Consider the following 60,948-nt stretch of genomic DNA (forward strand, 5'->3'; position numbering starts at 1 on the left):
CCAGCTTTTAATATTTGCTGCATTTTTTAGAGTTGACTCATCTTAAGCCTCTAAACCAGGGGTGGCCAGTGATGGCACATGTGCTGCTGTTCTCATTTTCTGTGCCAGTGGCAGACATCTCTAATTGACCTCTGCAACCATTCCCACTGAGTGGTTTTCTTAACACAGTGTTCCAAGCAACCAATGGGTCAGAGCTGGTGCTGAAGATGAAGCCAGCTTGTCTTTCCTGCTCTACCCTGAATCTTAGGTGATTTGTTCATAAGGCAAGGATAGGGGATACAGGCTCAGTATTCCTCTGAGTAAGAAAGCTTGAGATTCCATATTAAAGATGGAAGATGTAGAAATGAGGGGAACGAAGAGATGTAGAGTCACATGAAAATAAGATCCGACTTCTCCCCCATCCCCTTGACAGCTGATTATAAGTAACCACTCCTCATCCTTTTTGCCTGTGTTCCTCTTCCTAGCACAAGTGCAAGGATCGGACAAAAAGGTATCGGAAAGATTTGTCCATGAATGGATTAGTCTGGGCTGGGGAAAGTTCCAAAATGGTCTTGAAATAATACTGATACCACCCTACAGGGCGGTAGGGTCAGAGTTTCCTGGTCTCCCAAGTCTCTCTCTCTCACATTATCTCCTTGGAGCTTGACAGCCCTGTGAGAAAGGCCGAAGAGATGTCGTCTTCCCTTTTACTCATGAGGAAAGAGAAGCTTAAAGAAGGTGAGTGATTTTGCAAGGTCATATGGCTGCGAAGGGATGGAATTGGAAAAGGAACTCAGATTTTAAAACTGAATCCAGCGCTTTTTTTGATGCACTTGTGCTACTCACATTGGGGTGTAAGCATGCCTGGATAGGTAGGGCAGGGCCAAGAGATCATTTCAAAGACTTGCTATAGGGGCTTCCCTGGTGGCACAGTGGTTGAGAGTTCGCCTGCCGATGCAGGGGACACAGGTTCGTGCCCCGGTCCGGGAAGCTCCCATATGCTGCGGAGAGGCTGGGCCCATGAGCCATGGCCACTGAGCCTGTGTGTCTGGAGCCTGTGCTCCGCAACGGGAAAGGCCACAACAGTGAGAGGCCCGCGTACCGCCAAAAAAAAAAAAAAAAAAAAAGACTTGCTATAGGGAATTCCCTGGCGGTCCAGTGGCTACTCCGTGCTTCCACTGCAGGGGGCAAGGGTTCGATCCCTAGTTGGGGAACTAAGATCCCGCAAGCCTCGCGTCATGGCCAAAAAAAAAAAAAAATTGGTATAAAATGGCACTTTTAGGAAAACATTTTTATATAAAAGAGTAAAGGCACATTATGAAGTAGAATGCAGAATTTGCATGACTTTTTACAATAAAATATAAGATTTCAAAGATATCGGCACACTTTTTCTGGCCATGCCCCCAGGCCTTTGGATGGTGTGCTTTCATTGTTCTCTGCTGTTCTGGTGGAAATGAGTGAGAAGTACTGCTCTTCACCATGTTGCCTCTCACCTTTTCTTTCCTTCCCCTTCTCCTCCTTGTTCTTCTTTGTAATCTTCATTTATTTAGGTGACGATGCCACCCTCAGAGCCCCCCAAAGGCAGCTTGCCTGTGAATCATTTCAGAGGCATGGAGCTGCCACGGTTAGGTTCTGGTGAGGCTCTCTTCCTGGCTACAAACAGCTGCCTTATCACATATGTCCTCACATGGTAGAGAGAGCAAGAGAGGCTTTCTGCCATCTTTTCTTATAAGGGCACTAATCCCATCATGGTGCTCCATCCTCATGACCTCTCTGGATGGGTTGATCCAGAGCCTGAACCCTGTCATCAAGGACTCTGATGTCCATAGCACTGCCTTCATACTGAGACTGATATAGTATGTCTGAGACTTTGTGCTTCCTAGTTCACCTCCAGTGAACATGTCTCGTTAGTTGGAATTATGGCATGGACTCATTCCCAAACCAATCACAATGGCCAGTGTGATGGGCTTTACTGATTCACTCAAACCAAAGTTCATTCCAAGAGCTGAAGGGTTAACCCATCCAAATTCCACAGCTGCTTCATAATCTGGGAAAGAAAGGAGTAGAGATGATGGGATGTGACTATGTTGCCCACTACAATTTCCTCTTTAAAACTATTCACTTTAAACTATTGACTGTGTCTGCTACACAGAAAGTTGTAAGTAAAATGAACTGTCTAGCTGACCATCTGCCTGCTTATTATGAGCTATAGTGAACATCGTAGGAGAGGGTAATAATGGAATAGACCCTTCAGAAAACACAAAGGGAAATGCTGTGAATACTAAGGCCAACACCCCCTCTGAACTCTTATGTTGCGGCAACACAAAAGCATTCAAAAAGGGACAGATGGACTTCCTTGGTGGCACAGTGGTTAAGAATCCGCCTGCCAATGCAGAGGACACGGGTTCGAGCCCTGGTCCGAGAAGATTCCACATGCTGCGGAGCAACTAAGCCCATGCGCCACAACTACTGAGCCCGTGTGCCACAACTACTGAAGCCCACATGCCTAGAGCCCGTGCTCTGAAACAAGAGAAGCCACTGCAGTGAGAAGCCCGCGCACCACAACGAAGACCCAGTGCAGCCCAATAAATAAATTTATTAAAAAAAAAAAGAAAGAAAGGAACAGAAGTCCCTAATCCGCAAAACTGCATTTGGGGTTCCACTGGGTCCACATTCTACCTGCATCCACTCCCTCCTCCAGGTCTGGGAAGAACCATCTTCATTCTTCTTCCATATGGAAATTTACATCACTTTGCAAAAGACTTTGGAACATATATAGTTTAAAAGTTGAGAATCTGTTATGCTAAGTGAAATAAGTCAGTCACAAGAGGAAATATATGGTGTAATTACACTTACATGAGGTACCTAAAGTAGTCAAATTCATAGAGACAGAAAGCAGAACAGTGGTTGCCAGGGCTGGAGGTGGGGCAAATGGGGAGTACTGTTTAATGGGTACAGAGTTTCAGTTTTGCAAGATGAAGAGTTCTGGAGATGGATGGTGGTGATGGTTGCACAACAATGTCAGTGTACTTAATAGGACTGAACTGTATACCTAAAAATGATTACAGTGGTTTATGTGTATTTTACTACAATTAAAAAAATGTTGAGAATCATTTGTGGGATTTCCTTTTCTTAACCTTACTGTCAGCATAATTTTTTTTAATTTGTATTTTTATTATAAACATCTTACTTGAATAGTCAGCAAAATATTTTTTTTCCCACCTCAGGCACCTGGACTTTTTTTTTTTTTTTTTACAGTTAAATTTAGACCTTCTATTGAGCTACTCTAGATTCACAATGTTTGTGTTTTTTTTCATCTAAAATGTTCCTGGGACTTTCCTGGTGGCACAGAGGTTAAGAATCCGCCTGCCAATGCAGGGTACATGGGTTCAAGCCCTGGTCTGGGAAGATCCCACATGCTGCGGAGCAACTAAGCCCGTGCACCACAACTACTGAGCCTGCACTCTAGAGCCCGTGAGCCACATCTACTGAGCCCACATGCCACAACTACTGAAGCCCACGTGCCTAGAGCCCATGCTCCACAACAAGAGAAGCCACTGCAATGAGAAGCCCCCGCACCACAATGAAGAGTAGCCCCCGCTCGCTGCAGCTAAAGAAAGCCTGTGAGCAGCAACGAAGACCCAACGCAGCCAAAGATAAATAAATAAATCTGTTAAAAAAAAACTTTCTTTAAAATGTTGCTTTTCATTTTTACCCTCCTGATAATGGAGCTCTTTTGCAGCTCCTTTTTCCTTTCCCAAATGGAGTAACTTTAGTTAACTTTAGTGGCCGTTAGAGTTACCATAATCACACATTTTCTTGGGAGGATGACCATAGCCCAGTTGTGTTTTGGGTAGGATTCAGCAAAAGCCAAATTCTGTCACTAACTGGGGCTGCAGTCTGAGTGTCGCATCTTTCCCCAGGTGCTCAACAGTCACCTCCTCTGCCCGGTCCTTTATGGACAAGATTTCACTGGGTTGTCCTAGCTTCCCTGAGGTCTGTATATCACCACCATTATACACAGGGACATCCAGAGATGTTACCTAACTTGTTCAAAGCTCATAGTTAGTGTCCTTGGCTCTAAAGCTTTGTAATGTCGTTCTTTCTATACTACACTGCTTCCCCTCCAGTCTTTTCCCTCTACTCCAGGCATTAGGATATTTCCACACCTGAAATGGGGATTGAAAAAGCTGGCTGGGAAGAACTGGTGGTGGAATCCCTGCAGTGAGAGATGAGTCATCACAGCTTTCTGACTTGCCTCCCACTGTCTCCCTTTCCATCTGTCCAGTTCCTCCCGGTTCCCCCACTTCTCCAGAAGCCATCACCACACCTAACCCAAAGGGCACATCGATCCTCTCCTTGAGCCAACCTGGGTAAAGGCAAATCTCCTGCTTCCCTTTTATTTTATTTATTTATTTTTTTGTGGTACACGGGCCTCTCACTGCTGTGGCCTCTCCCATTGCGGAGCACAGGTTCCGGATGTGCAGGCTCAGTGGCCACGGCTCATGGGCCCAGCCGCTCTGTGGCATGTGGGATCTTCCCGGACCGGGGCACGAACCCACGTCCCCTGTATCAGCAGGCGGACTCTCAACCACTGCGCCACCAGGGAAGCCCCCCTGCTTCCCTTTTTTGAGCAGAAACAAGGATAGCACTTTTCAAAAGTAAAGCAACATTTACTACGAATGTAAGATAAATTGTAATACATTAGCATATGATAAATGACATGCCCACAGGCTCCGGGACTGTTCTGAGGTGGACCATAAAAGGCCAAAAGGGGGCAGTGACCCAATTCCTGGAAATCCCCGACCCCTCTCCAAAATAGTTGGAATAATCTTCTCACTCATTAGCCTACGAAATTACCCAGTCCATAAAAACTAACCACTCCAAATTTTGGGGCCACTCTCAAGCCTTTTGAGATGGACCAAATTCTGTCTATGGAGCGTGCCGTGCATCTCTCTCAATAAATCTACCTATCACTTTGCCTCTTGCTGAATTCCTTCTGCACTGAGACATAAAGAACCTGAGCTTCAGTAAGTCCTGAGACCAGGTGTTCAATTTCGATTAAAAGACAGTGAGTGGGTTCGAGTCTCAGCTCACGGGTTCAAGTCCCAATCTGAATTTTGGCTGGGTTCGAATCCCATCTGTGTTGTGTGGTTTCAGAGTTAAGAATGTGTTCAAATTCCAGCAATGCCCATCACTAACTAGCTGGGAGACCTCAGGCTGGGCAAATCTTTCCACCCCACCAAGTCCCATTTCCCTCCTATGTAGGGTTTCAGGGAAGATTGAAGAGGTAAATGCACACAGCATTCAACAACCCCTCCCAAAGTGTTCTGTTATCAATGACACTATGAGCTGGGTGTGGATACTCCAATTTCACAGATAAGGCAGCCTTTGAACCCAGGTCTGCTGTGGTCAAGGCCCAGGTTCTTTCCATCTCCCCACTGCTGTGACCCTCATGTGAGCACCTGTTCTCATACTGTCTTGCACCGTTACCATACTGTGCATTTGTGGAGGCCAGGACAGCCCTAAGTAAACAACTGTTTGAACTGAATGCATGAATGCCCATGTTAGTAAAAGGAGAGGAAATGATTTGCATTTGAGAGACAGAAAAAGCACTTGTACCAGAGGCTAACAGATTAATTCATGTAGACAGTCAGCCCTATTCATATAGATTGTACCATTCTGGATGCCTGGAGGGAGTGGGAAGGCAGGGTGGTGGGATTGGGGGAATGGGAAAGTTGATCTAAAAAAACTCTGAATTATAAATTTTAACATTATTATTTTCAGATAATTGGAAACCTCAAACTGGGTTAAAAAGTATTATTAGAGACAGTGAAAACTGATAATATAATACGATTTTTAATAACTATATTAGTAACCATTATGTGAAAACATTCCTGTCCTATTCTATTCCAATATCCTGGTTGCATGCATACTTTGCATTATCTCTCAAAACTAGTCACTTTAAATTCCAAATTAGCACCGAGTCCAAGTGAAGGTTTTTATTGGACTGTTGCTATGGGCAGAAAGTACTTGAAAAGAAGACACTACACCTTGGATAGGAGGTGCAGAGAGCCTTCCCGAGAGCAGGACTTCATGTCTTGAAGGAGGTTTATGCTTCTTCACTCAGTCATTCACTTGATTTAGGAAGGAGACAATCAGCACGTGTAGGAACCCCAAAGGTCCCAGGTATGTGCAGTTAGTTGGGGGTAACACCACCATTGCTGGGAAGGCTTGATGTGGTTAGGGTTCTGGATGAATTGGTGGAAAGCGGGGAAGAGAAGGAAGAACCCAGGGCCAAGGATTCCTCAGTGTGGGCATCTGCAGGTTCAGGTGGGTAGAAGAACAGACAGGTTAAAGCAGGTTGGATCACAGGTGACACAGTGAGGAAGGGCTCACGGGAGCGGCTCCCAAGCATGAATCCTCAAAATGAGTGTTGAAATGGGAATGAGATGAATCTGGGGACTTCACTCCTTCTGCAGTCAGTCTTGAGTCATTACATGGACTCTGGCTGATGTAGAAAGGGGATGGGTGAAGGCAGTCTAATAAGGTGCCTCCAAGCATGTTTGAATCCCAGTCTGTCTCAGGCTGAGTGATCTTGGTAAATTATTTAAACTTTAGGCTTCCATTTCCTCATCTGTAAAGTGGGGATGACAACAACAGTTGACAACCTGTCTCCTGGGATGTTATGAGGATTAAATAACTTGATGACTGTCACATGCTCAGCATTGTACCCAGTACCTAAGCACCTCAGTGCTCAGTATCAGGCAGTGATGATTATTATTGAATTGCAGGGGTCTAGGGCTACCACTTTTGGTTTATTAGCCCCTCAAGGGAGGGATCTATGGTTTTATCTTTAGTACTCATTAAATTATTTAGTTCACTATCACGACTGTTTATAAAATAACATTCAGCCATTTTGTAACATGGCTTCTGCTTCCAATGATGACTAATACCTGATAGCAAGCAACCTCTCTGTGGACCTAGAACCAACTCTTCCAGGTTTGTTTTGCACCAGAAAAAAAAACAGTTGAGCCACAGCAACACAGTTGAGCTGTCATGTGAGTCATCCCTGCTCCCATTGCATATCCTTAGATTACTCCCCGAACCTCAGATCCCAATAAAAGAGCCATCATAGAAAGAAAGAAGAAAGGAATATGAAAGCAGAAGTAGAGAACTGTCTGCCTGGAGGGTTGGAAGGCATTTCTGAAGGCTCTCCAGACCAAGCACCCCACAGTCAATTAAGTAACAGTGAAGTCAAGAAGGGGACAGAGAGAAGTGATGGGAGGAAGGAAGGGAGCCCTCCAAGGAAAGGTAGGTTACAGGTTCTAAGGGGGTTCAACAGAAGCTTTGCTTCTAATTCCAGTGTTAATAACTGATCTATGCTATGTTAGACAGGCTGAAATTCTTGGGGAGTTGACAGGAGGTCTCTTCCCAGATCCTGAGGCCTCTGGCTGAGACTATCTTTTGCAAAGAGGCACCTGTAGATATTCTCAACAGATAACTAGGTTAAATTATAATAGACTTTTTTTCAACCCTAATTACTCTTTTCTACCTAGCTTTTGTAGTACTCATGTACAATATGTTACCACTTTCTCTGCCATCCCTTTTCTTTTTAAATGTTGTTTCTCTACTTCTCTCTTTCATTCAAAGTATAAACTTTTTTTTTAGAAAAGTCCCTTCGTTTCCTTATTTTCTCTCCCTCTGCCTCTCCAACTCTCTGCTGTCCTTTGCCCTTCTGTTTTCTGATTATTTATTTCGTTTTCTGTTTTACTTGCCATTTATCTTGCTCTAACACTGCATATGAGCCTCTACTCATATTCAGGTCTACATCTTCAGCCCAAGAGAATACCATCTCTTCACAGGGAGGAAAAACTAGAAAAAACCCAGAGCTCTGGTTCTGACCCTTCTCTTATCGTGTGGCTCTGTTATTCCTTACTTCTTTTAATTCTTACTCTCAGCACTGAAAAGAGAGAATGACCCAGGATACTACTCAGTAATGCACTCTACCAATCACCTTTCAACTAAAGGCTTAGAAGGCACAGCTTCACTATTTAAGATGCAAGATGTTCCAGGCTGATATTATGGCACTGATATTATGCTCTTATTACAGGATTAAGTAATCTGGCTGAAGTCCAGCCTCTGCCACCCTTTACTGCCCCCAGGCATTGAGACACTTTGTGATTCTGGGATTCACTTTGGAATTATACAGATTTTAGCAGAAAGTTTCTTCAAAGTCAGTGCAGTCCATCTGGCCACCTGACATCTACGTCCCTGAATCCAGTGAAGGGAAACTCACTACTTCCCAAGTCAGCCTAATCCATTCCACGACCAAATAAGAAAGCTAGATTTTCAAAGAAAACATTCGTATATTTTGTCATGGTGATTGTTTGCTTTGCAAATTCTCCTTCCATGAATTATAGTTATTCATAACTTTCAACAGCCATAGGTCATTGCACTCCTATCAAAGTTTTTGCAAGACATTTGAATTACAGATGTGGAGGTAAAAATGTGTTTGTAGTGCATGGATCCATCCTCATCAGCCTTATCATCTAGTATAATAATAATTGCTAATACTTCTATAGAATTACTGGGTGCCAGGCATTTTCTTAGCATTTTGCATATATTAAATTGAGTAAATGTAATTTCTCTAAACACCGTTTCCTATTTGCTTCCCTACAGGGGCCCAGAATTTGATGGCGTATCCACAAAAGAAGGAATCTAGATGTCATCTAGTCCAATCCTCAACTTTCCCCACAAGTCCCAGAGAGGTTGTGTGCCTTACCTTAGGTCACACAGCTATTAGTGGTAGAGTGGGATCTCAAGCATCTTAATAACAACAAGCTCACTGTTCATAGCCAGGATCAAGAAAGGTATTGTAGGAACCTGAGACTCTCTTTCATAAGAATCTGCCTTGTTTTGTTCTACATACGGCTAATACTCTGCCGCAAGGTGCCAAAATCACCTTTCCTACCTTGTGATCTTTTAAAGTAAGTCCTTCTTTGAATTTACTTTAAGGCACTTGTATCATCTCTCCTTCCATTTCCCAGTGTTTTTAAAAACTTTTCTAATATAGCCAAGTGAATTTCTTTCCACGTCAGTGAGATTTCTGCATCAGGAACAAAATCATTTCAACCTGTCTGCCATTAACTCTCCCATCGGAACAACTGACAAACGCAGTTCAGTTGACCTATTCAAGATCTGTAGGATCTTTCTCCTATGTGGCTTATGGTGAAGGGTGAGCAGGTGTCAGGAGAGAAGAACCCTGGGTAGAACATGGAGATGTGTGGCACCTTAGCTGGCTGCATGTTGAACAGAGCACCTCTCTGGCAGCAGAGAAGGGAGCTGGATCCCTGGCTGTTTGCTTCCATGGACGTTCACCTGAATTCTGCTCTTGGGACAGAACTGAAAACTCCTGCCCAAATCTGGTTGTGTACATTTCTTTCCAAGAACCCTATCTACATTTGCAACCAGGTCTGGCAATATCAGTAGAGAGGAAAGACTTTTGTCCTCTCAGAACACGGGAATATTCTACGTCAGCAGCCACTTTTTTCAGTGTTGGGTGCATCAGTGTCTGGGTTGCATAGAATATTTTAAAATCATATTTGCTTTCAAGCAATGACAGCTTTATAAACAGAATGGACATGAACAGATGATTCTAATTCAGTTATAACTAAAGCTAAGGCAATTCCAAAACTACTTTATTGTATAAAATATTGTTCAGAATTTGTGTATTGGGTTTGAGCTTCCTTTATTTTTAATACAGATTTTATTATAGTTATATTCGTTGGGGAAAAAATACCAAAGAGAGACTGGTTGATTTTTAGTCAGGGTTCTGGTAAAAGTGTGTTTTCCCTAATTGTCTGAACTTTTCTCCACTTCCATAACTAGAAAGATGGGATCTGTATGGATTTTAGGGCCACGGACATCTGCGGCTCAATCTTCATTCTACCACTTAAAATTGTGGGAGCTTGTGTATGTGACAACTCTCTGAGTCTCCACTTCCTTCTATGTGACTGATAGCACTTATCTCAGAAGCCATTGTGGGTTTCAAACAAGGTATTTGAAAAGCACATGGAATAAGTTTGCATAATGTTAGGTATATAGACACTCAGTAAATGTTAGCTTCCAGTTTCCTTCTCTCACTCTTCACTCTGTGTGTGTGTGTGTGTTTGGTGAAAAAAGGAGGAAGATTTGATGAGTATGAATTGGACAACTGGTCCAGAAATAAAGGATCAGTATACAATCAAACAAACACACAAAAAATCAAACACAAAACAGAAAGGAAGAGAGGTGAGAAATGGAAAAATGAAGTTTAGAAAAACGCTATCAACAATAAATATTTACTAAGAACTTCCTATTTATATGTTTAGGTCCTCCAATGTATGGGACTCAAGGATATTCTTGTCCTCAAAGGGCCTAGACACTTTTTTTTTTTTTTTTTTTTTGCGGTACGCGGACCTCTCACTGTTGTGGCCTCTCCCATTGCAGAGCACAGGCTTCCGGACGCGCAGGCTCAGCAGCCATGGCTCACGGGCCTAGCCGCTCCGCGGCATGTGGGATCTTCCCAGATCCAGATCGGGGCACGAACCCGTGTCCCCTGCATCGGCAGGTGGACTCTCAACCACTGCGCCACCAGGGAAGCCCAGAGCCTAGACATTTTTGAGGAGACAAGATTGATTCATTTGTAAAAGAGATAATTAAAATGCAAAGGAGTTGCTACTCTTGGAGTTGAGAGGAGAAAGCAACCTCTGTATTTATGGTATCTTTCAGTCGTGCTATGGGAGACAAGGGAAGATGAGAAAATCTTGAAATGCCCAGCCATTTGAGTCTGATGACAAAAGCTGGGAATATTCTTACAAAGGGAGACCATTGGTTTTGTGAAAACTGCAGTGGTGAAAATGATCGTGGTATTCTTTGTAACAACAGAAAATCCCCAAACAAACCTAAATGGGGCCTGGTAGTCTCACAGCCTTTATGCTAAGGGGCAGGGGGTGGGTGGACAGGCTGAAGACGTCCAGTGCATACTCCTGGTTTCCTTATTCAGCCTGAGAGACGCTGATACCCCTTGTTGAGTTACTTATCTAGATTCTCTTTAAGCTCCATCTCTTTCCCCAGCAGATCCCTGGAGAGATGCCCTTTCAACCTCCATCTCTACTAAATGCCTTTTGGATCCCAGCAGTGGAGCCCATTGGGTGGCTGGATTGACTCAGAGCAAACTATTACTGAAGCCTGTTAGCGTTGGTGAAAAGAATTCTAGCCAAATCCTCCAGGTTAGAAGAGAAATGACAGCTCCTCCCAGAAGTATTCCCGTGGCAAAACACAGCAACCACCCTACAAAGGGTTAATCCTCCCCCCTCCCCTGCCCCCCAACTTGCTGCCAGAGATCAGCTAATCTGATAATTATGGCAACAAACACAGTTTAGACAAACAAGACCTGACCCTGAGGGTTTGGAATGAAAACATTTACTCTCTCCCTCCCCAGAGAGACTGTGCCTGGAGCATACACACAGAGAGACACTGGGAAAATACCCTTGTGCGGGAGCTACAGGGTGAAAACATCTGTGTTCCTGAGCTGCTTAAGAAGATAAAGTTAATGGGGAGAAGGAAGGGGGTGGGGGAGGTGGGAGGAGTGGGGAATGGTACAGTCGGAGGGTGTGCATGTTTGGAGCAGATGGAAAATGTACCCAGAACTGGAGATGTAAGCCAATTGTAATTGATTTTACAACAGAGACAGAGTGAGAGGAGTCTCAATGAGGCAGAATTCCAGTGAAGAACCTGGACTGTGGCTAGAGGAGGAGAAACATCTTAAACCCCCAAAGTAGGACTTATTCCTGAGAGCTGGAAGGGAAGATTATTCCAAGTAGTCCACGATTCTAAGTGAATTTTAATATCTGCCTGCCAGGCAATGAGGCTCACAATCTAACTTGGCTGGTCATCCTTCTCTCACCCCTAGTTTTGCTTCTAAACTGAGCAACATGGGACTTCCCTGGTGGTGCAGTGGTGGCGCATCTGTCTGCCAATGCAAGGGACACGGGTTTGAGCCCTGGTCAGGGAAGATCCCACATGCCGTTGAGCAACTAAGCCCGTGCACCACAACTACTGAGCCTGCGCTCTAGAGCCCGCGTGCCACAACTACTGAAGCTCATGAGCCTAGAGCCCGTGCTCCGCAACAAGAGAAGCCACCACAATGAGAAGCCCGCGCACCGCAACGAAGAGTAGCCCCCGCTCACAGCAACTAGAGAAAGCCCGCATGCAGCAACGAAGACCCAACGCAGCCAAAAATCAATCAATCAATCAATCAATAAATCAACGAACTAAGCAACATGCCCTTTCCCCCTTGCTGTCTGCCTCAAAACTTGTCAAGCTACTTTTCCCCTTTCTGCATCTAAAATGCTGCTTCCTAGAAGAAAACTTTCTGGGTTGCTGAAACTGGAGATGCTGACCTTGGCTTGCTTTAACTTGGAATTCCAACAGTTTCTCCTTTCCAACTACCTTCAAGTTTTGCCCCACGTAGCCATGAGCCTAATGTCATCCTAGAGCCAAATGTCATTTCTTTTTTGCACATGGCTGGTGGTATATCAGCTGGTAAACACTCCTTGCCCCTTAAAACTCTCCACAGGATCTCTAGGCATCCAAATCCTTGGGGATTTGCAGACCATATATATGGATTACCCCAAGCTAAGAGGAGCAACTACTATGATTGATGATAGGATCAAGGTTTAAAATGAATTCCATAAGGTGAAAGATGGTCTAAAATCAATAAGAGAGGATGTGCCAGGAATGTGAAGCACTTCATTTAGGTCCAATAATCAATTTACGAGCATAGGACGGAAAGACCTACAAAACAAGTTTACGTAAAAACAAAATAAAAAAACCATTATTTTGGACAACAACTGGTTCAATATGAGATAAAAATGAACCTATCTGCTTAAACAGTGAATACAATCATGGTAGGTGTTAACAAAAGTATTGTGATCACATTAACATTTTACTGTATTCTTAGCAAGGGAAGGGTAGAACTGAACAAATCTTTTTTTTTTTTTTTAAGTCTAACTGTCGGCTGACCAAGCAGAGTCCAGGAGGCTATGCAGATCAATTTTCCTTTGTTTGTGCTTTAATTTAATTTCAGATTCAAGTGCCCTATTGCAATCTACACAGGGTCCACCTTGGCAATCATCATACCTTGTTCAGCTGGTTCCACCTGCCCCTGTGTTTTGAATCCCATGCAGGCCCATTTACTTGTTCCTCTGCCAGTCTGTTGGAGAATCGGAGATTCCTCTACTCCTCAAGGAAAGACACTTCTTTCCAAATAGTCCAGTCTTCTCACTGCTCTTCACACACCCCATGGTCGTTTGTTAATTTGTTCATTCATTCATAAATCCATTGACCATCCACTATGTGCCAGGCACTGTACCAGGAACTGGGATTCAACAGTGATAAGAAACGGTCCTTGCTTTCATCAAGCTTATGTTCTCAGGGGGGTAAGCAGATCCTAAACAAAACTAAGAAAATTTCAGATAATAAAAAGGTATGAAAATTTATCCTGTACTTGAAACGCCTTCCAACTTCTGCCTAAAATTCTCCGAAAGTTACCTCCTGCTTTCTAACTCAGCTCAAGTTCCACCTTCCCCTTGGAGGGGCAGAGAACTCCTCCAGCTTTCTCCTCCCTGAACTTTTGGTGCCCAAGGGCTTGTAACACATAATTAATACTCAACTGCTCTCCAATTGTTTCCCTTACACTAATTTTGCCTCCCAGTAGACTGTAGGAGCCAGTAAACTCTTTGAAGTTATAGGCTATGCCTTCAGTTTAAACATATTCAGTCAATCTTTATCTATGATACTGTTAAAAAGGAAATGAGAAGCACAGTTTAAACATAACTTGAGGCTTTTAAGCTGATTCCCAGATAACAGGAGAACTTCTTCCAGCGTCTCCGAAATCCTCTAGAATAAGAATGTAAAGTCAGGATAGTAGTTTGTTTATTTGCTGAACACACCTCCTCCAAAGAGTCCTAGATTTTGTAAGGAGATCTTTAAAGCAACAAACATACCTTGAACTGAGTATTAGTGAGATTAGAGGGAACAGCAGGAGGGAAACTGCCAACAAGCTCAAAAAGGGAAGAAAGTTAAGGACAAACAATGGCAAATTCAGAAAAATGTTTGGTCCAAAATTGAGCCCAAACAACATTTTTTTGGGCCCCTCACACTCTGCAGAAGCAAAGCGTCCTGAAAACAAAACAAAACAAACCTAGAAACAACACAAATGGCCATCAATAGAGGATTTGATTAAAGCAATAATGGCACCTTTATAATGTGGACTGGTATGCGGTAAGAATGAAGTAGTAAATCTACATACACTGATGTGAAGAGATGGCCACTTTGTAGTTTAAACAGCAAGTCTCAGAACAATACAGATAATATGACCCCTTTCATTAAAAAACTTATTTATATATGTGTAGAAAATGCATTTAAGGATATATGCTAAATTGTTAACAATGGTATTTCTGGGAATGGGTTATAGGCAATGAGGTTGGGGAGACAGGGGGATTTAATAATTTATTTTTACTTTATAACTTCTGAACTGTTGTATATCCTGCACTTATTTATAGATACCCAGAGTGGTTCCTGGATTTGTACGTGCTCCTTGTGCCACGTGGAAGGACTTCTGAAGAGAAATCCTAAGCATCTGCCAATGAACTGTGCATGGCTATGTCCTAGGGGGCATTCTTGGGTAGAAGGAGAGCATGTCCCAGCCAAAGATTTGCCAGGGCACACAAGGAGAGCCATGAGGAGGCCGCTACAAGCATGTTTCATGAGTTTGCTTCCTTAATGCAACTCAAGGATGCACTGAACAAATTCCATGACAAATTTGTTGTTGCTGTTATATAAATGAACCCCTGGAAAAACGTATAAATAAAACTTCTACGTCACCAGGCAGTAAGGGAAAACAATATTTAAGACATGTTGAGGTCAAGAATGTGGCTTTGGGATGATAGAGACATTTTGAATTCTAAGTTTGCCACTTACTAGCTTTGTGAACATGGGCAAATTACATCACCTCTCATTGTTTCCTCCTCCTTCCTGTGAATCTTTTTTGGGGGAGTCTTCTCGTTCTCTTTCCAGCCCTGAAATGCTGGTGTTCCTAAAGCTGCTGTCCGAGGCCCTCTTCTCCTTTCCTTGGGTGATATTATCTTCCTGTGGCTTTAGTGGCCACTGCGTGCCTGTGACATACAAGTCAACGGATCAGGCCAAATCTCTCTCCTTAGCTCCATGCTCTGCCTGATACCTTCTAACGGAACCCCATTTCCTGCATGCTAAAACCCTTTAACATGCTTTACATGGTCCTTCAAAATCTGGGGCTAGGTTACCTTTCTAATCTCATTGCTCACACATTCTCTCTTCCCTCTCTGCTCCAATCAGACCAAGCCATTTTTCATTTCTTCCACTAACCGTGTCCTGTGGTCCTTAAACTCTGGGCTTTTACAACTCTTTGGTCCTCTTGCTCTAGCCTACGTGTCTAGCACCCACCCCGGCAGTTTCCCAGTATTGCACTCCTCACACTGCATTGAATGACTTGTTTACACATTTGGATCATCCACCAGATCATAAGCCCCAGAAAGCCAGGGTATTTGTCTTGTTTGTCACTGTATACTTAGAACATAACCCCCATTACTGGCACTTGACAATCTAATTATAGACATTTGTTAAATAAAGCCCTATCATTATAACATGAGCGAGGTGATATAATCTTTAAGAACTGGGCTCTGGGTTCAAACTTTAGGTCTACTGCTTAACAGCTGTGCAACTTTTGGCAAGTAATTAACTTATCTGTTCCTCAGTTTCCTCATCTGTTACCCCATCTATTAGAATGCTTCGAGGAAATGAAGCACTAAATGAAGTAACTGTTTTCATTACAAAGCAAGTGCTTAATAAATATCAGATAGTTTAACGCTTAGACAGTGCTTAGAACAGTACCTGGCACATAGTAAGAACATAATAAATATTAGTTATTAGTATCACTATAATTTTTTGTAATGATAAAAATAATCTCTAATTAGTTTTAAAAGTTTAGATTTCTGTGTATAGATTTTCTTAAACCACAGCATATTTGTGCTTAGTAAGTCAGGTAGTCTAGTAGCTTTTCCCCTCTAGGAAAGTATTTAAATACTTGAGTGGAAAAGTTATTAGGGACAGTAAGAGAGCAAGGAAGGAGAACCAACTGTGTTTAGTGTTAATAGTGTTTTAGATTTCAGTTGTTGCAAAACAGTGGTTGGACTTTAATGTTTCTATGATTGTTGCTTTTCTTCCAATGGCAGTTCTCAAACTTGGGTGTGCATCAGCATCATCTGATAGCTTGTGAAACTACTGATCAACTGCCTCTATTTCTAGGTGGTTCTGGGACGGGGCCTGGGTCCGTGGACTTTTACCAAGATCCCCTGGTGATTCTGATGCAAAATAAGGTTTAAGAGCCTGTGAGCCAATAAAAAGCAATTGGTTAAAACCAACAACCACTGTGTCCAGGTGGCAGCATCGGGCTCAGCAGGACTTTGTTGGAGTTGCCTTCTGGAAAGGGCTCTGAGAGATTGGTGTCTGGGAGATGCCTCTGTTGTGAGGGACTATTGTGATGGCCAGGAGAATCCTAAAGACAAAAGGCTTCACCTCCAACAGGAACAGCTGCTGAGGACCCACTCTGGGCTTGCTGGGGGAGGCGAAGAGGAGCTCCGCCAAGAGGTGTGCTGGAAGCACCATTAGAAGCCCTTGCTGGAGGCGCTACCCTGTAGCAGCAGTGAGAATCATCTAGATAGTTTGTTAAAATGCAGATTCCTTGGTCCTACTCCAGACCTACTGAATTGGGATATGCATTTTAAACAAGCTTCACAGATTTGTCTGAGGCATGTTAAAGTCAGAGAACCATTGACAGAAGCTTGGGCTGATCCCAGTGCGTCACAGCCTCTGCCAGCTGGTGTGGAGAGATGTTTTTGTTTTGTTTTGTCATACTCCCCTTCCCAGCAGTCTGCATGGAACCTAGACTGACTTCTCAGATCTTAGATGGTCACCAGCCCTCAAAGACCAGGGAGGGTGTAACCCGGAAAAGACTTTTGTAAATCAAAGCATAACTTTCTTTGAGTTATTAGATGTTATGCCCTTTTCTGAGGACAACTAGAGTGGGCATTTGGTTTTCAGGAACTGTCTGGTTAAAATGATTTTCTTTAGAGAGAAATCTCCATTGTGGTAGGTGGGCCTTGTCTGGATTCCTCCTGTAGGGTCCTGCGAGGGAGACAGGGCTGTCCTGGTACACTTGGCTCCAGTGAGTGAGGTGTTTTGAAGGTGACATCTATTCTCCTTATCTGTCAAAGATAGATGAGCAGGGACTTGGTTGCCGCGGGGGATGTTACCGCCTTGGTTTTCCCATCAAACTCTGTCAGGCTTTGTAACTTGAAGGCATGAAAGAGGGAGTGGGAGAGGGACAGTTTCTAACGAGCTGTCAGCAGGGTCCCACCAGCCTGCCTTAGCCCAGACTTTGTTCCAATGCTATTAGGGTAAAAATCCTTGAGTTTCTCTCAGACAAAGAGAAGTGGCCTGGGGCTGAGAGGCACAGATTCATAAGCAATTTCCCTCATTATACACTTCCAGTTCTTAATCACCAGTTCAAAGAGGATGAGCTATCAGAGCAGACTTTGAGAATTTTGCCCTAGACAAGATGCACAGCCCTCATACTGTAGCTTAATCAGTGTGCTTTTCTCAGCTGCTTAAAATGGGGGAGACCTGGCTCTCAGCATGGCTGAGCTGTAGGAGACCTTTTGTCCCTAGTGATTTTTAGGCCTGGGACAAGGGAGAATTTACGAAGTGCTAATGTAGAGATCTTTCCAGAAGTGGGATCTGCTCGCACGGATGAGATATCCAAGGAACCAGAGAGGTTATTAGCGACAATGCCAAGTGTAACATCGGGGGTGTGGGGGGAATGTATCTGGAAAAGTCAGACTAACACAATTCCAGTAATCCCAGAATCGAAAAGCTACAGGTTTAATAACAAAAACCTTGGTGCCCTAGCAGTTTTTGTTTGGTGCAGGAATTATAGATTTATTTTTTGTCAGCCACTCTGCTATTTATTATAAAATTATGCATTTAGGATTATAATATTAAAATAATAATTAGCTTAAATAGTCTGTAATCCAGGATTACAGATGGTATGACAACCAATAGCCCTGGAATGCACTTGGAATAGTTACACAAGTAGTGCATGGATACATTCTTGTAAAATATTTAGAAGTTTACACAGCAAAAAGTCCCTTTCCCTCCCATTCCTCTTCCCAGAGGTAACCACTGTCAACAGTTCAGTAAGTATATTTCAGTCATCTTTCTGAACATTTACATACACATGTATGTATATATATGCACACTCATCTTTTCCCATGAGATAATATATATTGCTATGTAACTTAAAAAAAACCTGAATAGTACATATATCTTGGAGATATTTTCATAGCAGTACATATGAGTCTTCCTCATTCATTTCCACATTAGCACAGTACTGCATTATCGGGATGTGCCCTACTTAGGGAATCACTCACTAACTGGTAGACATTAAAATTGTTTCCAATATGTTTGCTATTACTAACTTTTAAAAATGATGTATACCCATGCTGCACTGCAGACCCACTGATTCAGAATCTTTGCGAGTAGGACTTAGGCTTTGGATTTTTTCAGAAAAAAACTGGAAAATTCTAATGTGAGGCAAGGATTGAGAATCATGATCTACACATTAAACAAAATAAAACGAACTCTAGAGCATTTTAAGATAGTACAATCAATTATTATGGAAGCAATCAGAGACAGTCAAATAGTCACTGATTAATTTTTAATCATTTACTCTGAAAACACCTTGAGTAAATCAAGTTATCCAAGTGAAAATAAATATGATATTTAATAGCTGCATGGCATTTTTATCTTTGGGAATGCTTTCCTTTTTTAATCTCAGCATCTTCAATTAAAAGCTGTGAGCAAGGTGGGCCAGGAATGATCTTGTCTATTTTACAGTCCTGGAAGCTGATGGGGGTAAAATGATGCTTCTCAATTTTAATATGCTTAGGAAAAATCTGGGAATCTTCTTAAAATGCAGATTCCAACTTAGTAGGTCAGGGGTGGGCCTGAGATTTTGTATTTCTAACAAGCATGAAGGTGACTCTGATGCTGTTGATCTGAGGACCACACTCATTAGTAAGCACCTGGATTAAAGGTAGTGAGCTAAATACAATGGAGAACTCAATTCAATAGAAGAAACTGGGTGTCATTGAAATGATGGACACTTAGCATGACGAAGAAAGGAGTTAAAGGAGAAGGGAATATAGGGTGGAGAAGGATGGACGGCAAAGAAGCTCTTCCTCTATATCAGCTAAACAAGGATGCCTTTCATCTTGGAATCCCATGCCCTAAACAGGGGCACATCCTGAATATGGCACTAAAAGCATTCCAAGCCTATTGGCTGTCATACCATCTGTAATCCTGGAGCTTGCCCAATACTATTTCTTGTCTCTGTAACTTTCCCTTCTGGGGGATCCTGATGGTAGCCCATGGGTCCTGTAGTGCTCATCCCACTGCCTTTCACCTTGTTTACAACCCATTCCTTCCTGGGGGAACCAGAGGCTCCAATTCTGAACTTGACATGTCTCTGCAGACCATTTACTCTCTTGGTTCAGTGGTCTTCCAGAGGAGACTTTGCAGCCCAGCGCTGGCTGTTATCTCCGTCAGAGATGGAGGAGACACCATAAGTCTCTTGGTGATATCCACTCACCAACTATGACAGTTCCATCTTCTTTGGGCAGTGCCTGTCATCAGTTTTCCTCTCACTCTTTAGAGATTCCTGTCCTGTGTAGGATAAGAATAATAAACATATAAGTACACGTTTCTGATTCTCCCTTCTCTTGATATCTGTTTTTATTTAATAAAGATCTATGTGATTCAGAATAAATTTTTTACTAGTTTTACATTTCTCAACTGAGTCATAAAGATAAAGATACTTGTATCTTACTAATAGAAACTAGATTTTTTTAAATGCTGTTTTTGCGCTTTTATCATTTGGAACAAAAGAGCTAGAAGCACTAATAAGATAACAAAGGTATTATTTTAATGGGCCATTTTCTCTTGAAAACATTGGCTTCCAAAACATATTCCAGAAATTTAAGATTAATATGTGCAAGCTGTAGGGTCTAAGAGGTGCTGCTGGGGTGGGAATTAGAAGGGGAATGCTATCCACGCTGGAGGGAACATTCTGAGGGGAAAGAACTGGCCTCAACTAGATGAATTCCCCTTATTAATATGCTTTCACGTTCCTTTTCCACGAAAGGACAAACAGCACTTACCATGGCTGTAATTTTAGTAATTTTATTTGTGCACTGCTTTTATTGCCTGTCTCCCCCATTAGATTAGAGAATTCGTGAGGACAGGGACTTTGTCTTTTTGTTCACCATGTTATCTTTTTCTTTTTTGGCCACACCGTGCAGCTGTGGTTCTTAGTTCCCTGACCAGGGATTGAACCCAGGCCATGTCAGTGAAAGTTCCGAGTCCTAACCACTGGACCACCAGGGAAGTCCCTCACCATGTTATCTTTAGCACCCAGTGCAATGCCTGACACATAGTAGATGGTCAATAAATATTGATAAAATGAATGAAGTGAGTGGAAAAAATCATGAAGAAAATTATGAAGAAAAAGAAACAGTGGTATTATGTTATGAGATGGAGTTTTAATGTAACTAAGGTTAAAACTACAATTAAAAGTAAAAAATAAAAGGCTCTCAAGACTACAAAGCTGATAAATGGAATATTGCCTGCCATATCAGTAAACAAAAGATGTCACAGTCATCAGCAATTGCAGCCACAGCCAGTGGTGAGCTGGTGAGCCCTGAGGAAACTCAGGAAGGGAAAGTGTACCTGCCATCTAGCAGCCATCAGGCTGCAGCTACTCCCTAGGGTGAGCCCTGAAGAAACTCAGGATGAGAAAACACAGGATACTGGCCCCAGTTAGTTGAAGTACATATCAAAGGAATGATTTCAGTGAGCCCAGACTCTTGCATCTTCCCATACATAGAAAAGCAATAAATTCCTTAACTTGAGATTTCTAGTTTTCTTTAATTAACAGTAATCATTTGTTCCTACTACCTGCCCTTTGTCGCAAAACTCCTATATATCCTAGCTCCCCCCTCACCTCCTCAGAGCAGTTCTCTCAGGGTTATTTGAGATGCTGCCTCCTGGGCTTGAAGCCCTAAAAATTCCCACCAAATAAAACATTACTCTCAACTTTTAGGTTGTGAATATTTTCTCAGTCGACAAAGCTTAGCTACGGAAGAAGGATTCCTGATTGGAAAAGTTGGAGACCCATTGCTTTAGTCATGTGGAAGATTAAAACTCACACCTTATCCCTTTAAATAATTTTGACATTGTTAGGTCATTTTTCTTTGTAAGCCCTATGCCTCTTCCATTTCTAGAGCAGGATGTTTCTCTGTTCCGAACTTGGAACTCTTGTATGGAAATTAATATGATGCCAGAAAGCAAATACAGTGACTTCACCACAGAACAAGGACCTCCTGTGGTCTTTTTAAACTCAAGTAATGAACCAGTAATACATTTTAAATGTTTTTTAAAATATGCTCTACCTTAAGGAGACGTTGTGGGATTAAATTTTGGTATGCATTAATATAAAATATTCTGAAGTCCTTGGAATAAAAGCACAATATGATATCTAAAACCAGAACATCTCATGCATTCTTTCACTCAATAAACTTTTATGACACCAGAGGCCATATGGCACAGCGGAGCAGGGACCCTGAAGATAGGCTGTCTAAATTCATATCCCCACCATTTTATGGTTGTGCCATTTTGTGCAAATTGTTCCAGTGCTTTTTGCCTCAATTGCCTCATCTGTTAAATGGAATAATAAGACAACCTACTTCCATTGTTATTGTAATTTGAGTTAGTTTTTATTGAGCACTTAGAACAGTACCTGCCATATAGTGAGCACTATGTACATGGATTTAAATAAACAAACTCCTGTAATGTGCCAAGCAGGTACTAAGCACCAACAGGCTTCCAGGAAATTAGTGAGCTAGTATCTACTGAACACTTGCTATGTATCAAGCACTAATCTGTAGGCAGTTTTGTATCCATTTTTATGACAACTCTGCTGGAGATATCATCCTCCTTCATTCCTTCAGCCAATATTTACTGAGTGTTCACTAGATGTCAGGAGCTGTTTTTGGTCCTGAGACACAATGTCTTGGGATTTATGTTTTAAAAAATTACTATTTTACTAACAAGTGATTTTCAAGAGCTCCCTCGATTTCCAGATCAGCTCAAAACTGTAGTGTGTCACATTAATCTTTATTAAAACATATTCTCATAACTTCTGAAGTTTTAAATTACTACATTTCTAGAGCTTTGTAGAACTATTTTCCTCCCTCTGTCTATTCTACTTAATTACCATTATTAGAGACTATCTTAATTTTGTATTCTTGTTGTCTCTTTCAAATGTTATTTTTTCAATAAAAACTTGATTTTTTAGGTTATAAAATAACACCTTTGTTGGAAAGTATGTCACTGTTTATTTCTCTATTAAAGCAATGCTGCAATGCATAGTTGTATATGACTGTCTCTCTTTGTAAACTTGTATAAATGTCTTTAGGATAGATTCCTAAGAGGAGAAATTGCTTGGTGAAATGGTATACACATTTTGACTGATATTGCCAAAATACATTCTAAGAAAAGGGTTTATCGAGTGACACTCTCACCAATAGTGCATGAAAGTGCCTACCCTACCCTGCACTCTCAACGACACTATTTTATCCATATTTATAAATATTTTTGTCAGTCTGATGGGCAAAAATGGATTAATTGGTGCGGTTTCAATTTTATAATGAGTATGATTTTTGGTCCATTTATTGGCCATTTGTATTTATTCTTTCCTGATTTCTCTATATCCTTAATTCATTTTTATATCAATACAATGAAGCGCTGAGTATCTACTAGATGTGACTGATAAGCAGGCTGCAAATATTTCTTCCAAGTCATCATATTTTAATTTATGGTGTCTATCGTCAATGTTTTTCTTTATGGCTTCTGAGATTGTGTCGTGATTGGGAAAGTCTATTCCACCCCAGTACTGTTTCAAAAATCTCCACTATCTTCCCTATTTTGTTTGTAGTTTAAATATTTAAATTTCAAAAAATTGCTACAGTGATAGCAATAATGATTAAAAATAGTACTTAATTTTCAGTAATTAACAGAAGTCACATATTCTGGAAATCGAATAATAACAGTTTCTTTTAATGTGATAGTTTTCTTCATGTAAATGTTTAATTATATGCTAGACATAAATGACCTGTGAAAGCATTTTATAGAGGCGCCTCTCTTTTCTGGCATATATTCCCATGTTTATAGAAAATGGCTGAGAAAATGGTTAGAGAGAGACCAGGACAGAACCTCTCTGAGGGGAGTGAGAATTTAAAACAAAGTAGAAGTCTTTCGATTACCTTGTTCTACACATCCCTATCCGCAGAGTGAAAGTCCTGTATTTTTTTCCTGTTTTTGCCCAATCAGCAAAGATGTGCTTTGGAAAGCAGGTGATTTGGAAGATAGTTATTAAGAATTAATTCTGGATGAAAAAGTTACAGAGATCTGTTGTATACAATGTGCATGTAGCTAAATCTACTGTACTATACACTTTAAAATGGTTAAGATGGTAAATTTTATGTTTTTTACCATAATTAAATAAAAAGAGTTAATTCTGCATTAGAGTGTATTTTTTAATCAATCAACAAATATTTGAGTATCTATTATGTACCAAATATCTTGTTGCGGTGCAGGATACCAGGAAATACAATTGGTGGTTTCAGTTCTCAAGGAACTACGAAGCTATCAAGTTGGAGAAAAAAGTTAAGTATGCATGAAAATGTACAATCTCAGGCAATGTAATGATACCAAATGAGGAGAAGAGACACAAATTCTTATAGGAGTTTAGAAAAAGCAGGAATCTGACTAGAGTGATAGAAATATTTGTTAGGTACTTAAAGGGCTTTCAAAGCACTTTGACATATATTTTCCAAATTGACCCTTTTACCAGATCTAGGAGACATTATCTCCATTTAACAGATGAGGAAACAAAGGCTCAGAGGTCGTAATTTTTCCAAGTTCACACGGCAGAACTGGGAACTAGATTCATGTCTTCCAGTTCTTACTTCTAGTGGGATTTATTTAAGTTGGCACTGAAGTTTTGCTGCCAGAAAGTTTTGAGGGTTACAGCAGAATCCAAATGTGCCAGGGACACTATGGTTATGTATTAGCTAGAATTATGATTATTCTCTCCTCGCTGTCATCCTGCCAAAGAGCATCAAGTAACTTTTAATACAAAATAAGGGATTATTTTTTTCTTGCTAGTTACTGCATACAGAAACTCAAGTCAAACTGCAATTGAATGAGGACTAACATGCGAGACTTTAATTTCACCACTGTATACACACAGCCATTTAGCCAACTGCAGTCCCATGACAGACATTCCGTACTCATCATGTCTGACATCATTCTTTAAAGTCATAATACATATGGTACAGGTCTGATCTGACCCAGGTGTGACAGAAAGGAAAACTAACACAGACAGCAGAATAAAGTCAGTGAATTCAAATTTAAAAGCAGTTATCAGGGCTAAGACCATTTGACTTACACACATTTTTAAAATCACATCCTGCTAGTTCAGTGGATTGACTTCTCCCCAGAAAGTGCAGAGGAGCATTAGGTCTGTTCATACAATAACCCCATCTGATTGCCTAGGGTCAAGCTACTGTTTATCTCTGTCAGACACAACCCATATCCTGAACAGAGCCCATATCCTAAAACCTGCGTTTTTCACCAATTACTTCAGGGCAATACAGGATCTGACGTTATTTCTACATAATCACCTAAACAAGAAAAATACTCTAATTTTTTGTTTTTTAAATATTAGGTAAAAGTAAACGCACAGACACAGTGGTCAAGAGCTTTGCTTTTCATTTTCCTTCTCGTTGAGTGCTCAACATTTTGCAAAAGAAGGGCAGTGCTGCCCTCTACTGCAGGATGTTGCAATGTTCACAGTACACTTCTACATCCACGCATCACCCCGCACTCCACCCCAGACATGTTGGGTAGAGGAAGACAATCTATTACAAGGTTTTACACTACCCCTTTAGGAGCTGTTTAAAAGAAATGTGTTCTTGGAAAATACATTGAATTTGTTTCCTTCATTATCTCTTCATCTACCTTCCTCTTGTATCAAAGCATAGGACTTTTAGGACATGACCTACCAACAAAAAAAAGGATATTACAACTTGGGGGGAAAAAAGCTTAAGACATTGCTCTAGAGGTAAGAGGTTGTGTTTTGATGCATTTAGGGAGAAATGGGGCAAGGGGAGGAAACTTTCTTCTGACTTTAAGGTCTGTAGCCTTCTGGTCTTCTGTCATTTGGTGCGTTCTCATCAGCTTTTAGCTAGGGTGATCTATTTCCTTCTCTGTATTTCTCTGACTGGAGATGACAGTCACCTGGGCATGTTAAGAGAGTAGTGGAATAGGGTGTCTAAAACACTCTCTACTCTTCAGAAAAAGATAATATAGAAATACTAAGGGCTATTATAAATATAGCTACATTTTAATTAATTATTAAATGTCTTGTTAACTTTAAATTGCTTTGAGATTTTACAGATCTCTACAAAGATTTCTTGAAGGGTTGAAGATATTAAGAATTATGTTCTGTTTTCTTTTCCATTAAAAAAAATTTCAGAGTACATGCCCTCAAGAGGCCACGGCAGACAGACTTTAAAGACAGTCTAACCATTACCTTATAGCTACCCAGGAACTAAATTGTAATCTTCATGATAATAATTTCTACAACTGTGTTAAATTCATGTGTGTGTGTGTGTGTGTGTGTGTGTGTGTGTGTATCAACACCAAGAAAAAAATCTTTTTTCCCCCAATTTACAGATAAGAATACTAAAACTCAGACATATTAATTTACTGAAACTTTCAAAACTAGTAAGAGGCAAAACCAGAATTTGATTTCAGAATTTGATTGAAAGCCTAGGTATTATTCTACTATGCAGCTGATCAACGAACAAACTAAACAAATCTCAAAGGCACATGCTTGTAAACAACATCTGTGATGATGACAATGATGATAGTTAACATACTGAGTACTTACTAAGTGTCCAGTACAATTCAAAGCATTTTAGAGTCAATCATTTAATAACATTAAATCATTTAATCCTCACAGCAACCCCATGAGGTAGAAATATTATCTCCATGTTATAAGTAAGGAAACTGAGGTATACAGACGAAATCTAGTCCCAGAGGCCACGCTTTTAACCATTATGCTACACTGCTTCTTAAGTAAAGTACAAAAATTATATAGCACAACAATTTCTAAATGGTGCCCTGGAACTTAGTTCTATTAATAAGTAGATAAAACCCATCCATAGTTGTCAGTCCTGTTGATATCTGTTATACAAAGGCCTCAGCAGCTTTAAAAAAAGTTCTGCCCATGTAGGTGCCTAGTTTAGAACTAACATTAGACCTTGTCCACCACAGGCCTCACCAGACATGCCCTTCTATGAAATAGGAAACAGCAAGAGACCTTCACTTGGTCCAATCCATGTGTGCAGGTGGGGAAACAAGTCATACATAAGGGAGGGAGGAGAGAAGTGAGGGAAGAGATGCAAGGGGAGATGGTTCCACCAAGGCACAGCCAGGAAACAAGCCAGTTAAGCTGAAGGGAGTGGTTGATAAGCGATCACTTTCCTTAGCAAGAGTAAACTCAATCCAATCAGAAGCCAGCACCAGCTTAGGGGCTCTACTCTTACTTTCTTGCCCACGATTTGGTCACACGGTGACTATCAAACAGATCTCCTCTAGCAGCTTTGGTTTTTTTAATTTTTATTGGAGTATAGTTGATTTACAATGTTGTGTTAGTTTCAGTTGTACAGCAAAGTGACAGCTTTGGTTTTTTTTTTTTTTTTTTTTTTTTTTTTTTTGCGGTACGCGGGCCTCTCACTGTTGTGGCCTCTCCCGTTGCAGAGCACAGGCTCCGGACACGCAGGCTCAGCGGCCATGGCTCACGGGCCCAGCAGCTCCGCGGCATGTGGGATCCTCCCGGACCGGGGCACAAACCCGTGTCCCCTGCATCGGCAGGCGGACTCTCAACCACTGCGCCACCAGGGAAGCCCCAGCTTTGGTTTTTAAAGAAACTTTTGTTCAATGCACAACTCAGCTTCTAAATAATATCCTACCCTTAGTGACAACATATACCCAAATATAACCATTCCAAAGCGCTTTGTGCTTAAGTACAAAGTGTGATAAACTCCTCCCTCCCTTGTTGCTAAGCATAGACCTTCTGGGTATCAGCGGCAAGATCAAGTACAATAAGCAGGTGTGGATTTGCTTAGGGGTCCATGCAGTGCCCGCTACTGCCCTGGCCTGCCTCTTATGCTATGCGGCAGTGCTGCCTAGCCCCAAAGGCTTCAGATTTCCAAGCAAGTATATTCTAAAGGAATTCATTCCCGATCAAGCTGTTGCTATGTGGTTCCTACTTCCTCCCTTCCAATTCTTTTGGAAAAAAAAAAAGGCAGAAGGGAGATGGTAGGGACAGATAGTCATAATGAAGTCAGGAGCCAGGGGAATACCTGCCCCTTTTCCTTCTGATCCTTACTGCCCTTTCCCTGGACACTCACTTTACCTGGCTGCCTACTAGTCTGGGCAATGTTTGCCTCTCAAGAATCTTTTGCTTGAATTATCCATTCAGCAGGGTGGCTGTCTTGCATCCATTCTAAGTCCAGTGTTAAAATTAGTGATGGCCTGGAAAGCATTTTGTTTACTTCAATACAGGCATTTTGCTTAGAGGGGCAGGCTGCAGGGCTCAAGATAGAAGGCTACTGAACTTAAAGTAATCTCCAAGAAACATATTCCCAAGGAAAAAAGTTTGAGACTTGCATCCCACATAATATGCAATCCCTTCCCCCAACACCCAGTAACTGTTTGCCCCTTTCTAAAATTCAGAACAGATAATTATGGGGACATGAAGAAAAACTGCATATGGTACTTTCTATGCCCCTGTCAGCACTGACTTGGTTATGGGGCTGCTTAGGCTGCCAATAAATATTTATTTGGACTTAGCTAAGTTGATAATGTTTAGGTAATTTAGGGTTGTTTTTCCCCCAGGGAATGACGTAAGGCGTGACCATGACATTGTTGGCTAACGCTGTGAAGATCATACTTTTAAATCAAACTTTGGTAAGGCTGGGCTATATAACATCTCACTCAGCAGTTGCCCTTTGCCTCTGCTTATGGAAGCACCGAAAGTTCATTGTCATTTCACCTTCAGTGTTGAACTCACAATCTTAGAGGAAAGTGTTGTTAATGAAACACTGTTGACAGTTATTTTTAAAACCAGAGGCTGTTTCTGAAAAGAAGCAAATGATACAAAGGTTGGCAGGTGTTGCACAAAGGACTTTTGGCTTATGTTTGTTACTTTGAATGAGATTCATTTTGAGATTTGTCATATTATCCAATGAACAGAGGGTAAGGTATTGCTTTTTTCTGAACCAACAGAACTGACTCCTCCTGCCACCATTTATTGAATACTTACTAAGTGCAAGAAACTAAGGGAGACTAATACAGGGTTAATATCTCTAGCCAAAGGAAGTTTACCATCTACAAGGGGTGTGCATCTGTGCAATGATGACAATAGCTAACATTTAGGGAGTGCTTACTATATGCAACTAAACACTTCATATGTATTAACTCACATAATCCCCACAACGACCCTAAGAAAAGTACTATTATCTCCACTTTATGGAGCAGGAACAGAGAGGTTAAGTAACTTGCCTAGCCCTGACCAAGTTAGTAAGTGGTAGCATTAGATTCTAAACCTAGGTAGTCTGGCTCCAGAACTAGGTTCTTAACTGGGCATTTTGGTCATTTTCCACAATTGTAATATTGCCAACAAGGGACAGAAGCACAGGAAAGAGAGAGGGATTTTAACCAGAGTGAGGGTTAAGGCAAAGCTTTAGGGAGGAGGCATTTGCTCTGGATCTTGAAGGTCAACAGATGGAGAGAGGGGCTGGGGAGGAAGGAATAGTCTGACTAAAAGAAGAGACAGTCTGAATACCAGCCAGCTGACGACAGCAAGATCTGGTTGAGTGCCTGCGTGGGAGAAAAGCTGGAGGGGGAGGCCGCGCCCAGATCCGTAAGGTCCGTGAGGACCAAGCTCTCTCGGTAAGGAAAGGGGAGCAAAAGTTTCAAACTGTAAGAGCGGCAGAAAGGAATTCCTGGACACTTCCTCTTTTAGTAGGATGGCCCCCTGTCTGAAACCAACGCAGGTGGCCCACCCACATTCCTCTCAGGGGGAAACAGCCGGCCGAGATGGTCAAGGTCGTCCGCGCGGGCTCCGGAGCTGCGCGTCCTGGCCAAGGACTCACTACCCGTGCGCAGAGGCGGATTTGGCTGCCAGCCCGAGCCAGGCCAGACTGGGTCAGGAACGTGCGCACTCCCGGGCCTGGCAGGGAGAACACCAGCTCCACGGGTACCGGAAGGGCGGTCCTCCAGCTACCTGCCGCCAGCCACCTGCCGCCAGCCACCTGCCGCCAGCTACCTCCGGCTTGTCTCCGGGCGCCTGAAGGTCGAGAAAGCAGCCTCCCGCGTACGCCGCTCGTCTCCTCCCCTCAGCGACCCAAGGAACAACGGCTTCAGCGATAGGAGCACGCTCTGCCAATCAACTCTATCCCCGCCCCGTCCCAGCCGGCGTACGTTGCATTGGTTTCATCAATACCGGCCTCCGATAAGATTCTCTTCTTGGATTGGCTAATACCATCCTGTTCCTTTTGCGTCAGAAACTCGCGATTGGTTAACCGCGTTGCCAAGTTCCGGACGCGGCTCGACCATTGGAGGCCGCGGGCCCGCCCCTGCCGGCTAGGCGAAGGTGAGAGTCTCCTCCAGTCGCAGCCGTTGGACCGGACCGAGCGGCTTCAAGCGCAGAGTGGAAGCTTTCGGCCGACTCCAGCTTTCTAGCTATGGCGCCTCCATCAATCTTTGCCGAGGTTCCTCAGGCCCAGCCGGTCCTTGTCTTTAAGCTCACTGCTGACTTCCGGGAGGATCCGGACCCTCGCAAGGTCAACCTGGGAGTGGGAGGTAAGGATGCAGTGCCCAGGAGTGTGAGCAGCCTGGGAGTGGAGCGGGCCTAACCCTGGCTGTGGGGACCGTAGGAGATAACCAGGTCCAGCTTAGCTCCGTCGGAGAGGAGGAAAGATCCATGAGGCTTAGTTCAACCTGCCCATTTTACAGATGGGCATATGGAGTCCCTGGAAAAGGGAGATGTATCAGTGTACACACAGAAAAGGTGTAGCAGTCAGGGCACAAACTCAGTTTTTCCGATTCCGCATTGTGTGTTCTTTATTCTGCATCCTTTCGCCTCTTAAGAAATGGGGCGGCCAGGGATTGAAAGGAGAGGGATAAAAATAGGAAGTCTTATAGGCTTGGAGTCCTGGCTGCTGGGGAATGGAAAAAGGAGAACTCTTAGCCCTAGGGAGCTCTGGTCTGGGTCGGTAAATGTTTGAGGTATCAATCAGGTAGTTTACCAAGCCTTGTGCGGGGAAGACTGAGTCTTGGTTTTGGCCCCAAGGAGATTAAAATCAGCAGGTGTTAAGTGATGTAATAGAGATCTAAAATGCTTCTGAGACAGGTTAGTGCTCCCTGGGGATCTGGGAAGAATGTTCTGGCTCTCACAGATGTGGTGGGAATGGTAGAAATGGTGGTAGAGATGGTAGAAAAGAGAGGAAAGAGTGTGGACAGTAGAAGCTCGTTTTCCACACATCCTTGTCATCATTTCTTGCTTGTATTTCTTGGACAGCTCAGAGCATGGGCCTCAGTTTTTCCTACTGCCAAGAAAAAGATTTGGACTGAAATGCCTCTGAAATTCCTTTAACTCTTATCTTAATCTTATCTGGTGAATTTGTTATTTCTGTCACTGTCATTTGGATGTTTGAAGCCACACCAACACTTACTCAACCACATAGAAAGATGAGCCAGGGAGAAGAGAATGAATAGGACAATGTTCTGTGCTAGGGAACAGACTTAGAGCAGAAGGACTAGAAATTTCTGAAAGAGAAAATTGAACTGTTTTGTAGCAGAGAAGCAGTGGCGAGAAGGAGGTGCAGAATCAGGTGTCCCACAGTGACAGTGTCTGTACACAGAACCTGTTAAAGTCTTCACCAAGGAATATGCAGGAGGGGTGAGGAAAAAGCCATTAGAAAGTGATGGTTTGGGCTTCCCTGGTGGCGCAGTGGTTGAGAGTCCGCCTGCCGATGCAGGGGACACAGGTTCGTGCCCCGGTCCGGGAAGATCCCACATGCCGCGAAGCGGCTGGGCCCTTGAGCCATGGCCGCTGAGCCTGTGCTCCACAACGGGAGGGGCCACGACAGTGAGAGCCCGCGTACCGCAAAAAAAAAAAAAAAAAAAAAAAAAAAATGATGGTTTGTTGAACCTGGGTAATGGGTACATGGGCATCCATTATATTATTCTCACAACTTTTGTGTATGTTTGAAATTTTCCATAATAAAGCATAAAAAAGTCAATTCAGAATACATAGTTTCACCCACAGAGGGAAAGTGATGTTTTTAGCAGGCAGCAAAGTGGAAGTAATATTGAAAGATTGCCTTGAATTGAATTGGAATGAGCACTATTCAAGCTCTTAATTTAAAACCAATCCAAAACCTCCAAGTATTCCTTTAGGGCCGGATATATCGTGAAGAACTAGTATTGATATTAATCCAAATACATGTTTTTAAAACCTTAGGTTTCATTGGCTCAATTACCCTTGAACTATCTTACAGGATTTTGGTGAGGATTAAATGCATTTAAAGTGCTTAGAACAGTCCCTGGCACATAAGTAGGAGTTATGTAAGTATTAGCTGTTACTGTAGTTGTTTTGGCATTTCTTTGCATAAAAGATATTGAATAAAAATTTTCAGCTCAAGAACTGCAAAATGAAATAATTTCTGACATTGGTTCAGAAATAAATTGCTAATGCATAGAAAAAGCACCCTGCCAGCCGAGGCCAGAAGTGATTGGCTCAGAAGCATATTCTGCAGCCCGGATAGTGGTCAGTTCAACTGTGAAAGTGCCTTTGTCATGTTTTCCTGGAACCGAGGAATTCTTTCTCTTTACTACAAGCAAATGATTTATGCAGTTAATTGCATTTACTGCTTAGGATGACTCTGGAGGGTTGTTTATTACTATTACTGTTTTAGAGGTAAGAAAGCTGAAGCCCAGATTGATGAAGCATTTTGGTCGAGATCACATGGCTGTAGTTGGTAGAGCTGGGATTCTAGGCCACATTTCTCAGATCCCTAGGTCTCTGCCCCCTTCTCTATTGGGCACCTTCAGGTGGTCCAGAGGGAGCCAGTGTATGGTAGTGGAACAGCCAGGAGACCTGGGTACAGGCCCAGGCCTGCGGTCCAGTGATGTGACCTTGGGAGTGTTATTTACATCCCTGGACCCAGTCTGTTAAATGAGGAGCCAGAACGGAATGACCTCTCTCTAAAATTATACTCTAAGATTCACTAGCATGTTACATGACTGTAGTATAGAATAATAATGTTACTGGCTTCATCAGATGACTGAGAATTAAATGAATAATTATGTGTGTGAAATATAAATGAAAAGTGTTGTATAAATGTTATTTTTGATGATCACTGTGACCCGTCTTTTTTGTGGATGGCAGGTGCTCAGATAAAGGTCTCATTAAAGTATAGTAGAATAAGAAGTCTCTTTATGGCTTTTGTATGTCCGAGCTCTATTTATACACATCCCGAAGTATATCCTTTGTGAAGGAAATGTATTGATAATTAATCTCTGACTTTGGTGAAGATGCCCTTTTTTTTTTCTAAGTTAAGATAAAGCTTAATGGAAGTTAACCAGCTCAAGTTCTAATGACGTTGGACATTTAGAACAAACTGCAACTATAATCTCATTAGCTCATTCCTACTTGCAGATAGTTTCCCCAGAGATTTTCTTCTTGCTGTGACTATTTGCATAATTTCCATATACTTAAACAGAGCAGAGCATCACATTTTTCACTGTTAAATATGATGCTCTTCGAGTTGACTGTTTTAGCGCTTCGTAAAGTTTCAGACAAGTGACTTTAGGGGCAGGGGAGATATGAGTTCATTCAGCCTGATGCAGCCTGAAGCAGGACATTTCTACATAGACTCCAGTCTGTTCATCATGTAAACTTAGCTTTCTTTTGTTCCAGGTAGACTGTGCTTGCTTTCATATTTGTTGTTGTTTTTTTAATATGGGTTCTTAGCATCTTCAAATAAAGTTGTGGGAGAGACGTGCTGTATCAGGTGTTTCTGAGTACCCCCGGTCCTCTCCGCAGGGCCCTAGTTGGAGAAGGGCCTTAAAGAGGCATATGTGCATGGGCTGTTGGGTAGGGATGGATGGGGGAAGTGGAGATCTTAGGAGGAGGAGGAGGGTGATGGTTTGATCATCTAATTCTCCGTGTTCTTCTGGAAATCGAGACTCACCTGCAACCTGTGTGACTCCTCTAAAAGAGCTGGTCCTCAGGGAGAAGGGTGTGGTGTGTGGAGCTGAGGGGCATGCTGGTAGGTAGAAAGGCCCCTTGCACAGTCAGTCCTCTGGGACCTGCTGGCTTCAGGCTTTCCCTAGACATCTCTTGCTCTTTAGAAAAAGCACAGGGATCCATGAACTTAATATTAATAGTATGACAGCCTAACTCTTACAGTTCTTGTGATCTTGGGCGAACTTTTCTGGCCTCAGTTTGCAGATCCCGAAAATAGAGATCATAATATCTATTTTGTGAGTTGTTATAAGAATTAAATGAAAGTAAAAAAAATGTGAAGTATTTAGCACAGTGCCCTGTATGTAGTAAGTATTCAGTAACTCCTTGTTATTACCATGGCTTCAGCCACCGTCCATGTCTATAATTATGAAATCTTTCTTTCCATCCTGGACTTCTTCCCTGGATGCCAGACCCATATCGCTACAGTTTGCTGGACACGTTGTACAACCACTTCAGATTCAACGTGTTTAAAACAATGCATGGATTTCACCCTCCCCTCAATCTTTTCTTTTTTCTTCTGCTTTGCTCTATATCTTGGTTGCCCTCTCCCCTGCACCACCCCCACTAGTCGTTATCCAGACTAGAGAGAGGCTTTGGAGGTTGTCGGTGACCCTTTCATCAGTCCCATGTATATTTATTTGGTCACTAGGTTCTGTCTTTTTTACCTCATAAATTTATTTTGAATGTCTCCCCTTTTGTTTATCCCCGCGGCCGCTGCCGCTGCTGTGATTCAAGATTTCACTATTTCCTTCGTGGATTATTGCAGCAGCCTCCTGACTTCACTGTCTGCTTCTGTCCTCCTTCCAGTTTATTTTCCATCATGTCACTCAAATGATTCTGTTAAAATGTACAGCTGTCCACGTCACTCTCTTGCTTAAATGCTTTCAGTGGTTTCCCCATTGAGACAAAGTTCCTTAGAAGAGACCCCAAGACTCCCTGAGCCATTCCTTGCTGTTTCTCCATGGATCTTACCTCCGAGCCATGAAAATGCAGATCCTCAAGAACCTCATCTCTTCAAGCCTCTGGGGGCCTTGCACAAGTGTTCCCTCTGTCTGGAAAGTCCTTTTTCCTGTCTTTTAAACTCTTATTCATCTTTTATACTTCATCTTCCCTGCTCACTTACAGGAGAACTAAGGACTCTATGCTCTATGTTTCCTGGAGGGAGGCCAAGACAGTATCTTGTTTTATCTTACCCATCTCTGTGTAGCTACTTCTAGCCAGTACCTGGTTCATGGTGGATTCAATAAGTAGCCGTCAAATGAGTGAGATAATGAAAGAATGAATGAGAAACTCATGGGTCCAACAAAACAGGAATAAAACCCCTCTGGGAGAGCAGGAATAGTGGTTGTTGGTAATGCTTAACCTCATTGCTCCAAACGCCCAAGAGTAACTGCAGTTCTCCTTCAGTAGGGCAGTGAGACAAGGCATTGGGAATAAATCTAGAATTGAATCTGGGGGAAACTGGGCAGTGAAGAAGGAAGCAGAGGTGTGAATTGGCCATTTTCTCTTTTGTCACAATATGGACACAATGCCTCCCTGCCTCCAGTCCTATCACAGGATTTTTTAGAGTTGCACAGAGTATACATTACTGGTAAGAACAGTGGTACTATGGCTTTATCTTTCATATTTTATTTATTTATAATACATGATTTACAAATGACATATCATAAATATAAGTAGCATAATTATATATTAACCATCCAAACACAGATGGGAAGCATAATAGAACTAGTTTTTCTACAAACACCCATATTCTTGTACATCTAAACAGTATCCCCTCTGTGTAGTGTAGTCCGTATATACTGCTATTGCTCAAAGTTTTCCGAAAACCCTGTTTTGGAATGGCCTTCAAAGCATGTTAGACCCATGTAGGAGGCCATCTTTTTATAGCTGTTCTCCATTAATATTATTCAGTCCATTCACCCACCTACTTTGCTGGACATAATACAAGTACCATTTTCAAAAATTAAATTTACTTTCAAAGGACAAAGATTTGGCATCATTAAGGATATTCAAAATAATGAGATGTCTCCTCTAAAAACAATTCCAAGAGAAGAATTCCAAGAATATTTTGAACAATGGTAGCATTGTGATCATAGATGGGGTGATCTACTTCAGGGAAAACGATTACTTGGGAGTCATTATTTTGGTATCTCTTTGAAAAACCAGACCAAATCTCAACTGATAAAGTAGACTTTTTGAACTTGTTGAGAGGGAGGGAATTTGGTGGGCCAGGGGGTCTAATGTGAGTGATATGACAGTATTGTGAGTCAGATTCATCTACCCAGAGACTGGTTGTTGGTTAGTGGCTGTCAGTCTGGAACTCTCTCCACATTTTTATTCCTAGCTTGATGTGCTTTTCAAATTTGCAGATGACACATTCCTGGAAGGTAGGGTTAGTTGATGGAGTAGACGACAGATGCAAAATCAAAATATCTTATAAAGTCTTATTTGTTGTCTGACTTTTGATCTAGTAATTTTACATCTAGAAAAAGTTTTCCTAAGGAAGCGCTCATGAATGTGTAAAGTATAAGAACATTAATTACAATGTTTATTTTAGCAAATAGTCAAAAGCAACACAAATAGTTAATAAATTATACATAGAAAGGAATATTGTCTAGCCACTAAAATTGTGTTGTAAATGGCTCATATATATGAAAAATGCCCAGTTGCATCCACGATAAGAGAAATGCAAATTTAAACTACCCTGAGATAGCATTTGGACTCTTAAATTGGCAAAAATTCACTCAGTGGCTGTGGCTGTGGGGAAGCAGACACTCTTGTACATTGATGGCAGTGATGTACACTGATAACACCCCTGCCCTATGGCACAGATGTACACTGATAACACCCCTGCCCTATGGCAGCGATGTACACTGATAACAGCCCTATAAAAAAGGCAATGTGGATATATCTGTCAAAACTACAAATACACAAAGTATGCTTAAAAGTAATATATTTGCATTTAAACTTTTCATTGATTGCCACCAGTATTCTTCCAATCAGTTGTTTTAACCATATTTGTCCTACAACCATGTGTTGTAAAATGAAAATCAGTTGAAAGTAGTAAACTAATGTATACCCTCATAAACAACAACAAAATTACACATACACGTACTTCTCAACCTACTCTTCCATTTTCAACCCTGCCTCTTACAGCTATATTTACATACATGTAAGATGACATATGTACAAGGTTCACTGAAGTATTATTTTCTAATAGCCAAAGATTAGAAACAACTCAAATGTCCATCGAAAGGAGACTCACAAAACAAATTATAGTACATTTATCAGTTATGCAGCTCTAAAAAGAACAAAGACAGTCTGTGTGCACAGACTTAAGTAGTTAATGATGATGAAAGATATTCATAATATATATTTAATAAGTGGAAAAAAGCATGTTGAAAATTCTATATAAAAAATGACACAATTGATAAAAGAATATACTCATGTAAAATAAAGTTTAAAAGGCTGTACACCAAAATTTTCATACTCCTTATCTCTGAGTGCTGGAATTACATGTTAATCATAATGTTTATTATTTTCTTTCTGGGCTTTTCTAAATTTTCTACAGTCAACATGTGTTGTTCAGTAAACAGTATCAACCACCCTAAAAAAGTGATTTAAAAAAAAAAGGGATTAATGTTGAGCAGAAATCAACAAGATAAAGAAGAATTACTTAAAAAATTTGTTTCACTGTCACTTGCCAAAGTATAGGCTTATTGGAGACCTAAACAGTCCAGCAGAAGCAAATCCCTGTCAGGAATCCTGCTCAGAGAAGTCATTGGCTTGGATGCAAGCCAAAGCAGCTGCCCTCTCAAGCTATAATCTCAATGATTATAGGATAGTATAGGAAAAAAATCAGTGACAGGATAACTCAAAGTAGACTAAAAATACTTTTAGCATAGAAGAAATGCTTAGAAATTTGCTGTAATCAAGATTAAAAATTATGAAACAGGTAAACTTAGATCCATAAAAGTGTGAAGCAGAGGAAGTGAGTGGTAGGAACAGTCAAAATGGTAAACACTGACTGATGTCAAAAAACAGCAAGAGGACAAAGATGTGTTTAAACTTGTTGTTCGATGATTGTGTAACCAGTTGTGGGACTCTTCAGTCACAGGTGTTTCCTCGCCATTTGTCTCATTTCTGTTCTTACAGGACAAGAGGAGGAGGTGGGCCTCCCTCTGCCCTCCTCTCTCTCCATGTTTATGTTTGAAGGTGCAGCGTTCATGTGAAGTAGCACCGAACCCTTTTCTTGGGGAGATGCAGAAGGAAGGCGATTACTGGGCCAGTGGTCGTAGAGACCTCAGTGCCCTAGTGATATTGACATAGCATTTGTAAGGTATTTTTAATTTGCGGAGTGCTTTTGCGTGCACTCTCTCACTCGATCAGGCTCTTTGATGTCCCAGTTTTATTTCAGCATTCTACTTTTTGGAGGTCACATATTTAAGAACTATAATTTCCGTAAGGATAGGAAACTGTCCTTCTGCCTTCCCAGCACCTAGCCCGGTGCCTGGCCCAAAGCAGGCAGTCAGTAAGTGAATGAACTTTAATTTCCCTCACAGTTCTGTTTGGATTGGAAGGTGGTAGAACTCTCCCTGTTCACAGCTCCGAATTCTTCCTTGGACGAAGCCTAAGACTCCTCCATTTTATGTCTCTTTCCCGTGTCCCAGCTTATCGCACGGATGATAGCCAGCCCTGGGTTTTGCCAGTCGTGAGGAAGGTGGAGCAGAGGATTGCTAATGACAGCAGTGTAAACCACGAGTACCTGCCCATCCTGGGCCTGGCAGAGTTCCGGACCCGTGCTTCCCACCTGGCCCTTGGGGATGACAGCCCAGCTCTGCAGGAGAAGCGGGTGAGTTTTGGGTGAGGATCTATTTTTTTCTAGAAACTGTGAGGGTAAAAAGTGGTTAAAAATTAGGTGTTATGTCTATTGAACTGTCAGTGAATAAGGGTTTAAATAGTGTGACCTCAGGGACTTGATAGCACGAATAACATGCTTTTGTATAAAGCACAGCTTCTTCAGTTGTTCACTTTTGCCCAAGAGATGATTGGATTTCAGCTGCTGGGTTTGAAGCAGTTAATGGAAGTGCCAGCCAAGGGAATTTAATGGAATGATCAAGAGATTAGGGTCTGGACCCAGCTCTGCCACTACTTTTGACCAAAGGCAAGTCATTTGCCCCTCTAGCCCCTATGTCTCATCTGTATGTTAGGAAAAGACTAGTTTATGGTTCATGGTCCCATAAGGAGCATTTGCATAGGGGATCATTCAAGGGGCCTCTGAACTCCCTGAAATTTTAGGCAGAATTCTGTGTGTATGTGTATTTCTGGAGAGAAAGTTCATAACTTTTATCAGATTTTCTGAAGGAACCTATGGCCCCCGAAAGTCCAAGAGCCACTAGTCTAGATGCTCTCTGAAGATCCTGCCAGTTCTAATATTTGATTCTTCTAGCCTTGATCTCAGCTTCTCTTCATTTAAATGCTTCCTGGTATGTAGTCTATGTATAACTAGAGATACATGGAAGAGAAATGCATTTGGGGAGAGTCTGTATGTGGCAGAAAGTGGTGTGATAGAGATTATCAGTGTTGTAGGAATTCAGAGAGACTGACAAAGGCTGGAAATGGGACTTGAGCTGAACCTTGGGGAATGAGGCCAGGACACTGGTTCTCAACTGTGACTGTATCACCTGGGAGGTTTTAAAAACATTCTGATGGCTGGATCCCATACCAGACCTGTTAAATCAGAATCTTGGAGGGTACCACCTTTCTCTGCCCTTTTATTACCTTTCCCTACAATTCCCTTCCCTTCATGGGTATTTTTTAAAAGCTCCCCATGTGACTGCAAAGTACAGCCAAGGTTGAGAACCGCAAAGTACAGAGGAAGAAAAAGGAGGGGTATTTGTTTGGAGCAGTAGGAGTCCAGGGACAGAGGTTGGAGGTGAGCAGGTCTAGGTTGTAAAGAGACCTACCTACCTGATATGGGCTGGGAACATGCTGGATAGATCAGGGAGGCTGATTTTGGCAGCCAGGGCAGGGGAAGCCCCTTGAAGTTTTGCGCAGAGAAGTTACCCAATAAGAGTGTTTGAAGAAGATAAACCTGGCTGGATGAGTAGGAAAGGGAAGAGCTCAGGTTTTTGCAATAGTCCGATTAGGTATTGTGCAATTTAAACCAACTTCCCTTATTGCTCTGCTAGGCAGTGTCAGCCCCGCTGAGCAGCCTTCATGCAGGTACAGCCTTCATGCATGAAAGAGACCACATCTTGGAGTCACTGATTTATTTCCATGCTGTTACCCAGATGCCGTGATAAGCAGAGTGGGCAGGGTAAAATGAAGGCTGCACACAGGCACGTTCTTATGTATATCAGGAGACCTGGAGGCTCTGCGTGAAGGTCTTGGAACTCAGATCAATGGTTAGATAAGTAATTAACTTGATGAGGGTTTTGTCTGGATTGGTATAAGAGACTGTAACTGACTTGCCTCTAGGAACAGAAGGAATATGGGTAGAAATGGTAGACTTTAGAGATTATGGGTGACATTGGGAAGTTGCTCTGAAAATCTAGGGTTTCCACTGAGGGAGAGAGAGAGTCCTGATGAAGTTTGAAAATGGGGAACTTTGGCGACTGGAGGTGATCTTCTGAGACGTTGTTGATAAATTAGTTGGAATTCCATTGCTGACAAATGAAAACAGAGGTTCTGTGTTGGGGAGCTTCTTCCTCTAAGACTATACATTTCTTATATGATGCTTATTAACTATGTTGGCAGATAGATGCTTGTTCCTCTGCCCAGGAACAAAATGGTCTGTTCCCCATTTTGATCGCTTAATACTGAGGCTTGGGGCTATTGCTTGTGGCATAGAGCCCTTCCTCTTAGTCTAGTTCATCCTGTGTTATGTTTTTGATTATAGAACAAATTTAAATGGCAGTCTGTAAATATTTGAAGATTTTTACTTTTTACTTTTTGTGTGTGTGTGTGTAATGGTTTAGGATACCCTCTTGGCATCTACAACACCCTGGGTACCAGTTCATACTGAGCTCTGAGCACTTGCTCTTTCCCTGGACCATCCCCAGGTGACTATCTTAGCTCAGCCCACCATCATCTCATTTGGATTCTTATAATAGCCTCTTGCCTCTAGTCTCTTCCCCATTCTAGTACATTCTGCACAGTGCAGCTAGAATGATCTTCCTCAGCAAAAAAAAAAAAAGAGCTAATTGTGTCACCTGCTTCCCCTCTCACAGACACACAGTAGCTCTTCCATTATCTACAGGGTAAAATGCAGACTCTGACCCGGGCATGCAGCGTGTTTTGTAGCCAGGTGTCATCCTGTTCTTGCAGTTACTCTTGCTCCCATCCTCTCAGGGGCCTGCCATCCTAAGAGCCTGCTGTTTTCTAGACCTTCCGAGCCTTGCCATGACTTGGCACCTTTGCCTCAGCTGTTCCTTCTGCTAGGAATGCCCCCTTCACTTCTCTGACTCCCCAGTCCCCACTTCCAAGTCCTTCAAGGCCTGAGCAAGGGTCACTTCCATGCTGAATCCTGAGCTCTCTCAGGCAGAGCTAGTTGTTGGAGTGCTCTGAGTCATCACAGGACTGTGCATCGCTTGGGAAAAGCAGTACTTACTGTGTTTAATGTACAATTTTGTAAGCCTGTCCCTCCCGCAAGACCCTAGGTTCCTCCAGGGCAGGGGTGATGGCTTATTTACTTACTTAAAAAAATTTGTGTGTGTGTGTGTGTGTATGGTGTGAAGTATGGTTCTTTTATTTATTTATTTATTTGGTTGTGCTGGGTCTTAGTTGCGGCCCATGGGCTCCTTAGTTGTGGCACGTGAACTCTTAGCTGCGGCATGCATGTGAGATCTAGTTCCCTGACCAGGGATCAAACCTGGGCCCCCTGTACCGGGAGCACGGGGTCCTATCCACTGTGCCACCAGGGAAGTCCCAATGGTTTACTTATTTACCTCATGAATCTTCAGCATTTAGCTCCTAGCCTGGCACCTCAGAGATCTCAGATGTTTTAATTCACTCATTCATTCAGTCAGCAGATGTGTGCTCACCACTAGGCACTGTTCTAGAGGCTGGAGCACAGTGGTGACCAAAACCATTGCCCGGCTTACAGTTTTGTTGGGAGAAACCGACAGTAAACATAATAAATAGGAACATTATATAGTTTTTTGAAAGATGATAAATGCTACAAAAACAGAGGAGAGGAAAGCATATTAGGAGTGCTGAGGGTGGGAGTGAGAGTGGATACAGTTTTAACTAGGGTGGTCATGGTAGAAACAGAAATGACATTTGAGCCAAAACTTGAAGGAGGTGAGGCATGAATGAAAGAATGAACCAGAAAACAAACAGTAATCATGTCCTCTCTTAGATTTTTCTTCTCAAGATTTTACATTACCAGGTCCATCAGCCATTTTGAGGAGACCTGTTTTCTAGACTCGTCACTGCCGCCTTCTGCTTTTCCATTTTCAGATCTTAGAATCCAGACCAAATGTCAAATTGTCATCTCCTGCCTGGTAACATTTCAGCTTCTGAAATTACTGAGCCACTGCAGGTAGGAGGGCTTGTGGCGCATGAGATGGCGTCCCAGTTTCCTGCTCGGACCGTTGCCTCTGGGAGACTTGGGGCTTTCTCTGTGGCTCTCACCTTGTCAACACTGTCTTCTTCTTCATCTAGTTCAGCCCATGTTTCTTTAGTGCCACATGCCAGATACCACATGAATTGCTAGGAGCACCCAGATCAATGCATCATAGCCTTGGCCACAAGCAACTCCTAAATAGCTCTCCTGCTCCTCACAGGGAAGTCATTACATCAGCAAATTGTGATCTCGGACAAGTGTTCTAGAGCCCAGCAGGGATTCCTTCAGGCAATTCATGGCTAAATTGGGAATACAGATTGCTGGCATAGCTTTCTGCCAAGTCTTACTGGATTTCTCTTGTTCTGGATACTCCTGTTTAGCCACCCAGGTCCAGTTGTCTGGCTCCTTTTGAAGTTTGTATTTATTTCCTTTGCTATTACGATTTTTTTCCTTCATCCCAAATACAGGATTTTCTTGAGCTTTACAGCTATTTGCCAAAAATCAGTTCAGAGAATGACCGAATTGACATATTATTGATTCACCAAAAATTCGTTTCCGCTAGTTGCTGATATAGTTTAGAGCCATCTGTGTTTCACTGAAGCCATCTAGTGTACAATATATTTTTAGAGGGAATGATAATTTCTTGGGAATTTAATATGTCAAGTGTCATATACATCATGAATATCAAGAATTAGTTACAGGGGCTTCCCTGGTGGCGCAGTGGTTGAAAGTCCGCCTGCCGATGCAGGGGACACGGGTTCATGCCCTGCTCTGGGAAGATCCCACATGCCGCGGAGCGGCTAGGCCTGTGAGCCATGGCCACTGAGCCTGCGCGTTCCGGAGCCTGTGCTCTGTGACGGGAGAGGCCACAACAGTGAGAGGCCCGCGTACTGCAAAAAATAAAAAAATAAAGAATTAGTTACTGTTAGTGAAGTGGGTTTATCTCTTCCAAACACATTTCCAATCTAGTCTACTGACTTTGTGACTTCTTTTAGTTAATGACTTTGCTTTTTGGAGTGGGAGAGAAAGGGTGGGGTTAAAAGCTGAGCACAGGAGAGGGCAGACAACAGAAGCAAGAAGAACTACAATCCTGCAGCCTGTGGAACAAAAACAACATTCACAGAAAGATAGACAAGATGAAAAGGCAGAGGGCTATGTACCAGATGAAGGGACAAGATAAAACCCCAGAAAAACAACTAAATGAAATGGAGATAGCAATCTTCCAGAAAAAGAATTCAGAATAATAATAGTGAAGATGATCCAGGGCCTCGGAAAAAGAATGGAGGCAAAGATCAAGAAGATGCAAGAAATGTTTAACAAAGACCTAGAAGAATTAAAGAACAAATAAACAGAGATGAACAATACAATAACTGAAATGAAAACTACACTAGAAGGAATCAATAGCAGAATAACTGAGGTAGAAGAACGGATAAGTGACCTGGAAGAGAGAATGGTGGAATTCACTGCTGTGGAACAGAATAAAGAAAAAAGAATGAAAAGAAATAAAGACAGCCTAAGAGACCTCTGGGACAACATTAAACGCAACAACATTCGCCTTATAGGGGTTCCAGAAGGAGAAGAGAGAGAGAGAAAGGACCAGAGGAAATATTTGAAGAGATTATAGTCGAAAACTTCCCTAACGTGGGAAAGGAAATAGCCACCCAAGTCCAGGAAGCGCAGAGAATCCCATACCGGATACACCCAAGTAGAAACATGCCGAGACACATAGTAATCAAATTGGCAAAAATTAAAGACAAAGAAAAATTAATAAAAGCAGCAAGGGAAAAATGACAAATAACATACAAGGGAACTCCCATAAGGTTAACAGCTGATTTCTCAGCAGAAACTCTACAAGCCAGAAGGGAGTGGCATGATATACTTAAAGTGATGAAAGGGAAGAACCTACAACCAAGATTACTCTACCCAGCAAGGATCTCATTCAGATTCAATGGAGAAATCAAAAGCTTTACAGACAAGCAAAAGGTAAGAGGATTCAGTACCACCAAAACAGTACTACAACAAATGCTAAAGGAACTTCTCTAAGTGGGAAACACAAGGGAAGAAAAGAACCTACAAAAACAAACCCAAAACAATTAAGAAAATGGTCATAGGAACACACATATTGATAATTACCCTAAATGTGAATGGATTAAATGCTCCAACCAAAAGACACAGGCTTGCTGAATGGATACAAACACAAGACCCATATATATGCTGTCTACAAGAGACCCACTTCAGACCTAGGGACACATACAAACTGAAAGTGAGAGGATGGAAAAAGATATTCCATGGAAATGGAAATAAAAGAAAGCTGGAGTAGCAATACTCATATCAGATAAAATAGACTTTAAAATAAAGAATGTTACAAGAGACAAGGAAGGACACTACATATTGATCAGGGGATCCAAGAAGAAGAAATAACAATTATTAATATATATGCACCCAACGTAGGAGCACCTCAATACATAAGGCAAATGCTAACAACTATACAAGAGGAAATCGACAGTAACACAATAATAATGGGGGGCTTTAACACCTCACTTACACCAATGGACAGATCATCCAAAATGAAAATAAATAAGGAAACAGAAGCTTTAAATGAAACAATAGACCAGAGATATTTATAGGACATTCCATCCAAAAAGAGCAGATTACACTTTCTATTCAAGTGTGCACGGAACATTCTCCAGGATAGATCACATTTGGGTCGCAAATCAAGCCAAGTAAATTTAAGAAAACTGAAATCATATCAAGTATCTTTTCTGATCACAGCGCTATGAGATTAGAAATGAATTGCAAGGAAAAAAACACAAACACATGGAGGCTAAACAATATGCTACTAACTAACCAAGATATCACTGAAGAAATCAAAGAGGAAATCAAAAAATACCTAGAGACAAATGACAATGAAAACACGACGATCCAAAACCTATGGGATGCAGCAAAAGCAGTTCTAAGAGGGAATTTTATAGCTATACAAGCCTACCTCAAGAAACAAGAAAAATCTCAAGTAAACAATCTACCTTACACCTAAAGGAACTAGAGAAAGAAGAACAAACAAAATGCAAAGTTGGCAGAAGGAAACAAATCATAAAGATCAGAGCAGAAATAAATGAAATAGAAACAAGGAAAACAATAGCAAAGATCAATAAAACTAAAAGCTTGTTCTTTGAGAAGATAAACAAAATTGATAAACCCTTAGCCAGACTCATCAAGAAAAAGAGGGACTGGACTCAAATCAATAAAATTAGAAATGAAAGAGAAGTTACAAGACACCGCAGAAATACAAAGCATCCTAAGAGATTACTGCGAGCAACTGTATGCCAATAAAATGGACAACCTGGAAGAAATGGACAAATTCTTAGAAAGGTATAACCTCCCCTCTTCCTCCAGAACCAGGAAGAAATAGATAAAATGAACAGACCAGTCACAAGTAATGAAATTGAAACTGTGATTAAAAATCTTGCAACAGGGCTTCCTTGGTGGCACAGTGGTTGAGAGTCCGCCTGCCGATGCAGGGGACATGGGTTCGTGCCCTGGTCTGGGAAGATCCCACGTGCCATGGAGTGAGCCATGGCCACTGAGCCTGCGCGTCCGGAGCCTGTACTCTGCAACGGGAGAGGCCACAGCAGTGAGAGGCCCGTGTACCACAAAAAAAAAAAAAAAAATCTTGCAACAAACAAAAGTACAGGACCAGATGGCTTCACCGGTGAATTCTATCAAACATTTAGAGAAGAGCTAACACCCACCCTTCTCAAACTCTTGCAAAAATTTTCGGAGGAAGGAACACTCCCGAAATCATTGTATGAGGCCACCATCACCCTGTTACCAAAGCCAGACAAAGATACTCCAAGAAAAGAAAAATACAGACCAATATCACTGATGAATATAGATGCAAAAATCCTCAACAAAATACTAGCAAACAGAAACCAACAACACATTAAAAGAATCATACACACCATGACCAAGTGGGATTTATCCCAGGGATGCAAGGATTCTTCAATATATGCAAATCAATCAATGTGATACACCATATTAACAAATTGAAGAAGAAAAACCATATGATCATCTCAATAGATGCAGAAAAAGCTTTTGACAAAATTCAACACCCATTTATGATAAAAACTCTCCAGAAAGTAGGCATAGAGGGAACCTACCTCAACATAATAAAGGCCATATACGACAAACCCACGGCAAACATCATTCTCAATGGTGAAAAACTGAAAGCATTTCCTCTAAGATCAGGAACAAGACAAGGATGTCCACTCTTGCCACTATTATTCAACATACTTTTGGAAGTCCTAGCCACAGCAATCAGAGAAGAAAAAGAAATAAAAGGAATACAGATTGGAAAAGAAGTGAAACTGTCACTGTTTGCAGATGACATGATACTATACATAGAGAATCCTAAAGATGCCATCAGAAAACTACTAGAGCTAATCAATGAATTTGGTAAAGTTGCAGGATACAAAATTAATACACAGAAATCTCTTGCATTCCTATACAGTAATGATGAAAAATCTGAAAGGGAAATTAAGGAAACACTCCCATTTACCATTGCAACAAAAAGAATAAAATACCTAGGAATAAACCTACCTAAGGAGACAAAAGACCTGTATGCAGAAAACTATAAGACACTGATGAAAGAAATTAAAGATGATACCAACAGATGGAGAGATATACCATGTTCTTGGATTGGAAGAATCAATATTGTGAAAATGACTATACTCCCCAAAGAAATCTACAGATTCAATGCAATCCCTATCAAATTACCAATGGCATTTTTTACAGAACTAGAACAAAAAAACTTAAAATTTGTATGGAGATACAAAAGACCCCAAATAGCCAAAGCAGTCTTGAGGGAAAAAAATGCAGCTGGAGGAATCAGACTCCCTGACTTCCGACTATACTACAAAGCTATACTACAGTAATCAATACAAAAGACCCCGAATAGCCAAAGCAGTCTTGAGGGAAAAAAATGCAGCTGGAGGAGTCAGACTCCCTGACTTCCGACTATACTACAAAGCTATACTACAGTAATCAAGACAATATGGAACTGGTACAAAAACAGAAATATAGATCAATGGAACAGGATAGAAAGCCCAGAGATAAACCCATGCACCTATGGTCAAGTAATCTATGACAAAGGAGGCAAGGATATACAATGGAGAAAAGACAGTCTCTTCAATAAGTGGTGCTGGGAAAACTGGACAGCTACATGTAAAAGAATGAAATTAGAACACTCCCTAACACCATACACAAAAATAAACTCAAAATGGATTAGAGACCTAATTGTAAGACTGGACACTATAAAACTCTTAGAGGAGAACATAGGAAGAACACTCTTTGACATAAATCACAGATCTTTTTTGATCCACCTCCTAGAGTAATGGAAATAAAAACAAAAATAAACAAGTGGGACCTAATGAAACTTAAAAGCTTTTGCACAGCAAAGTAAACCATAAACAAGATGAAAAGACAGCCCTCAGAATAGGAGAAAGTATATGCAAATGAATCATCGGACAGAGGATTAATCTCCAAAATATATAAACAGCTCATGCAGCTCAATAGTAAAAAAACAAACAACCCAACCCGGAAATGGTCAGAAGATCTAAATAGACATTTCTCCAAAGAAGACATACAGATGGCCAAAAAGCATGAAAAGCTGCTCAACATCACTAATTATTAGAGAAATGCAAATCAAAACTACAATGAGGTATCACCTCACACCAGTTAGAATGGGCATCATCAGAAAATCTACAAACAACAAATGCTGGAGAGGGTGTGGAGGAAAGGGAACCCTCTTGCACTGTTGGTGGGAATGTAAATTGATACAGCCACTATGGAGAACAGTGTGGAGGTTCCTTAAAGAACTAAAATTAGAATTACCATATGACCCAGCAATCCCACTACTGGGCATATACCCTGAGAAAACCATAATTCGAAAAGACACATGCACCCCAATGTTCATTGCAGCACTATTTACAATAGCCAGGCCATGGAAGCAAGCTAAATGCCCATCGACAGATGAATGGATAAAGAAGATGTGGTACATATATACACTGGAATATTACTCAGCCATAAAAAGGAACGAAATTGGGTCATTTGTAGAGATGTGGATGGATCTAGAGACTGTCATACAGAGTGAAGTAAGTCAGAAAGAGAAAAACAAATATCGTGTATTAACGCATATATGTGGAACCTAGAAAATGGTACAGATGAACCGGTTTGCAGGGCAGAAATAGAGACACAGATGCAGAGAACATACGTATGGATACCAAGGGGGGAAAGTGGCGGGGGCGGAGGTGGTGGTGGGATGCATCAGGAGATTGGGATTGACATGTATACACTGATGCGTATAAAATGGATGACTAATAAGAAAAAAGAATAAATTAATTAAAACAAAACAAAAAAAACCCCCAAAAACAAAAAAAAGCTGAGCACAGGAAATATAAAAACTATGCTTGGGAATGTCTTTACTGATATCCACATGCACCTGTCACATATCCATGATAACTTTAAGTCCCTGCTTTAAGGGACACCTTGCTCATTTGTATAGGAAGTATCAACATTCCTATACAAAGTGCTGAGGTATTTGAAATATGAAATAATGAATAAAGTTGCCATTCAGCTTAGCTGATGACAAATCCATAAAAAATGAATGTACGTTTAGGTTACATCACCTTGGTTGAGATTTGCGTAAGGAATCCAGGTAGGTCACAATGTGAAGCCCAAACCTTTAAGGTAATGGGAAGCAACAGGTACACACTGCTATATTTAAAATAGATAACCAACAAGGACCTACTGTAATAAATGAATGAATGAATGAATGAAATTATTAACATAAAAAGAAAATAAAGTAATGGGAAGGGACCAGTGCTCGGGGGGACCACTTTGAAGAACCACATCTGATGCGCAGTGACCTTTTCCATCCCAGTCCACTGCCTTTGCTCCTCTCTGCAGTGGATGCCGTGCTCAGTTCCTCGTTTTCCTGAACGTCAACTTCGCTTCTGTTTCATGTTTCAGGCGATGTTCTTTCACAGATGCTCAGATCTCTGAATATAAATAGAGCAGTGGGGAATAATAGTGATAATTGGTATTATTGCCTAGTTCCTAGCTTAAAGGGAACTTCTGCTCGTGATTCAGTGTTCTTCATGAAGCTGACTTACTCATCATGGCTGGATCTTATTTTTTTTTCTTTTTAGTTATTTTTAGGAAGTCTCATTGCTTCTTTTTTTACCAAGCATTTATATCAGAAATAGCTCTATTGTTTTCTCCTGTTATGATGATCATTTGGGTGATCATTTTCTCTATCTAGCAGCATGACAAATTTTATATTTCTTTTCTCTTTTTTTTAAAATAGGAGAAAATCAAAGTTTAATAACATATATACATGGGAGAGGTCCAGGAAAACTGACTCACTCCTATATTTGTTAATAATCGTGCATTCGTGGGATGACTAACTTGACCAAGGGAGTATTTTTATATGCACTATTGGATTCATACTGTTCATCAATATTTAGGAAGTTAGTATCAATATTCATGAAAGAGGTCTCTTTTTTTCTCTTTTTTTTCCCTTTGTCATCTTTCAGCATTGGTGTTGACGTTAGTTTTTTTTTTTAAAGATTTTGGAAGCTTTTCTTCTTTAGGAAGATTTTTTTTTTTTACTTCTTTATTGTGGGAAATTTCAAATATATACAAAAGTAGTTAAAACTGTAATGAACAAACCCCCATGGATCCATCAGCTAGCTTCAACAATGATCTGTATTTGGTCAGTCTTGTATATTCCCCCACCCTCCCTGCCAAAACTGAATTATTTTATAGCAAATTACAGACATCTAAATATATATTTTAAATTATTAAAAAATTTTCCAAATAATCCATGAATACATTCTCCTTATTTTTTAAAAAAACAACTTGTAGATTAGGCCAAAGTCCCTTTGACCACTATTCCCACATCCTAGGCCCCTCCCCAGAGGTTGCTGCTGTTATTACATTGGTGTGTGTCCTTCCTTTTCAGTAGACATTCTTATGTGATCTTTCTCTTTCTTTCTCCTTTAGACATATTAAGCAACACGTAATTAATGACATTTCTCTACTGAAAGAGTTATGCTAAAACCTAATTAGAAGTGTGAAGGGGCAAAAGCAAAGATGTTGAGGCAGAACAACAGAAGTAGGGCCTAGTGACTAGATGTAGAGTGAGAAGGCCTGGATTTATACCCAGCTCTGCCGCTCACCAGCTGCGAATCCCTTGGTGAACCACTTCTCTGAATCAATTTCCTCATGTATAAATTGGGGATCTAGAACTTACTTTACAGGGCTGTGTGAGGGTCAAACAAGAATGTGTGTGAAGGTATTTTGTAAATGGTAAAACGTAGGACTTTTATTATTGCCCAGGTGAGGCCATTTTAAGATAAGAGGAAGCTTCAGGAGAGGAGAGTAGTATTTGCATATAACCTTTGTTCTGTGAGAACATTTCTAAGGATTAATAAGCCTTTGTCATAGCGATGAGAAAGGGCATTGCAGACTGATGATAGCAAGCTCGCAACATTATTTTACCGGCTTCTGTTGGAGGGCAGTTTTGATCTTGGGATGGGTGCAAAGGGATGGGTTTGCTTTGCAGGGCACACTCTAGTGTGCCCGAGGTATGTCCTAGGGCCTAGGTATGTCCTCCACCTCTGTGTTCAGAGGGACGCTCCTTTGGGGGTCAGACTTCCAGACTTCCTGGGTGAAGATCTGACCTTTCTGCTGAGTAGCTGGTAACTTTGAGCAAGGTGCTTCACTTCTTAGCCTTAGTTTCCTCGTTTGTAAACATGGGCAAATAATACTTTTTCATGTAGTTATGACATTTTATAGAGATAACACATTTAAGGAAGTGCTCATCATTACCATATTTTCCCTAATATTATCTGACCTCACCATTAAATAACCAGTGACCCTGCTTGTTCTCTTCCAGGTAGGAGGTGTGCAGTGTTTGGGGGGAACAGGTGCACTTCGAATTGGAGCTGAGTTCTTAGCGCGATGGTACAATGGAACAAACAACAAGGACACGCCCGTCTATGTATCCTCACCAACCTGGGGTGAGTCCTGTAGCTGTAGCGAGAGGAGAGACAGAGAAGCCAGAGGAATTCTCACATACTGTGAGACAGCTATATTGATGGGGTCCTATGGAGGCACATAGCTCAGACTCTGGGGAGTGTGTGTGTTTTGGGAGGGCTGGTGGTAGCAGAGGAAGCCTTCCTGGAAGAAGTGGTTTCCGTGTTTAGACTTGAAGGATGAGGATGGGTCGGGGCTGGCAGGGAAGGAATTATCCTCATGAATTTCACTGCTTACACTGAAAATGTAACCCAGCCCTGGGTCAACTAACATGAGAATGGCTTGAGCAGTGGATTATGGTAGTACATGGGTAACCTGATGCTTAAATTCAGATTGGGACTACTTTATCCCAAGACTCTTGGTGAACTTGTGTTTTAGTGTATATTGAGCCTTCCCAGAGGAGGGAGGTCCCACTGTAGTAGGATGTAAGTCAGCATGACTAGACTGGTCAAACTTGTTGTTGGTCACAGTCATTCCTCTCAATCTGAACCCCTCACCTCCATGTCACCCAGTGGATGTTGAGCCTGTGAGGGCCCTGGAAGCTGCCTTGAGTCCCTTCTGTTCATGCCTCCTTGTGTTTGTAAAACATTTAACATTTTACCCCTTTGCTTGCAGAGAATCATAATGGTGTCTTTATTGCCGCTGGATTTAAAGAAATTCGGTCTTATCACTATTGGGATGCAGCGAAGAGAGGACTAGACCTCCAGGGTTTTCTGAATGATCTGGAGGTGGGTTATTAGAAGAAAAAGTAGACAGAATGCTATGACGTCAAGAAGAGCAGGGAAAAGTCTTTGGATCAGTTGATAGGTGAGAGAGTCTGAGACACCCTACTCAGGCCGGATGGTGGTTTCTGAAATGGCACGTAAGGAGGGAGTACCTGCCCTCTGTGCCCCTGACTCTGCCCCCCATGTCCCTGCTGGTGTCAGAACTTACATAGCTTCCTTCTCTCCAGAAAGCTCCCGAGTTCTCCATCTTTGTCCTCCACGCCTGTGCACACAACCCGACTGGGACTGACCCAACTCCGGAGCAGTGGAAGCAGATTGCCTCTGTCATGAAGGTAACTGTCTTTTCAGAGCATCTCTTAAAATAGTGTGTGTTAATATTTGATGTATTCAACAGCAGTACCTATTTACGGAAGAATTTGGAAAAATGGAGAAAAGCCCAAAGAAAAAAATAAGTACTAACTATAAATTCTATTACCCAAAGAAAGCCACTGTTAACATTTTGATATACAGAATGTCAGGCTCTTTTCTTTTTAAATTTTTTTTTAGTGTAGTTATACATGACATGCATGGCTATGTCACAGTACAGATTGATTAAATCAGTTGATGGGCATTTCGTGCCCAGGTTCCTTACTCTTGTGAACAATATATGTAATAAACTTCCTATTTTTTTTTTTTTTTTTTTTTTTTTTTTGCGGTACGCGGGCCTCTCACTGTCGTGGCCTCTCCCGTTGTGGAGCACAGGCTCCGGACGCGCAGGCCCAGCGGCCATGGCCCACAGGCCCAGCCGCTCTGTGGCATGTGGGATCCTCCCGGACCGGGGCACGAACCCGTGTCCCCTGCATCGGCAGGCGGACTCCCAACCACTGCGCCACCAGGGAAGCCCCAAACCTCCTTTTTATTATTTCTTTGGGATAACTTTCTACACTGGAATTTCTAGCTCAAGGTGTATATATTCTTCATTAACATGTTTAAAGAATACTTCTTGATAAACTATTATGTACCAGGTGCCATAGGGGGACAATAGTGAACAAAGCAGAGGTGGTCCCACCCTCAGAGCATACAGCCGGTTTGGGGAGACAGCCACGTACTGTGAGACAGCTGCGTTGATGGGGTCCTATGGAGGCACATAGCCCAGACTCTGGGGAGTGCGTGCATTTTGGGAGGGCTAGTGGTAGCAGAGGAAGCCTTCCTGAAAGAATTGGTTTCCGTGTTTAGACTTGAAGGATGAGGATGGGTCAGGGCTGCAGGGAAGGAATGTTTCCTGCAGAGGGAAGAGCACCATCAAAAGCCCAAGGCAGAGGTCATGGTCCATATGAGGAAGTAAAAGTAATTCTTGGTACGGGCTGGAGTTCCAGGGGAGGGGGCGAGTGAGTGATGAGGCTAGAGAGGTAAATGGGGGCCAGGTCCTGTGCTGAAGCCTCGGACTTTATTCTGAGGGCAGTGGGGAGCCCCTGGAAATCTTTGATGTCATGGAGTGACATGATCAGATGTGCCCTTGTTGGCAAAGCAGCATCGTGACACTCTAGGACAATATACTTAAAAAAATAAGGTTTACCGAAGTTAGATTTGTTGGTTGGTATTTAGGTGAATAGAGAAACAGATGTAAAGTGGAGTTGGATGCAGAAAGGAAAGAGGTAGGAGAAATGGACAGGGGTGAGACATTCCTTCCAGGCACCAGTTGGGGAAGGAAGGCCGGTGTCTGAGGTTGGTTCCAGGAGGATTTCCTGCCCTGACTCACTTTCCTTTCTCGCAGCGCCGGTTTCTGTTCCCCTTCTTTGACTCAGCCTATCAGGGCTTCGCATCTGGCAACCTGGAAAAAGACGCCTGGGCCATTCGCTATTTTGTGTCTGAAGGGTTCGAGCTCTTCTGTGCCCAGTCCTTCTCCAAGAACTTCGGGCTCTACAGTGAGTGCTGTCATGAGTTACAGCCCAGCTGCCCCAGCCTCGCCGCCCCCGGAGCCCCAAGGCTGATTCTCCTCCTTCCTTTTAGATGAGCGAGTGGGGAATCTGACCGTGGTTGCGAAAGAACCTGATAGCATCCTCCGGGTCCTTTCCCAGATGGAGAAGATAGTGCGAATTACGTGGTCCAATCCCCCTGCTCAGGGAGCACGAATCGTGGCCCATACCCTCTCTGACCCTGAGCTTTTTAATGAATGGTAAGGGGCTCAACGCCGATGGGCGAAGCGTGGGGATGCAGAACAGCGATTGTCCCATTACATTTAACTGTCTCTTCCTTTTATGCTGGCAGAGGCAGGACAAAAATACTTGAACCTCTTTTGAGTGTCAGTTATTATTTCTGTAAAATAGGGCTGACACTTACACTGTGTGTAACAGAGCACTGGGAACATAGGAAGGAGGCCCTCAGTGAATGGGAGTTTCCCCCACTCTCCCACCACCCAGGCTTCCTCCCCTTAAAGTTGGGAAATACAGGGAGGAATTTCTGATAAAATAGAATATCTAACTTCAAGTTAGTGCAACAATTTTGGGGCTCTTCATTCTTATCTAATTTATATACTTTTTGTCTTATTTTGAAACAGTAATTTTTTTGTAGTAGCTAAATCTGCAATCTCTACTTAATTACACCTGATAAAATACATTATCCTGTCTCAAGCAGCACCTAGCTGAAGAAAATATATTATCCTGTCTCAAGCAGCACCTAGCTGAAGTCTGAGTTAAAACATAAGTGGTATTACAGCCAGTATACCTAAGACTAGCCATAAACTCCATCAGTAAATAAAGTCCTTTCCTTCTGCCTAGTAAGTCTATCTCTCTGGTCTCCTTATCCACCCATCCAGGCATCCACATACCATAATAGGCAGGTTGTGATCATGTTTTCAGCTTACAGATTAAATTACATTTAAAAAATTTTTCTGTTTTCGTGTACCATCTCTCCTGTGTGGATTGGTATTCATATTGCTGTCCACTCAGGACAGGTAACGTGAAGACAATGGCTGACCGCATTCTGACCATGAGATCTGAGCTCAGGGCACGATTAGAAGCCCTCAAGACCCCTGGAACCTGGAACCATATCACGGAGCAGATTGGAATGTTCAGTTTCACCGGGTTGAACCGTAAGTGGCCCCACCGCCTTGAATGCTCACTGTTGGACACAGCACTCCTCACAGCCAGTGTTCTTGGGCTTGGCTCCCTTAGCTGTTGCCCATTTGGTCAGCTATGACTTTGGACCAGAACAAGTTAGATTTTCTCAGTGTGCCCCGCCCATCTCCTGGACTGCTTGGGTCTCAGAAGAGCATTGTGTGGTCTACCCTCCAGAACATAACTCAGATACTTTCATTTTTATGGGCTTGGGAAGTGACTCAGAGCCAGCTGGGAAGTAAGAGGATTTGTACCTTGGAGCCTTGATTTATGAAACATCTTTTATAAATGCTTAGGCACCTTTTGGGTTTTCCTTAACCTTAAGTATAAATATTACATATGATTATCGAAGGACCTAATTTCTTAACAGGTCTTTCCTAGTCTCCAAGCATTGCCTAGGTTACAACATTCGCTTTTCACTTCATAAAAAAGAATTTAGATTGGTAGTTGGAATTAAAAGTCAGTTGACAGTCTAGCAGGCAGACATGCACGATCTTGGTCAGCCGTCAGTAGGGTGTATCAGTGATTGGCCATCCCATCTGATGATAGAGGACTCATTCATTTAATAAATAATTCCTGAGCACCTCAAGCCAAGCCACTGGTTGCATGGTGCAGATATGACCTCCCTGTGGAGCTTGTGTCTGAGTGGCTCAGGGGACAGATGTGTGCCTTTGGGTAGTCAGTAGAACCTTAGGTACTGGGAGGTACTATAAACCAGGGCCATCAGAGTGCCTGTCTGAAATGGGCTCAGAAAAAAGCCAAAAGAAAGGTGGTAGAGACTGTATATTGCAGACTCACTGAAACACTTTGGGGTAAAATGAGGCTAACCAAGAAAGTAAACGGATAGCTCAGTTAGCCTTTGGTGTCCTCACAGTTCTGGAATGGGGAATTAATTCACTTAATTAAGGAAAATCATCCTTATACAATTTTTAAGATATTAAGTGTAATGGAAATGGTGTTTAGTAGTAATATTCTTTTTTTTTCCCTAGCCACATTTCTTTTTTTTTTTAAAAATAAATTTATTTATTTATTCATTTATTTAATTTTTGGCTGCATTGGGTCTTCCCTGCTGCACGCGGGTTTTCTCTAGTTGCTGAGAGCAGGGGCTACTCTTTGTTGCGGTGCGCAGGCTTTTTGTTGTGGTGGCTTCTCTTATTGCAGAGCAGGGGCTCTAGGCACGCGGGCTTCAGCAGTTGTGGCTCACGGGCTCTAGAGCGCAGGCTTAGTAGTTGTGGCATACGGGCTTAGCTGCTCTGTGGCATGTGGAATCTTCCCGGACCAGGGCTCGAACCCATGTCCCGTGCATTGGCAGGTGGATTCTTAACCACTACGCCACCAGGGAAGCCCTCTTTTTTTTTTTTAATTTATTTTTTTATGCAGCAGGTTCTTATTAGTTATCTATTTTATACATATTAGTGTATACATGTCAATCCCAATCTCCCAATTCATCCCACCACCACCACCCCGCCACTTTCCCCCCTTGGTGTCCATACGTTTGTTCTCTACATCTGTGTCTCTATTTCTGCCTTGCAAACCGGTTAATCTGTACAATTTTTCTAGATTCCACATATATGTGTTAATATACGATATTTGTTTTTCTCTTTCTGACTTACTTCACTCCGTATGACAGTCTCTAGGTCCACCCACATCTCTACAAATGACCCAATTTTGTTCCTTTTTACGGCTGAGTAATAGTCCATTGTATATATGTACCACATCTTTATCCATTTGTCTGTCGATGGGCTTGCTTCCATGACCTGGCGATTGTAAAGAGTGCTGCAGTGAACACTGGGGTGCATGTGAGTAGTAATATTCTAAAAGCTCACAAGGTGGGGATGTCTTCCCATGAAGTATCCATATTGTCCCACTCTCCAGAGTAGGAAATTAGTTTTATTATGAATTGAAAAGTGGTGAGAATAGACCTGGGCTTATAACATAAAGTTATACTTTTAGAACTTGGCATTATTTACCCTTTTTAAAAACAGGGTTTGTTTTTTTTCCTCCCGACATTTTATTAGGAAAAATTTTAAACATACAGAAAAGTTAGAGGACTTGAACCCCATGTGCCCGCCACATAGTTTCTACAATTCTCATGTTGTGGTACTTCCTTTTCTACATTTTATCTATCAGAACAGGGGCTTTCATCCTGAAATATTTTTAAAATTGGGTATATGCCTATATTGGCCTTTTTCCAGGGAAAGAGTCCCTAACTTTTACTAGCTTCTCAACTGTGATACTCCCTTTCCCCATAAAAGTAGAGAAGTTTCATTTCTATTTAAGAAAACGGGGCGGGAGCCCTGTAACCACAACATCTACCTCTGGAGCATAGGCTTTACAAGGTGCTGTGCCCGTGGCTCTGTTGATGTGTGAGGTTAGGCGCTCTCTCCTTGGATGGCTGTAATTCACATAGTTAAAGCTGATCAGGGCTACTGTGAAGGTGGCTTTGTTTGGAGGGGCCCAAAGGTAGCACTGAGTACAGGGTCTAGGTTTTTCACTTCCATACAGAGGCAGTATAGTATCCTGGCTAAGAGCTGAGAGCCGGGAGTTATACTGCCTACCTTAAAATTCCAGATTCACAGCTGACTAGCTGTGTGACCTTGGGAAGGTCATTTAACTTCCATCTATGCCATCTGTAACATGGGGGCGATAAGGTTATTATCAAGATTAACTGAGCTAATATAAAGTGCTTAGAACACTGCCTGGCACCTAATGTTTGCTCCTCTGATGATTATGATTTTATTACTGTCTTAGTCTGCTTGGGCTGCTATAACAAAATGTCATAGACTGGGTGGCTTAAACAACAGAAATTTATTCCTCACAGTTCTGGAGGCTGGGAAGTCTGAGATCAGGATGCCAGCATCAACAGGTTCTGGTCGGGTTTCTCTTCCTAGCTTGCAAGTGGCTGTCTTCTTGCTGTATCCTCACATGAAGGGAGGAGGTGAGGGGGGGAGAGAGAGAGAGAGAGCTCGTGCATGAGCAAGCCTCTCTGGTCTCTTCTTATAAAGGTCACTATTCCCATCATGCATGCTTACCCTCGTGACCTCATCTAAACCTAATTACCAGCCAAAGGCTCCACCTCCTAATACCATCACAATGGGGCTTAGGGTTTCAAAGTATGAATTTTGGAGAGACACAAACATTCAGTCCATGACAATTATTATTATCCTGATCCCTCAAATTGATGGTGCCTTAAGGGTGCTAATTACTTAGGGGAAAAAAATCAGCTAAAATTCTCTCATGGATTTGCAATAAAGCAAAAAAAGCTCTAGAGATTGTGGCAGAAGGGAAGTACAGGCAGTCCCTTCCCATTTCATACAGCAGCGTTTCTGCAGACTCATGGGAAAACCCTCCTGTGTGTGTGTGTGTGTGTGAATGAGAGCTGAGATGCGCCAGGCCCGAGAGGTCTCTGCAGTGTTCAGCCTGCGGGTTCGCACACACAGCATTTATCCAGCAATGCTCATCTCAGGGCCTTGTCCAATGTACTGTGAAAATGAAACGTCAAAGGGAAGTTGCTCTGGGTGCTCAGGCTTAAACAAATAGAGGTGAAGGAAGAGATAAACAAAGCAGTTCTTAACCAGTTTTTCATATTAATGGATTGTTCTTAGGTCTGTGGGTTTGGTTGAGTGGATAGGGTGTCCCGGTGAACGTAACCTCCAAGGTTTGGTTGGGAGGTAGTCCCAGATTAAAAGTCCCATCAGGAAGAACCGTGTTAAACTTGCTGGGGATTAGGAAGTTAGCTCATAAGAGTAGTTTCCAGAATCTGCTGAGCGTATTTCTCACTGTGTCAGGTGGACAAAATAACTCCTATTGTTTTGCTTCTCTGTGTTAGGGGGAAGAAAGGAAATTGTCATTGTAATGGACTCTCTGGACCTCCATTACTTAAAGGATTCCTACTGCTCTGATTATGTATCTCTTTTGGTTTTCAACAGCCAAGCAGGTTGAGTATCTGGTCAATGAAAAGCACATCTATCTGCTGCCAAGTGGTCGGATCAACATGTGTGGCTTAACCACCAAAAACCTAGATTATGTGGCCAGCTCCATCCATGAAGCAGTCACCAAAATCCAGTGAAGAAACACCACCCAAACAAGCACCACCAAAGCGGTCCTCTGTCTTGTGTATTCCCTGCCTGCACAAACCTGGTTGTATACATCACAACTAGATTAGAGACTACTGAGGGACAGAAAAGCTGTTCTGGTGAGGCGGTTTCTGTTTAAGCTGGCCCCACGGGAAGAGAACATGTCTTGAAAGGAAATGGGGATCTGGGATTAGAGCCCGTTTGGAGGCCAGAGCAAATTAAGGCTTTTATTTGAGAAGAATAAAAAGATACTTTGATGATGAAATGTAGATGTCTTGCCCCCTCGCTGGAAGCAGGAGTATTGCCCATGTCACTTGTGTGCTCCTCTGTGTTGCTTTACTCTGTACAAATTTGAGTCCCAAAGATCAAGTTGTCTGAAGAGCCAAGTGTGATTGTGGGTGTCATTTGTGTCATTAAAACTCGTCATCTCGCAGAGTCTCTGTCTCCCTGCTCTTTCTGCATGGTTGTGTCCCTGTCCCTAAGCTTGAGTTCTTTAGAGTGACCAAGTTAAGAAATACATTTATATCTCACCCACACATTTAACTGACATGAAAGTTTCATAAAACAGTATTTACCCTTGCTATGTGTAATGCATTCTGATATTTTCTATTCTATTCTATTCTATTCTATTCTATTCTATTCTATTCTATTCTATTCTATTCTGTTTCACTAAAGTAATAAAGTGAAAGTGCTGATTGAGGCCCATGGACTTGATTTTGTCATCCGCTAATGGGTTGTAACCCATGATTTAAAGTGAATGCTGGGGCATAGAGAATGGACTTGAGGACATGGGGAGGGGGAAGGGTAAGCTGGGACGAAGTGAGAGAGTGGCATGGACATATATACACTACCAAATGTAAAATAGATAGCTAGTGGGAAGCAGCCACATAGCACAGGGAGATCAGCTCGGTGCTTTGCGACCACCTAGAGGGGTGGGATAGGGAGAGTGGGAGGGAGATGCAAGAGGGAGGGGATATGGGGATATATGTATGCATATAGCTGATTCACTTTGTTATACAGCAGAAACTAACACACCATTGTAAAACAATTATACTCCAATAAAGATGTTAAAAAAAAAGTGAATGCTAGAGTGGGATTTACCCGTTGCCAAAGAAAAAACTAAAATATATTCCTGCAATCTGCCTCCCTTTAGTGAACTCACCATAACACAGCCCTTTGACAGTTTTGTCCTTCAGAGGCCAGCCATCTTCATATGTTACTTAAGAAACTGAACTTCATGGCTTCATAGAAGGGTTGACATCACTCAGGGTGATTCTAGAACCCAGTCCCTCCCACTGTAGTTGGAGTACCTCTTAGTCTATTGAAATGATTAGAGCCACTTAAACATAGATCACATTTTCCAGGGAGTCCAAGGGACTCTCCAAATGATGATTTAGTAGAATTTGAGTTTTACTTAAAACAAGAGGGTCTAGTAATTGGTGTCTTAAAACTGAAAAGTAATTCTTGTTATGTTAACAGGATCTGCCCCTTTTTAGGATGCCTTTGAGTTGTTATAAAATCCTACAGTCTTTTTTTTTTTTTTTTTTTCCAGACTGGAAGAATATATTTGCCATGCATATAATAGACAAAGGATTACTATTCAGAATTATAAAGAATTCCTGTTATACAGGATTACTATCTGGGATTTTTTTATTTTAATTTTTAAAATCCTACAAATTAAAAAGAAAAATACAGATAACCCAGTAGAAAAATGAACAAAGGATACGAACAGGTAATTCAGAGGGAAAACTCAAATCAA

The 60,948-nt window shown here is 41.9% G+C and overlaps 1 protein-coding gene and 1 long non-coding RNA gene across 2 annotated transcripts; one reads left to right on the forward strand and one right to left on the reverse strand.

The window, feature by feature from the left end:
• Positions 1-15,086: 15,086 nt before the first annotated feature.
• LOC309971656 lies at positions 15,087-29,703 on the reverse strand. The gene is made up of 3 exons (XR_014326750.1): positions 29,639-29,703; positions 19,772-19,845; positions 15,087-15,200 (listed from the first exon to the last, which is right to left on the reverse strand). It is a non-coding gene; the product is annotated as an uncharacterized lncRNA (long non-coding RNA).
• A 255-nt stretch (positions 29,704-29,958) lies between these two features.
• GOT1 (glutamic-oxaloacetic transaminase 1) lies at positions 29,959-59,620 on the forward strand. The gene is made up of 9 exons (XM_082854945.1): positions 29,959-30,174; positions 38,299-38,480; positions 51,154-51,277; positions 51,909-52,021; positions 52,246-52,350; positions 53,772-53,922; positions 54,008-54,173; positions 54,946-55,088; positions 59,043-59,620. Exons 1-9 carry the CDS (start codon positions 30,057-30,059, stop codon positions 59,180-59,182), a joined length of 1,242 nt encoding a protein of 413 aa, XP_082711071.1. The 5' UTR covers positions 29,959-30,056; the 3' UTR covers positions 59,183-59,620.
• Positions 59,621-60,948: the final 1,328 nt, after the last annotated feature.

Source organism: Leucopleurus acutus (genome assembly GCF_964270905.1).
Source record: "Leucopleurus acutus genome assembly, chromosome: 14".
In the NCBI taxonomy this organism is placed as follows: Eukaryota; Metazoa; Chordata; class Mammalia; order Artiodactyla; family Delphinidae; genus Leucopleurus; species Leucopleurus acutus.

What these genes read in the sequence shown, in the direction of transcription:
- GOT1 (XM_082854945.1), top strand. Translation starts at nt 30,057, where the DNA reads ATGGCGCCTCCATCAATCTTTGCCGAGGTTCCTCAGGCCCAGCCGGTC. An exon ending in CAAGAACTTCGGGCTCTACA is followed by an intron (nt 53,923 to 54,007) that starts GTGAGTGCTGTC and finishes CCTTCCTTTTAG; the next exon opens with ATGAGCGAGTGGGGAATCTG. An exon ending in CCTGAGCTTTTTAATGAATG is followed by an intron (nt 54,174 to 54,945) that starts GTAAGGGGCTCA and finishes CTGTCCACTCAG; the next exon opens with GACAGGTAACGTGAAGACAA.